Source organism: Ursus maritimus, unplaced genomic scaffold (genome assembly GCF_017311325.1).
Source record: "Ursus maritimus isolate PB19 unplaced genomic scaffold, ASM1731132v1 scaffold_21, whole genome shotgun sequence".
Taxonomy (NCBI): domain Eukaryota; kingdom Metazoa; phylum Chordata; class Mammalia; order Carnivora; family Ursidae; genus Ursus; species Ursus maritimus.
In genome coordinates this window covers 29,827,742-29,899,830 of record NW_024424564.1, presented here as the reverse complement: position 1 = coordinate 29,899,830, position 72,089 = coordinate 29,827,742, and the positions used below count along the sequence as shown (strand labels likewise).

At 41.9% G+C, this 72,089-nt stretch overlaps 2 long non-coding RNA genes across 3 annotated transcripts; both read right to left on the bottom strand.

The window, feature by feature from the left end:
• Positions 1–21,143: 21,143 nt before the first annotated feature.
• On the bottom strand, positions 21,144–29,434 carry LOC121104403. Its single transcript, XR_005836710.1, has 2 exons — positions 28,684–29,434; positions 21,144–22,016 (listed from the first exon to the last, which is right to left on the bottom strand). It is a non-coding gene; the product is annotated as an uncharacterized LOC121104403 (long non-coding RNA).
• Positions 29,435–43,492: 14,058 nt separating this feature from the next.
• LOC103660091 lies at positions 43,493–71,095 on the bottom strand. 2 transcript variants are annotated; one of them, XR_567694.2, is made up of 3 exons: positions 70,904–71,095; positions 47,193–47,372; positions 43,493–44,720 (listed from the first exon to the last, which is right to left on the bottom strand). It is a non-coding gene; the product is annotated as an uncharacterized LOC103660091 (long non-coding RNA). The 2 variants fall into 2 exon arrangements; XR_567695.2 differs by lacking the exon at positions 70,904–71,095 and adding an exon at positions 49,207–49,488.
• Positions 71,096–72,089: the final 994 nt, after the last annotated feature.

The following is a 72,089-nucleotide window of genomic DNA, read 5'->3' as shown; positions in this document are numbered from 1 at the left end:
TGGTTTCTTTCCTTGTCTCCCTTTGTTGAAACACAGTGCACTTTTCTTTCCAATGTATCATTTCTGTGATGTAATCATATGTATGTTCAGTCCAACACACCCACACAAGAAGCACACGTTTATGGATTTTACCTTCTGCTGCCCTTGGTTTGTTTTCAAGAAGCCAGGATTTCACAAACAACTCATGAGCAGTCTGTATTTCATGGCAATTTATTATCTCACCTTTCTCCAGAATGTGGATGTTTTATTACCTCTGGTTTTCTGACATGTGAAAAAGTATATTCCTTCTTGCCCCAGCTGTGTATCCCGATAACAAGTTCAGATGAGCATTTTCTCAATAATAAAAGAGAAGGTGACTGTCACTGGCATTTATAACTGACCTTATTTCAGGATTCGGTTGGGCAACTCTTACTCACTTGCCAGAGAGAGGCAGTGTGTGTCAGTGTGAGATCTCTCTAGAGGTAGTCAAAGCAAATGGCAGTGCCTGACCTTGGGCACGTTCACTCATCTTCTCTGGCCTTAGGTTGGTTCTTCTCTGTGAAGGGCAAATTGTGCCCCATGGCATCTCAAGTCCATTCCTCCTCTCAGCTAGCTGAGTATACTTCTTGCTGATTTATAAGAAAACACATTGACTTGCCCGAAGATAAAAAGACTATAATGGCTAATATTTAACAAGAGAACTGGTCTTTCTCAACTCTCTCTCTTTTATGTCTAGGTTATAACATTATTATAGTGATTACTTTTTCATCACCCACCTAATCCCATAAAACACCTCTCACTATATAAATGCACATGGCCTATTTTCCTGTAGCAATTACTCATTTTGCCCATGGGAATTGGGTCTTTGCTAAAGGCTGGCAAGGGGGGGTGCCAGTTTTTTGCTAGCAGACTTTATTTTTCTCTCTGGGCAAAGGTTTACTGTGGCTGAGACCAACTCAGCATCATTATTGTCTTCCCCTAAGGGAGAATTGCCAACTACTGTTAAGGTGCTCCAAACACTAGAGACATGTGTCATGAGGATGGGGGGGGGGGATATTTACAAGTAGGAATAAATGAGATATAGTAGATTCTCTTTATCGTGCTTCTCATATATTGCTCAGTGTTAACTAGAAGATTCCACATAGTGATCTCATTTCTTCTCTTTTACACTCATGACCACCCTTCAGTGCAAGTCTTTCACTTCTTTTACAACTGAGAGCATGGGGTCTCAGAGATGTTAATAAATTTCCCACAGTCACCCAGGTCTCTGGATAACAAAGCCTGTGCTAATTTATTAGCACGGTCTCTGCCAGGAACTCTTAAATGTGTCTGTAGCAGGTAAAGAGAAAACTGTTCTACACCAAAATGGTGTATTCTGGAGTTGCAAAGCTTCAGAAAGGGGCTCGTGAACCTGGAAATAACTATGGAAAGATTTGGCACTCCGAAGTCAAGTGGGATTTGAATCCTTTCCCCCAGTAGAATCACAGAAGACGGATATAAATTCGGAGGAATACTCATGAGTACTATTGATGGAACTCATCATGCTTCTGGGTTTGCGCCAGATACCTCCTTTGCTTATTTACCTAGACGATGCCCCAGGAGATGGTGATTACTCTCCTACGTAGACGGGCGCGCTGGGAACGATAAAGAGGTGTCACTCACCCAAGTGGCAGGACTTGGGAGGATAGGAATCCAGGTCTACCTGAATCTAAAGCAAATGGCTGCTGTTGACTACTCAGTAAGGCCTCTGCACTGCGGGGAAGAATGAGACTCAAGGGGTCCTGTTCTCTCTCCCTCCACTGGGTCCGTACTTCTGTATGGTGACTTGAAGAACTTGTGAGAATCACTGTTGTGAATACAAAATGTCCACAGCTGGCAGCAACAATTATAGGGAAGATCAGCACTGTAAATTCTCACTGTACTTACATTCATTAAAAATAGAAATTAAAGAGGAAGAAGCCAAAGGGGAAAATCCCTGTCCCAAATGAGGTCATTTGAACAATAGAACAATCTTGCTAATTATTTAGAGGGAACAGAACTGATTAGATATCAGAAATAAAACTATAAAGAGGCCCTCTCCGAACGCTGCCTCCCTTACAGCGTTTCCCTGAAAGATCACTTGTTGTTTACTTGAATAGTTTCAAAAATAATAAGGGATAACAAGATCTGCCAAGCTAGATTGATTGGCAGATAAAAGATTCCCCACAATGGAATGTTTTCAGTTGACTGTAGCTTAAAGAAGCCAGATCTAACAGGTCATCATCAAGGAAACGTATGTAAATACTGCCCTTGGATTTCACAATGACATTTAAGCAATATTGGCCTAATCCAAGTTTGTTTGTCACGGAATGCTAGACTTTCATATCATGGCTTTCACTCCTCAGCTGAGAGTTGATTTTTTTTTTTTAAGATTTTATTTATTTATTTGAGAGAGAGAGAGCATGAGCAGGGGGAGTGGCAGAGGGCAGAGGGAGAGGGAGAAGCAGACTTCTCACTGAGCAGGGAGCCCGATGTAGGGCTCTATGAAGGCCTTGATCCCAGGACCCTGAGATCATGACCCGAGCCAAAGGCAGATGCTTAACCGACTGAGCCACCCAGGCGTCCCATTAGCTCAGAGTTGATTATGACAGCAGGCTTTTTCCTGGAAACTGAGTGAGATTAAAAGAAACTGTGACCTGGTATCAGGGGATTACGAGAGACAGGGGCAGAGATAGGAAATGAATCAGGCTTGGTAAACAACCCTGGCCACTCCTGTCGCAGCTGTGTGGGATGCGGGGCAGCCAGTGCGCTCCCTGGAATCCTGTAGAAGAAAGAGACTGCCCTTGAAGCATCTGCCAGCCCCGTCTCATTGGATCACCAGCACTCACATGACTTTCTCGAAATGGCAGAAACAAGAGCTACTGTGTTTGTACACAGTTTAGAAACGTCACCTTCTTTAACTTCTAACCCACACCTAATGTGTACAGATAGGCACTTGGGAAGGTGATGGGAAAACAAATACATTCGTTTTGCAAATATTTAGCGAGTACCAACAAATACACCAGGCATTGCATGGCACGTGGTATATAGATGGAGAAGCAGGACAAAGCCACTGAAAAATAAACAGCAATGCCAAATGGTCCACGCTACGTACAAAAAGAGGAAGAGGCCAGGAGTGCACGTCTGAAGCCACGGCTGACGCCAGAGTTGTGCTCTCAGAGTTGCAGACCAGACACTTACCCTCAGAGAAATGAAAATTTCCTTAAAGGTGGAATGTGCCAGATGGTGTAGTTTTCTGAGATTAATCTAGATCTAATGATGGTTTAGACATAAAAACAAAACAAAACTAGACCTCTCGAAAGAAAGAACAAGAAAAGGAATTTCACTCACCCAATCCCACAAAGGGAGCACCACGAGAGGGCTTAGAAGAATTAGTTCAGATATATTTTCTGTTTTCTATTCACTTTTTAATCCAAAACCCATACAGTATTGTTTACAGGAATCTGTCTAGGAGAAGGCACTAGCCACTAGCCTTTATTTATTTACTTTTTTTTAAAAAAGATTTTTATTTATTTATTTATTTGACAGAGATAGAGACAGCCAGCGAGAGAGGGAACACAAGCAGGGGGAGTGGGAGAGGAAGAAGCAGGCTCCCAGCAGAGGAGCCTGATGTGGGACTCGATCCCATAACGCCGGGATCACGCCCTGAGCTGAAGGCAGATGCTTAACCGCTGTGCCACCCAGGCGCCCCAGCCACTAGCCTTTATATACATCAGAAGAAAACGCGGCTCCCAGACACCAGTTAAGGTGGCCCAGGAGTCGAACAGCCAACTTCAGCAGTCTTGACTGCGTATGGCCTCCCTCATCTTTGCGATGACTCCCCACTTGGCGGCTCCTGTGCAAACGTGATGGGATTTTCAGAGGAAAGATAAATAAATGTTAAATGATGATAATAACCGAGTTCTTGGTTGGCTGCTATCAAGAGCAGAAATAAAGAAGGCATAAAGAATATGCCCTGTAACTTTCTGAACGGCAACAGGAATTTAAAGCAAGCTCCCCATTTGCGTTTGTAGGGCATGAAGATCCTGATCGCTGTGCAGCAGGGAATTTCCCGCCTGCCTTCAATAAAGCACATTCTGCAAGGCTGATATTCTGGGAACAGAGCGTTACACCTTGGAATTTCCCTAAATCTGTAAAGAGCGTATCGTTTTCATCCTTCCTTGTTCTAAATAACTTAGTCTAACTTCCCTAAAAAGATGGACCTATGTATGTGTGAAGAATTTGATCTCTTCTCTTTCTCTAGATCCCCTCCACCTTTCTCTCCTAACCCCATCTTCAAGTGGTTGACATCATCACTTCCTTTAAGGGTGCCATCTCTTCCTCCTGACTGTCCACACAGGTCAACTGCCTCACACATGGGATGTTTCTAACATCATTGGCACAAACCAGTTCCATCATTAGACTTTTGGATTGCCTTTCCTGCTAAAATTAACTGTCCTGAAAACATTTCTCAAGTGGTAGTAACATGTCTATAAATTCTGTATCAGAGGGGAAAATCAAGAAGTAGAGTCCATGTCTCATCCCCCTTTAAACCTGTTAGGTTTTTGTGACTACCTTGACAATAGAATGCTGGAAAGAAAATCCTTGGTGACCTCTGATGCTAGCTAGGAAAAGTCCATGCAGCCTCTGCCAGTGTCCCTTGACACGGTCACTCTGAGAGGTTTGCCTCCTGTAAGAGATTCATCTACCCCGTGTCCACTACTTGGAAAGACCACATAAAGATACCAATTTGAGAAAGTTCTGAAAACTCATGCAAGGCACTTCATTGGTACCTAGATTGGATTTAGACGATAAGATTCTAAACCTTGAACGTAAGCCTAATGAGACAGTGGGGAGTCCGGGAAGGAGTAAATTTATGGATGTGTTTTGCATGTGGGAGAAATAGAAATAATCTGTGGCCAGTAAGTACACTTGGAATTTTAAACCATGTTCATATTTTTTTTGACACTCCTCCCACCAAAAGATAGAGTCTAATTCTTGTTCCCTTGAATATGGACTGGCCTTACTAACTCATTTCTAAAAAATAGAATGGAGCTGATTCTACATTAATTTTAAGCCCAGGTCTTAAAAGAAAATACAACTTCATTGACTCCCTCTTGGAACACTCATCCTTGCAACCCCAACCTTGGTATGAGAAAGCCCAGGCCACATGGAGGTCCCAAATACAAACGAACCAAGGCCCCAGCCACCTGCTATTGTAAATAAACTTTTTGGGTTTTTGTTTGGTTTTGTTTTTTGTTTTGTTTTGTTTTTTTGGTCTTCTTTTAAAACACAGACACATGCATTCATTTCTGTTTTGCCATGGTTGCTTTTGTACTACCCAGCCGAGCCGAGTATTAGCGACAGAAACCGTACGGATCACAAAGCATAAAACACTGCTGTCCCGTCCTTTACAGAACACGTTTGCTGATTCCTGACTTAGATCACCGAAGATCGCTTTCTTACTGAATTCACAATATATCATAAATAGGAATGATGACAGACAGGTGTGGACTAAAACCCGTCTCTACTACTTAGGTGTGATCTTGGGAGACTCTCTTCAATTCTCTGAATCTTAAGTGTGACAAAAACTTGAGAGTAGTTAAGACCGCTGTCTTAATTGATACATGCTAAGATACTGACACATAAACAAAAGATTATTAATATGTTAAAAGTTTCACCAACATTTAAAAATTAGACCCAAATTGAGGGGATCATATAATTAGAGTCAGAGAAAATAAAAGATGCCGAATTTTATTTTAACAAATGTTCATAAGAGGGCGCATGAGAAGGAAACAGTAACAGCTGCTGTTAGGTGTGAAACACAAGTGGGGATCCGTGGTCAGTGAAAGTTCAGGATGTGGATTTCCTTCTGTGGGCCTGATTTTTAAAGAAAAATCCTACCAGCAGAGATGGCTTCACAGGGAACAGTTTTCCAAAACCAATTTCTGATCGATTAGATGCCAACATTTGAAGAAAGAACTCTTGGTTGCCTCTTGAGCTAAAGGAATTACCATATTTTTCCACACTATAACTGAATATTTTTCTTTGAGAATATGAGTAAATTTAGAATCCTACAGGCAGAGAGACTTGACCTGATTAAAAGTACTATTTTCTCATGTCCACAGATAATTCAAGCAAGTTAGTTATTTCGTCATTCCAGCCACAGTGATTTAATATTGTGGGGGTTGGGATTTTAAAATTGATCTAAGTAGCTGAACTGTCTGTTTTGGTTCCTCGGAGAGGTAAGCAGTCCCACTTCCTGGGGAAGCATGAGAACATATTTTGGGGGGCATCTACTTCCTTTGGGTATTGTTGCTGGGACACCTGTTCCCAGTGTGAGATCTGCAGAGTCACAGGTCACCTCAACTCCCAAGTGACGCAGGTCAGCTTTGCAGGTACTCATTGCGTATCTGCCTATAGGGGGGTGGCGACCGGAAGTGTGGGCGGGGCTCTTCCCGGAGAAAGGAACTGTGGGCCTGTCACAGGTATGGCTGTAAGGTGAGCCAAGAGATGAGGCTGGGGCTTGGTGAGGCAGGTCGAGTGGGAATCAGCTGAGCACCACCTCAAACTGCTGTGCGGATTCTGGTTTTCTTCACTCGAGTCTCTTCTCTTTCCCTGTTTTCACTTGTCACACACATAAAGGGCAGTGAAATGCCAACCTGACCCAGCTGAAAGGGCTGGAGATACCAAACTGTAAAAGAAGATAATATATTCTAGGACCTGTGCTTGGACATATCCAGTGACCAATAGCTGCTAGTTTAGATGGGAATGAGTTGGTTTCTGAGATGTTTATTTACTAACAAATTCTCCTGGAGCAGAGTTTTAAGAACTTTATGACTATTAACTCATATGATGCTCTTAATAAGCCATAACATAGATATCATCATCATCATCATCATCATCATCATCATCATCATCATCCCTCTTCTTCAGGTGAGCAAATTAAGGCACAAAGAGTTTAAGGAATGCCCAAGACCACACAGCTGGTAAGCAGCAGGGACAGGAATTAAGCCCAGCAGTTGGGTTTTGAGTTTAGATTCTTAACTACTAGGCTATGCTGCCAATATTTGGCTAGCTTAAATTTTTGTCTTGGTTCTATTATTTTCCTGATATTGGTATCCGTTACCCTAAAATGTTTAGCACATTTCTGTCTGACTCTCGGGATCTTCTACCGTGTACTCTAATCCACTGCATACAACCAAAGATGATGTCTGACTCTTGAATTTCATGGTTATATAGGATGAGACAACACCTCCTTAAAAGGTATGGGTCCCACTGGTCCTACCGCTCCCACTGCCCATATAAATAGGTGGAGCCTGTTCACACTAGACAATCAGTAAGTGACAAATCTTGCTGCTAATTCATAGCTTTCTAGCTCACTGATGCCTGAAAGTCCCCAGTTTAGCCTCCTTCTTCTAGTGCAAGCCCATTCTCTAGGAGAGGAAGCCAATCAGGCTTTATTGGACACGTTTTCAAAATTTTCCCTAAAAGTAGGTTTTAATAAAAGGGAGAGGACCTCATAGGGCTGAGCAGAGAGACACTGTCATCGCTGACAATGGCAAAGGGGAGAAGAAAGAGGATGAGGAAGTTGGGAACATGGAAAAGCTCACTCATGTGGGACCCTCTCAAAATAACTTTTATATCAAACCCCAGTGATTTCTGGATTATTGCTCATGACTCCTCATTAACAAGATTAATCTAGTCAATTTTCTTTACCAGTTTACTAGTTTCCTAGTTTCAGAGTTCTCTGCCAACGAGCCTTGGCCAAGATGACCTCCTTTCTCTTAACCAGTCCTCCTACCTGCAGATTTGGTCTATGGAGAGTATAATTCCTCTTGCAGCCCCTGGTTGGCTTCTGTCATTCCAGACAAGAGGTTCTGCCCTACATAGAATTACCTACCTCTTCTGTTCATGCAAAGCCTCCCTTAAACTTTGTCGTCTTTTGCATGACACTCGCTGGGTATTCTAAGCACAGCTTGCAACTGCTCCCCCCTCTGGTGCTCCCCCCTCAGTCCTGCCCATACAACCATTACTTAAGCTAGTAAACCAGTTATCTCAATGACTATTTCCATGTGGAATGGTGGTCATAGCTGTTTTGAAACCCATCCAATTGTAATAGCCAATGTGTAAGTATCTGGAAAGCAAAAACAATAGCTACTCGACACAAGCGTTCCAAAGACTATTTGCCTGAACTTGTGAAAGAGGGTGTCCTTTAAAAATTTTTCACACTACATGGTACTTAATTGTTTTTTAACCAAATCTTGGGAGAGCCATACACATTTGCAAAACAGTTTTTGAAATTAATAAATTTTGGATTTCTTGACATTCCTCCATGAAACATTACTTTTTCTAAGATAAAGAAAAGTGGGTAAAAAACTTGAGACATTTGCCACAATCTCGCAAAATATCTGGCTCAGAATTTGAGTCTTGGGATCAAACACGGATACTAACAACCCAGGTGGGTTCCCATTTCATCCACACAAGTTTGTTTTTCTTTTTCCTGGCTGGATACTTTTAAGTGCCTGCTGGTTATTAGTCAGGGAAGAAGTGTATCTTAGGCTATTAACTTAAATAAAAAAAAATTTTAAAAAAGGAGGACATTTCTTTTGAATTTTCCCCGAATGCTTCGGATAGATTTCTGTTGCATTATTGGTTGAGAATATTCTTACCATTATAATCCGCTTTTAGTAGCCTCGGTTACATTAGCTATTCCTCTGAAGAGCCGTAGTACCCGGCCGCCGGATTACCCTAGAGAAATTACTCTGGAAAGTAATCATTGTGAATGAATTTTCATCACTTGCTCTCATCGTTTCATGCTGTTTTGTCTCTTTCTTTTTTTGCCCCTGATAAAAGTTAAGCATAAAGAGGCCTTTTGTTATTATCTCATTTTCTTGAGAAAACTTCCTCTTAACCATAGCAGCCGGTTATACAGACAAGCAGACCGTCTCACACACACGCGCACACAGACTGTCTCTCACACACGCGCGCGCAGACCGTCTCACACACACGCGCGCACAGACCGTCTCTCACACACGCGCGCACAGACCGTCTCACACACGCGCACACAGACCGTCTCTCACACACGCGCGCACAGACCGTCTCACACACACGCGCGCACAGACCGTCTCACATACACACACGCGCACAGACCGTCTCACACACACGCGCGCACAGACCGTCTCACACACACGCGCGCACAGACCGTCTCACACACACGCGCACACAGACCGTCTCACACACACGCGCGCACAGACCGTCTCACACACACGCGCGCACAGACCGTCTCTCACACACGCGCACACAGACCGTCTCACACACACGCGCACACAGACTGTCTCACACACACACGCGCGCACAGACTGTCTCACACGCACGCACAGAGTTGTTGAAATGCATTTCATTTGCTTGTGCTGAACACCATTTTGCTTTATTTAGTCTCCAATATCTCATGTAAATTTGGTTTGCTTCTAACCTAATTGGTTCCAGGTTTATGTTTTTAGTATAGGGGCTTGGATTTTTATTTTTATTTTTACTTTTTTATTTTATTTTATTTTTTTATAATAATTTTTTATTATGTTATGTTAGTCACCATACAGTACATCCTTAGTTTTTGATGCAATGTTCCATGATTCATTATTTGCGTATAACACCGAGTGCTCCATGCAATACGTGCCCTCCTTAATACCCATCACCGGCCTATCCCAGTCCCCCACCCCTCTCCCCTCTGAAGCCCTCAGTTTGTTTCCCAGTGTTTGGTAATCATTCTTTCTGATAGCTGAGTAATATTCCATTGTATATATGGACCACATATTCTTTATCCAGTCATCTGTTGAAGGGCATCTCGGCTCCTTCCACGATTTAGCTATTGTGGACATTGCTGCTATGAACATTAGGGTGCATATGGCCCTTCTCTTCACTACGTCTGTATCTTTGGGGTAAACACCCAGTAGTGCAATGGCTGGATCATAGGGTAGCTCAATTTTTAACTTTTTAAGGGCTTGGATTTTTAAGTCAGAAAACTGTGTTGAATTTGTTTCAAGTTACCAACACCAAAAAAAAAAAAATTGAAATTTTAAACTCTTGGGGAAAAAACCCTAGGATAAATAAAGAAGTAATAGTAATAAAAAAAATATTTAGCAAGTACTTACTCAAGGCCGGGCCTTATTTTAAAAGATGCTTAAAGGAGATTTTTGTTGTTCCTATTTATTAGTTTTACATTCTTTTATTTGCTCCCATGACTTTGGTGTTCTAATTTTTGTTACTTTCCCTATTTTCCAGATGAGGAAACAATTTCAAAGGATAGGTAACTTGTCCAAACCCACACAGCTATCAAACAGTGGTCCCAGAATTATAACCCAGAAGGTCTGGTTTCTTAATCTTCCTATTTTATTGCATTATATTATGTGATAACTACTAAAGAATACTAAAGCTATTGCAAAGAATGATTAAAATTCTATTTAGCTACTATTTTACGTGAGATGATAAAGAAGCAGAGAATGACCGACCTAGTTGTCGAACAGTTGAAAAATTTCTCCCAAGATATAATTTTCCATCTATTCAAAATGAAATTAGGTTTTCTCATGGTGCCTAAAAGTTGGAAGGTTTGGATTTTGTTTGTTTGTTTGTTTTTGCTTTCCTTTGAAAATATCTAAAGGATGGGTCAACGGTGAGATAACCACTGGGGAAAATAGACACCAGCAGCTGTTTTCTTTACCAAAAACACTTGTGTTCAGGGTCATATTCAGAGGCCTGAAGTGAGAGTTTTGTAGGTTGAGAAACTGGTAGAAATGTCCACCAGCCTCTATTTTTATTTATTTTTAAAAATTTTATTTATTTATTCGACAGAGATAGAGACAGCCAGCGAGAGAGGGAACACAAGCAGGGGGAGTGGGAGAGGAAGAAGCAGGCTCACAGCGGAGGAGCCTGATGTGGGGCTCGATCCCATAACGCCGGGATCACGCCCTGAGCCGAAGGCAGACGCCTAACCGCTGTGCCACCCAGGCGCCCCCAGCCTCTATTTTTAAAATTTAAACTTAAAGTAATAACAAGCGATTACAAGTCTTATCCTTTTTAATTATTAAATTTGGTTATCATTACTGTTTCCAGATGTCCGTTCTACAATTAATCCTCTCAACAGAAGGCTGTTGACAGCCGTTCTGTCCGTGCTCTACTGAGACCCCAAGAACATGGTGGTAAACAGACCGGACAACGGGCTCTCAGAGATTCTGTGCCACTGAGGGACGTAGGGACGTGAAAATATGTAATAGAACGTTAGGAAGTAGTAAATTCAACTTAGGAAAAAATAAAGTCGTATAAAGGGACAGAGATCCGGTAATCAGTGAAACCAGTGACATTCGAGGATCTTCTTGTGGGACACTTAGTATGAGGCACAGGAGAGCGTGTTCTGTACATGCTTAAGGTTTGAATGCGGGCATCTCATTTTTAATTGTCAACCTCCCCCCAATGTTGTTCTTTTAAAACTCCATTCAGAGTACAAGTTAATGGTTGCTTTGTGAAAGTTTGCTTTTTTTTTTTTTTTTAAACATACAGTTATTGTATTGTCCACATCTGGAGAAAGAAACACAATTTAACCAAATATTTGCGAATTCTTTTTCATTTTACAAATATTGCTAAATTCCAAGGTACTTTGATGCAGCATTTGATATTTTTACTTTTCCAAGTGTTTGTTCATGATCCAGTCTCTGAGAGGAGACTGGATTTTTCTTTCACGGTTTTCAGGAAAAGGATGCATTGGCGAATGTCTTGCTGTTCAGTACAAATAAAATTAGTCTGACGTCAGAATTAATGATAAAAATATCCTCTGGCCTCTATGTATAAACACTCACCTTAAAAACAAGTCATTTGTAACATAGGGTGAAGGGTCCCAAACTTTACCTTCCACTCAGGCCCAGTTTCTGGCCCTCATGGCGTTGGCTGCGCTTCTTTCCTCAGGGAGGGGCACTTGACCCAGGGCAGCCCAGTGAAACAGAGTGCCGGGCTCTGGGCTGCAGCGTGGGTAGAGGAAAGACTAAGACGGTATTATGAGCCTGGGGCTGCCAGCAGCTGCTTTGCCACCTCACTGGGGAGAACCAGTCCGACATGGAATCCAGTAGAACGGGAAGCATGTTAAAGAGGTAGGGAAGGAGGAGCCAAGTTCTGCAACGTTGCCTGGTTCTTGGATCCAAGACTGGTTTTACTCAGAGACTCTCAGTTCTCTGAGCTCATAATTCCTTGCAATTTGATCTGGGTTTATGTCACTTGGAGCTGAAAGACTCCCGATTAGACAGTAAGGGAAGACCACAGGATAGTCATCAAGAAATTAGTCAAGGCAGAATGGACCAGAAAGACCTAGATGACCAATGGCTTGGGAATCACACGGTTGTGTATCTTGAGATGATCGTACCAGAAACAAAAACACCCGCCTGATTCAGAGCCTAGGGTAGGGGCTGCTTGCTGTCTGGCCTCTTATCTTCTGCCTTAGGCTCTGAGATTACAGATGTCCTTCTAGAACCCAAATGCAGCTGGAGAGAAAATTTTCAGAGATACAGAAAATCTAGTCTTGGCCAGAGCTAAATAAGAAAAACGAGGATTCTTAGGAGAGTCTTGCCATCCCTGTCAGCTATCGGATCCATAAAAAGGTTTTAGGACAAGACAGAGTTTCTGCTACTTAATATATGTGATTGTCAATAAGGCATTTTATGCTTTCTGAGCTTATTTTCCTCCTTGATGAAATGGAGGAAAGTTCTAGTACTTAATCCTCACAGCAGTTGTAGTATTTTCCAGTTGGGGACACTTCTGAGAATAAAGGGGGTGGGGTGGGTGGTCATAATCACGATGGGTGGTTAAGGCTGTTCCAGACAGCTCCAGACCTATGGACACCCCTTCCGCAGCCAGTGCTCATGGTTCTTTCCTCGCAGGATTTTTCACATCTACCTTCTGCCTCCAATCATCTTTAGAAAACGAGAGCATTCTAGATGGCTTCTCTCTTTTTTTGCTGTGTATACAGCTGGCTGGTTCACGGTGCTCCCCTAAGCCCGGCATGGCTCTTTATTCACCTCCTCTCACTGTGAGGCAGGAATGATTTGGGAATGAGAAGCAGACTCAGGCCCGTCCCTGGGCGGACCTGCCCCATGAAACGGAGCAGAAGGCAGGGCCTTTGCTCTCTATAGACTGCTCACTGTCTTTTGGTTTTTCAAATGTCTACGTGGGCACAGCCAGCCCCATTGTCCCCTGTATCAGGTAAAGTCTGTGGGCTGATACTTTCCAAAGATAATGTATTTTTCATAGTACATTTAAAATTATTTTTCTATATATTTTAATAATACAAATGAATGCAATGTATGTTATTTTTTTAAATCTGTGGTCGACCTCCAGGTCTTTCCACTGCGGCTTCTGAAGGATGTGCTAATAACAACTGAAGGGACTTCTGCCGTGGGGGTCAACGTCCTGGGTTCTGCCCAGGTCTCCGCTTAGAGTGGGGGTCCTCCCCTGAGTCTCCTGTGGCCCAGGCTCAGCCACCTGTCACAGAGCCTCCGGGAAGGGCGAAAAAGAAAGCGAGGTCCCAGCCCCGTCGTAAGCACTCACGGAAGGGGCAGCGTGCCATGTGTGACGCCCAGGCTGGAGTGCTCCCAGCGCGCTCCTCCGCTCCTCCAAGAACCGATCTGCCGTAAGAATCCTGTCACAGCCACAATAATGATCCTTTTCTTGGTTTGTTCTTTAGTTTTTAAGCAAACGCCAAGTTTAAAAAGAAGAAAAATCATCCTTTGAGTGATCCCATTGAAGCTTGGAAAAATAGTTCATGTATTAAAATTTGGTGCTTTAAACAAAAATGTTACAACTTGCAGTTCATGCTCTATTTCCCTGTGCAAGATTTTCGACACAAAATATTCCAAGCCCTCTCCCAGAATGACAGAATTGAAGCAACTCTAGTTCAGTTTCTTTGTCTTTATAATTACCGTATTGTTCTCGATGATTCTGAATCTGTGATTTGAAAGCGGGAATGCATGGTGCCCCAGTATGATCACACAGACCAGGGTCATGAACTCACCCCAAGCATGTTCCTGAGCCCGTGTGCGTGAGAGACTGTGTACCTGAACTTTCTCCAAAATAATTTTCATGTTGGATTCAACGTTTATTAAAGGGTAAGCAATGAAAATGTGCTCATTTGAAGCTTATCCATATATTATACAACTCAGTAGTAGCCACAAAAATAAAATTATTTAAAAGGTAGACTGAATAAAGATTTTTTTTCAGGGAGGAGTAAATTTACCACCGGTATTGTTTCGAATCATGATGCAAAACAATAATGAATAACAGACTGGATTATTACTGGTTTCAGATTCTCTACAGTGTGGTCCCCTATTGCCCAGACCACAGCTGCCCGTGGCTCCGAAAGCCCCACTGCCTGGAAGAAATGAGGATCAGTGTGCAAAAGTACTTAAATAATTTAAAATTACCCCAATTGTATTCATCAAGTGTTATCTGTAATAAAGAAATGGATATTGGAAATTTTTGTCACGACTTCTGAGGGATCTTGAGAGTGCTTTGTGGTAAAATACTCATGTTGAGCCCTTGATACTCACAGGCCAGTGGCCTGGGTTTGTCCCAAATGATGCCCCATCCCTCACAAGCCAGACATTACCCCCGTTCACATGCCCATCCCCCAACTCCACATAATCAACTGCTGAGTTTTGAACTAGCGTTGATAGGAATATATAACATAGACTGATTAATGACTCCTTAATTCTTGATGTAATCGATAGTGAAGGCTTATAGGTGGTCCATCTGCTTAATTTGATAGCTACCCAAAGCTTTCATCAGCATTCAGAAGCTCAGTTTGATCAGCCCAGCCCAGCCTGATTTTGAACTTCAGCTACAAGTGCTGAGAAAATGGGTTCTTTGGGGCGTGTTCCTCAAAACTAGGAAGTGAGAATGACAGTGACTTTGTTTCTCTTACGGAGGAATTCTCTCCTCGGTCGTCTTGCTGAAAAGTTGGCCTCCTAAACTGTGAGATTTCGGGGGGAAACCAAGGTCACGTCTGTGTACAGGACCGCAGGCAATGGAAACGTGCTGAGGAGAAGACAGAGTGACGCACTCAGGTAGACCCGCGGTGGGATGACAGCGCGGGAGGACACGGAAGACGTGTCCAGGCGAGAGAGCAGGAGAGAGAGGTGAACTCTGGGCAAGTGCCAATACTCATGACAACAACAATACTCATCTGGAAACTAGAACCAGTGTATAAAGTATACGCATAAAGCCAGTGAAGCCCGAAGAATGGAAACCATCCCAACAACGGAAAGTGGAACCATACAGATGTCTCATGTGAAAACTCAGCACATGATGACGGATGAAGACGGCAGAGAAAGAGCCCAGACCTGGACCTTGCGGGCTCCTGAACTGAAGTCCACACCTTGCGTCAGACGGAATTTGTGACCAAAGGGAACTACCTTTGCTGGAAGCACAGAAGTAGGAAGGTACCTAATTTTATACTTAACTGCGTAGGTTCGGGATCTTACCATTTCAGTAATCCAAACCATAATGTATTAGGTTCAAGCATTTGAAATTGCCAACATGCATTCATTTTTTACCTGTGAAAACTGCCATTTCACATGATTTGAATTAATAGATGCAAAGATATTCTAAAGCGCAATTTTGGGGTTTGTTTTCAAGTCCGTATTGGAGACGAAGGAAAACGTTGGCCGTTACTAAGATTTCTGCATTCTCCTGGAGTTGGTGATCTAGGAACTGGTACCATCTGGGGGAGTGACAATCGCGGAGGTGTTCGGCCGGCCCCGCCCCTGGTGTGAGAAGAAGCTGGGGAGAAGGAGAAGTCCCAGAATTACATCAGCTGGGGGAGGTGGTCATAGCTTCTGCACATGTTTATTTCTTCTTACTGCGTTGCTTTTTATTTCAAACTCATTCGACTTTGGGTTCCAGATTTCTTTTTCTCACTGTAAACTAGATTTTGAAATTATTTGGCCCATCTGTTTGCTTCTCTTAAATGAAATGTAAATTGGCTTTTGTTTTACATTTCAGGTGCTTTAGGTTTGACTCTACTATTCATCTCCTAAGGCAGTTTAGCTATGGCAGGGAATTTTTTGCTGCCAAGAACAGAGAAGTCTTGCTGTTTGGAAGCCCGTTCTTTAAATGAATGTGCACTTTTATGTAAAAAAAGAAAATCAGTTTTTAATAGGTTTGATTTGCTTGCCTCTGATCTTAGGTTTTCTTTCTTTTTTTCTCATTCTTTCTTGTCCTGTGACCCCCCCCCCTTATTTATGCTCTTATCATATTTCTTTTTATATCCCCTCCCTACAAGGAGCCCAAGACAAGCCACTATCTGTTTCTTTCTCAGAGTTAAAAAAAAAAAAAGAGAGAGAGAGAGAGAGACGCCTATGGGATCATGCTGATTCCTGTGGGCCCCTTGCATAAATGATCATAGTGCATTAGATAATGACCCTTCATCGGCCAATCAATAATTATTGAGTGCCTCGTTTGTGCAGAATACTGTCCATACTCTAGTGAGGGTAATGATGGGAACATAGTTCATGAGAGACATTGAAATATTCATGGATGTAGACTTCCTTGGCAATTATACTTTCGAGATCCATTTATAACAGAGATGTATTTGGAATGGAAGAAAGCTGGAGACTCTCACAAAGGTTTGATGCAATGCCTTTTTTATGAATCTCACCATTGTGAAGTGGCATTTATCTCATATCCATCCCCTCTGTCCCTCTGGTGGTGCCATGCTATGGAAGGTACATAGGTAGGAGGTGGGCGGTTTTTCCCAGGTGGTGAAAGTCCTACTTTACCCAATACTCTCCCCATCTCCCCCTACCTCTGCCACACTACCAAAATGTTTTCTTCCTGAGGGTTACCTTAAAGCTCGTGTTTTCCCATGGAGTTTTTATTACTCAGGAGAAGGTGCTTCTTATCTAGTTAAACATTAGAAAGAGCAGCTGATTCCTATCTTCACATGGCAGGAAACAAGGCCATGAGTAATTGTGACACAGGACTGTTTTACTTTGACATAATAGAAGTGGTTTGGGAAGGAGCTAAAAGGACGGTCACCTTGCACAGATCTAGGGAAGGAAAACAACGTTGGGTCCCTCAACAAACAGGGGTACCGACAAGAAGGAACAGATGCCAAAGAAGGAAACTGAAGAAATATCAACGAAGCATTCGCTTTTGTTGCAATTTAGCTTTTGCCCAACCTGCACAGGAAAGTTTTGGTGGGCAGTGGAGCAACTTGTTGGAAAGCTTGGGAAAGCTTCTGTCAGCCATCATGGGGAGGCTCACGTCAGGAGACCAATGCATTCGGGTATGCCTGAGACATTTACAGCTTTAACACTGAATGTCCCTGGAATCCCCTCGGCCCCCGGCACACAGGGATGGTTGCTCCTCCTGTCTCACACCCCCAATACTGAGAACACCACCATCTGATTCACAAATAATTTTGCTAGGAAATCTGTATGAAAGTCAATCATCATAATATAGGCTGGGTCAAAGATCGTGGTGCAAATGCAAATCATTTATCTATCCCTGCATTTTCCTGAGTTTCTGGACCATATCTTGGTAGGTTATATTGTTTTTTGGGTTTTGGTAGCATTAGATTTTCCCTCCTGTAGAACGTTACCTCACGCTTTGCTGTTGCCATAATTGTTTTGCTTTTTGATTTTAGAAACCAGTTCATTCTAGGAACATCACCTCCTAAAGTTATAGTTTGGTGCCACGTGAGAAGATTCTCTGAGGGCTCTGATGGGGCTGTGAAGCTGTAACAGAGGTGTCATTCTCACTAGAATTCAGCAGTGAATTTCCACCTATTTCCATGCGGAGATAAGTGCGAAGTGTGGTGGTGACTTCGGGAACGTCAGGTCCTTGGCCCTAAGAAATAAGCAGTTACTGATTTTCTCATGGGAGGCCTCGAATATTCTAAGATGTGCAGCACTTACATGTGCTTGCCCTTGTCTGGTCAGGTCTTTGTTTAATTTATAGCTTATGAAAGATATTAAGCCAAGGTTATAATCCTATATGTTGGTGAGAATCTGTGGCAATAACATAAAATCATGTATAGACTCCATAACTGGAGAATATATATATTTTTTAAATTAAAATGAAGCTAAACAGCTCACTAAAAAAGGCAGCTAGGTGAAATAAAATATGTTCTATTACTTAAAGATATTTGTAATAAAGTTTCATACCATTCTAATTTTTGCTACAAAATAGTCAAATTCTAATGTCTTTAGTGAGTAAAATGAGAATGTTCATAAATTAGGATTTTGCTTATAAAGTCAGCTCTCCCCATTTTGATGAATGGTGGAGAGAAAAATGCATTGTTTTCTTTTGTTTTAAGCTGAATCACAGTTGAAACAGAAGTTGACAAAAAGTGGTATGAAACTCACTTAAAAATGCATCCAGTGTTTGGGGACACAATTACTCCTGAAGGGAGGCCATCCAAAAGTGGAAAATTAATATAAGGGTTTAATTTAGGGACATTAAACGTTGGACATAAACAGCCAGAAGCTTTTGATCTGTCAAAATAGTCTCCTGTTGCTGGTGTTTCTCAGCTGAGCCAAACACTCAAATATTTGATAGCAAGAATCTTAATAACTGAAGTTTGTTGGTTTCTGAGTGAAGCATGGAAGGCTTACTGGTTTGTTTCCATGTAAAATGGCATTTAAATCACCCAACAATCCTACAAGGTAGGTACAGCTATAATCCCCTCATATTTACATCATGAAGCCTAGGTGGTACATACTGTGTGGCCCACACCTTCCGAATTACTGTCCCTGAAGGTGGGCCCAGGAATCCTCATTTTTAACAAGTTCCCAGATAATTTTTATGCCATCAAAATGAAATACACACCTAATAATTAACAGTCTGTTATTACCATTAATGGTATTATTACTTTCTTAGTCACCTTCCAGAATTAGGCAGGACCCTAATTTCTCACGTTTCTGAACATGAGAGGAAATTTATCAAATTTATAAAATTTGAATAAATCTGGGAAGCAAGTTAAATCTCCCTGTACTAATATAATTACCTTGAAAATTTTCGTGACCATTAAGGAAACAAAGTATTTTGTCTATAGTCTTCATATATTTTACACAGTTGGAATGGCCTTAGCAGGAGCTGAAGTTGGAAGACAAAAAGTGAGAGAGAGAGAGAGAGACCATTTTAATTCATGGAAATGCCCAGAAATGCCATTCCTGGCAAAGTTTTGAAGAGGTAGGCATCAAATTATATGAATATCTTTGTAAGAATATCATCCAGGAGGTTTAGTCAAAGACCAGAGACACATGGCACTAAAGAGAGCTTAAGAGTAGACGCAGCAGAGAAACTGGTTACCGTAAGATTAGAGTGATTTGGCTGAAAAAAGCGTTCCTTCATGTGGCTTGGAGAAGTAGAGCAAGTATTTTGAAAGCAGGGTTTTCACAAATATTTCATGGTGTGGAATAGATTTCTCTTCAAAAAAACTGAAGTAAATGTTCACTGGCTATTTTTTTTTCGGTAAACGTATTTATTTTCATATAAACCTGAACTCCCAAACTTGAATTTCTGAGCCTCCCAGTGAGGGCAGAGGGCATTGTGTTTAACGTGGCCTGTTAAGAATTGTCATTGTCTTCCCTAGAGAAAACCCACTGATGACCTGCTTCTCTTCTTCCTCCGGGCAACGTGTTTTTCCTCATGTCTTTCTCTCTTTTCCTCTCCCTCTTTCTCTCTCTCCTCTCCAGTTCATTTCTCTGAATCTCACCCTTTCTCCAGTCATACGTCAGTTCCCCATCTCATGTTCCCAACCCGCACTAACCCACAGAAATTTCTCCTTTTCCTGACTTCTCATATTACTAAGTGTCTGTGCCAAAGGCTTTGGCTCATGGAGATTCTAACACGGAGTGTTGTTTGATTGTATTTTATGTCTAAATCCAGGTCCCTCGACTAGATCCTAAATGTTGCAGACCCAGAAGGAGAACATACATTACTTTTTAATTTCCAAGAGGGCACATAACTAGTGTTCAATAAATATACAGTTTTTTGAGTGGCATTGAATTTTTTCCTCCACTCTCCCAGTCAAATCTATCTCTTTTGTTATTCTTGGCCAGTCTTGTTGATTTTCACTTATAACTCCTCTGATAGGATGATAGAGAAAAAAGAACTAGCAATCACAATAAAGTTATTCATTGGTGGGAGGCAAAGTGTTAAAGAATATTATTAACTCTATGAAAGAATTGAAAAAATAACGAACTGAATTTAGTCTGAAAATGTACTCATACAGTTCATATAAGAAAAGTGAAGAATATTGTATTTCAACTAATGTTGACAGGTTGGGTAGTAACAGCCACCTGCCAGCCCACAGATCCCAAATACTACCTGGAGGAGTTCCCTGATAGTCAATATAAATTTCAACTCTAGGAAGTAGCCATTTGAAACATGGCTAGTCAATTTATAACGATGCTTTACCTAGTTAGTTTGACCATCGTTTATGTTTGACATGAAGACATTTTGCATGATGTCAGACATTGCATACTGATGTTAGGATTTATCCATTTATAGTCAAATAATTATTTTTAATAAAAGAGTATTTTACCAAAAGAGAGTAAAGTCCCACAGACAGTGGTGAAGGTCAACAGACAAGTGATGAGCAGGCTTCGGGCGATCTTACGGAGCGAGTTCAAGATCCTAGTAGATAACAGACGTTTGGTAAACACTTGAAACATACGAAAGGGGGCTTTTTCAGGCATTCATTCCCCAGTGCCTGGGAAAGAGCAGGAGCTGTGCAGTAAGAGAGCTTAGTTCAAATCCTATTTCTCTACTTTCTGGCTGTGAGACCTTGGATAAGATACTTAATGCATTTGAATATTAATTTCCTCATTTGCAAAATACACATAACAATATTTCAATGGGTTTTTGAAAGTAATGAGAAGAATCTATAAAAGCTTGGCAAAAAAGAATTGCAGGTGCTTTTTGAAAGATGTCATTCATACCTCAGTTGCCCTGTATTACACAGGAAGTGACCAGCATGGACATTATAGAACAAAGATAATTAAAATTCGCAATGTGAGGCTCCGAGATCAAGAGATGTAACTTAAAGGTTAAGAATTAATCTATGAATTAATCTAAAAACACTGTGCTTTTCTACGTGTTTCTGTCATCAAGGCATTTAATGGTAGCAACTTCCTCTATGAAAAATGGCCACAAATAATAGCCCTAGAACACAGGCCCACAATGAGGCAGGCTGGGGCCACCAACAGCCCACGTGTGCCACATTTGGGCATGCTTAGTGGAGAGCATAGGACCCACACTGGGCATCAGGGGTACGGAATCCTCCCCGAGACAGCCTCGGCATGGCACATGCAGCTCTGAAGTCAGGACTCTCCTGGAGCGGTGGGCTGGCCAGAGAAGAGGCTACAATTCCCACCAGATGACATCGAGCCATGGTTCACCTTTTTCTCCAACCTTCCTGTGTGCCAGGCAATGTGCTTTATCTCATTTAATCTCCCCAAGAACCCCAAGAGGTAGGTGTTGCTAGTATATTCAAATTACAGATGAGTAAACTGAGGCACAGAGAGGTTATGTTATTGGTCCCCGGGCACGAGCCTAGGAAACTATCAGTAAGAGCTGAGCCTGGGTGGTCTGAACCCACAGGCTGCTTTCTTAGATGCTCTTGAAAGCAAAACACAGTAGATACATTTGCATGGGCACTAGTGGAGGTGTCTTATGGATCTGGGATGGAGAGAGGGATGTATGAAGGGAAGGACACTTTGGGTAATTGCCCAGCCTGGGTAATTTCGTCAGTCTGGTATGCTGCCTAAATGGCATGGAATATGCTCCCAGACGGATGCTGGACAAGAATGTCTGGTGATAAGAACCGCTGTATGTACAGTGTGTCCCAGCGACAGGGTGGGTTGTCTGTTTCCAGGGCCTGGGGGCTGCTCTCCTGGACTTGACCCAGATAAGTGCCAGACACGGGATCACAGGTGCAAGATCAACTGGTCTGCTTCTTAGGTGGAATTTTCCTGCTTAAAAAAAGAAAAAAAAATTCAGGAAAAGAACAGCTTCCTATGACCTCATTCTGCTTAAAATTCCTGGATATGTCTCTACTTCCCTTCTGGTTCCAGACTTTTTCTTACTTACTTTTAGACTAAATTCAGCTTCTTTAAAAGGAAACAAGTGTCAACTTCATAAAGAAGTGGTGTTGATTCTTTTTCCAGAGTATTTTGAACTACAGAGCCAAAGTGGCTTATTTAATTGATCTCCGTTTCAGTTTTTTTCCCAGATGGTCAACTTCTCCTGAGAAGGCGGTTCATAGACTTTCTGCATTAGAATAACTGGGCATGTTTATTAAATTCAGTCATTCATTGATCAAAGCTGTTTCCTGGGTAGGTACCATGTGACAGGCATTACATTGGATATTGATTAGCAGTCCCTTGTCACCCCTTCCTAATTAGTGTCTCTGGAAGTGGGCCCAGAAATCCTCATTTTTAACAAGTTCCCAGATTAATTTTATATTCTCAAAACTTTGAAGACCACTGACTTATATTATGAACTCTTCGAAGACGGAGCATGGGGTTTCATGTAAGTTTGTTTCTCATCCCTAACAAATTGTGTTGATTCGCGATTGGCTATGATTCAATGAAGAAATGCATTTCCAAACTCACTGCCTGCAGTGACTTAGAAGATCAAACCTATAGTTCATTCTTTTAAAAAAAATTTTTTTTGTTTATTTATTTGAGACAGAGAGACAGCGAGTGAGCACGAGTGGGAAGGGAGGGGCAGAGGGAAAGGGAGAAGCAGACTCCCTGCTGAGCAGGGAGCCCAACTCAGGGCTTGAACCCAAGACCCCAAGATCATGACCTGAGCAGAAGGCAGCTGCATAACTGACTGAGCTACCCAGGCACCCCACCTATAGTTTATTCTTTTTTTTTTTTAATTTTTTAAATTATATTATGTTAGTCACCATACAGTACATCCTTTGTTTCTGATGTAAAGTTCGATGATTCATTAGTTGTGTATAACACCCAGTGCACCATGCAATACGTGCCCTCCTTACTACTCATCACCAGTCTATCACATTTCCCCACCCCCCTCCCCTCTGAAGCCCTCAGTTTGTTTCTCAGAGTCCATAGTCTCTCATGCTTCATTCCCCCTTCTGATTACCTCCCCCTCTCTTTATCCCTTCTTCCCCTACCAGCCTAGCTGGTCAGACACCTGTAAGTCAAGCATCTGTTTATTTTCGAGTTCTAGCTTTTGTTTTGTTTTGTTTGTCCAGGAATATATTGATCATTGGGTTGTGCATTGTTGTTTTTTTATTTTCAGATTTATTTATTTATCAGAGTGAGAGAGAGAGCACACAATTAAGAGGAGAGACAGAAGGAGAAGCAGACTCCACGCCCTACTTGGGACTCGATCCCAGGACCCTAAGATCATGAGCTGAGCTGAATGCAGACACTTAACTGACTGAGCCACCCAGGCACCCCGGGTTATGTGCTTCTTTCCTGGGATATTCTCAAAATGCACTTTGCTTTTTTTTATTTAAAAATCAGAGAATGTCAAGATAATAAGTACTTCAACCAGTCATCAAGTCTTTGGATTGTCCTCATGGTATGCTCCTTGTATTAGAGCAGAGTAACTGCTTTAACAAACAACCTCAGAATTTCATTGCTTCATCACAATGAAGTTCATTTCTCACTCATTTCTTAGTCAAATGCAGATTAGCAGAAGGGGGCCGTGTCATTCAGGGGCCCAAGCTCCTTCTGTCTTGTGGCTCTGTCCTTTTGACAACTAAGGTTTTTCCCTTTCAGCCAGCAGATGGGGCAAGAGTGAGGTTCACACATAGGAGGGTGGGGGTGGGGGGTTCAAGCACAGCCTGGATGTGGCATGTACCACTTTCACTCACTTTCATCAGCCAGAGCTCAGCCACTGGCCCACACCTAGCTGCAAAGGAGACCAGCATACATGGACGTATATGACCGTATGCTCTCTGCTTAGCCTCCAAGTGGTTATGTGGCCTTCCAATGATTCTTGCAGTGATAGGGGGCTCACTACTTTTTTTTTTTTAGTAAGATAACATATCATCTTTAAACATCCTGGACAGTTTAGAGAGTTCTTCTTTCATTGACTTGAAATATATCTTGCTGCATTGGCAAGATAGCACAGTAATTAAGAATATGGGCTTTGGAATCAGACTGCTTGAGTTTGTATCCCAACTCTGAACTTTGAGTCTGTTTCCTCATAAGTTAATCCATGTATCACCTGGTTTGTGCCTGACACATAATCACTTCTCAGCCGTTGTTACGAAGTTACTGGTCTGTGTTCTACCCCTGTCCTCACAGAGATACATCCTTATCCATGGACATTTGAAGGTATCTCTGCCCCTGTTCTGGGTCTTTTCCAGAATTTTAAGCTATTTCTCACATGACCTCATTTAACATTACCTCTCTACCCTGTTCACTCTCCTCTGATTGTGGTCCAGTGTGTCCATACCTTTTGAAAAGTGTGACACTCTTACCAGAATATAAGATTCTAGTGTGTTCTGACCAAGGCAGAGGGCAGCAAAACAATAACCTCCTCGTTTTGAGTTGCTGCACATGTACTTACACAGCCAAAGCTCACCTTAGCTTTTTCAGCCACCACTTCACCCAGTTGATACATACTGACCTTATTTCTACTAAAATTTTAATTTTTTATATAAAAAATGTTTTTATATAAACGTAATTGCTAAGCCATGTCTCTTTCACTGCTGTAGAACTTTTTGGTTTCAAAAGAAGACTCTTATGTCTACAGATTTTTAGTATATTCTTTTTTTTTTTTTTAAGATTTTATTTATTTATTCTACAGAGATAGAGACAGCCAGCGAGAGAGGGAACACACGCAGGGGGAGTGGGAGAGGAAGAAGCAGGCTCCTAGCGGAGGAGCCTGATGTGGGGCTCGATCCCATAACGCCAGGATCACGCCCTGAGCCAAAGGCAGACGCTTAACCGCTGTGCCACCCAGGCGCCCCTAGTATATTCTTTTTGATCTCGTATTTTCAATCTAAAAGAAGGGGTTACTATATCCTTGGGGCTCTCCTGCTACTTAAGAGTGGTTAATATGGTTTACTCCACACACAAGGGGAATGATTAAGACTCACCCATTAGTGTAAATTTCTTTTGGCCCAAAGTACACAAGAAAAATCTGCTAATACCACTGATATTTCCTAAGCTGCTGTTTAGGATTCTTTTTTCTTCTATTTTTGAACAGTTGGGGAAAAAAAAAAAAGACAAAACACCAGCACAACCTCCCTTGGCATGGAGATGCACACCACTTGCTATCTCAACCCGAATTTCTTTGGTCTTTTCTTCTTTGTGGGCAGAAGCTTCTGTGTGTGTGTTGCCACATCATGTGGTTTTGGGGAGGACAAGAAGGAATACAAAAGATGTGATGGAAAAAGCAGGTGGACACCGCAGACAACACTTGAGGCAGGAGTTGGACCCAGAAGTGGCTGAACTAGATGACCCTGAAGGCTCCGTGCAAACCTGTATCTTTTTTTTTTTTTAAAGATTTTATTTATTTATTTGACAGAGATAGTGACAGCCAGTGAGAGAGGGAACACAAGCAGGGGGAGTGGGAGAGGAAGAAGCAGGCTCATAGCGGAGGAGCCTGATGTGGGGCTCGATCCCACAACGCTGGGATCACGCCCTGAGCCGAAGGCAGACGCTCAACCGCTGTGCCACCCAGGCGCCCCCAAACCTGTGATTCTAAGACTCCATGTCATAAGTAAGTGGATTCCAGCTCCTGAAGCCTCAGTGTACCAACATGGGAAATGGGAACATTCTAAATTTTGAAATACTTGTTCTAAGTGTTCTCTCTTCAAATCAAAAATGACATTCTTCCTACTTAATAGTTCATCTGTGATCTCTACTCCTCTTTACTATGAGAGCCTGGCCCTGGAGCCTAATCCACTGGGACCTCTGGTCTTCTCTTCTCTACTCAAGTCAATCTTTGATGATGATTTGATGCACTGTTTTTTTCTATAATAATAGCACCAACCACAACAGCAATCCTGATAAGTAATACTGATCTTGAACATACTGTGTGTAAGGAACATACTTCGTGTTGCTATCAACCACGTGATACAGAAGAGGACACGGAGACAGAGAAAATTTAAGCAATTTGCCCAGGTTCACGGAGCGGCAGAGCTAGTGAAATACACACTGCGACTGTGGAAGGCAAACTCCCTTTCACCAGTAAGCAAAGGCTCTGCCATTCGCCACCCCCAGGGGCTGTGGGCTTAGCTGCTAATCTCCCGGAGTCAAGTCTCAGGCCACATGTCACCCATACCCTTTTGTGGACACTTTTTAATAATTTACCTGACTCTGACAGATCATGCTTCAACTTGGTGTCTATTAACCTAGTGTTTGGTAAGAAGTTGAGTGGTATTTGGGTGTCATTTCAAAATGATCGGCAGGAAATGCTGGGCTGCACTGGAATTAGTGGCACTTCAGGGAACACAAGGAGGGATCCTGTACCATTTTAACATGATGACTCTAATAAAAATTCCTTACAGGGCCAAGGCCATGCATCCTTTTAGCTGAACTGGGCTGAGGGTGGGGAAACCCCAAGAAGAAGAGTCCAATCACCTCCTTCCATAGCCCACATGAGCAGCTGATTTCTGAGAACTGACTTGAACTCACCGAGGTTTCATGATGAACTGCTGGGCGACATCCGGCACCAACCCAACCACTAATCTCAGATCTCGTAGCAACCCAGATCCCCTGGAACCCAAAATAGTACTCCCTCGAGCTCTTTTCACTTCTTATCACTTGAGCAAGAGCCTGTGTGAGGAAGGCGTCTGTCAGCTGCCGGTTTTCTGAGAAGCGAGTGGATGGGTGGCGGATCCCATTCAATTGGGCACCGTCTATCTCAGCAGCCGGAACGCTCCCATGTTTCCAGCCACCCCCACCTCTGCAGGTTTCCTCTTATCCAACAGTCCACTGGCCTTTCTCAAATTCACTTGCACATGTGATGTTTTCCCAGGGCTTAAAATGGAATGAAATCCCCTTTAATCCCAACCTTTCTCCACTTTATTTTGTTTCTTAACATTTTCCTTTTGTAGAAACACATTGGAGGCTCATCCCTCAGACCTTGAGAGAGATACACCCAAGATGGCTTTTTGACTTTGCTAGAGGTTCTTCAGCCTGCCTGAAAAGCTTGCATATCATCAGATCACAGCTCCTGGTGTCTTCATCCCTTGGCCTCAGTTAAAGATGCTGCTGCCGCAAAGAGGATTCCTCCCGAATAAGGGCAGAGCGTCCACTGTGACAGTGTTGCTTCCATCGCGACATCTGCGGGACCCATAGCCCAAGAACGCTTTGCTTGAGAGTAGATACAATGTAGGTTTGAGTGAATTCTTATCTAAAGAAAACTCTCTGGGCTTGCCCAACAACAATTTACATCTCCAGAAGTCAACAAAGAAACGCTAATGGGGTATACTGGGAATTCTTGTATTTTTAATGATGAAAAACCAAAAACGATTTTTATATTACATCTGTCTAGGTCACCTAAATGAGTGGTTCCTGCACTAAATGTAATATAAGAAAACCACATGAAAAATAGTCATTCCTCCCCTGACCTCTGCCAAGCCCCTTTTGAGTGGTTGCACACAGCCTTCCTGTCCTGTGTTGTTGAAAGGGGTTGAGGAGCCCTATTTATTCTCTACAATTCCCCTATGTGTTTGCTTCAAGGTAAAAACAACCGAGGATACATTCCTCTTTGTTTTGTAAGAGCTGGGAGTTCAGAGTTGAATTTAAATTATACCAAGAGAGATCTTCAAATTCTGAACAAAGTCCATCATACGAGCGTTTGCTTAGAGAGACCAGGTAGAACTACTACACTGCAGAGGAACCAAGGGTTTGATACAAGTCAATTCATTTTGTGAACGATCATTAGTTGTTTACTAGGGACAAGCCATTTGTTTCACTTAAGAGTCATCTAGCCAGGCCTGGGTGGCTCAGTCAGTTAAGCAGCTGCCTTCGGCTCAGGTCATGATCTCAGGGTCCTGGGATCGAGTCCCGCATCAGGCTCCCTGCTCAGTGGGGAGCCTGCTACTCCCTCTCCCTCTGCCTGCCACTCTGCGTACTTATGCTCGCTATCTCTCTCTGTCAAAGAAATAAAATCTTAAAAAAAAAAAAATAGTGATCTATCCTGCCTTTAAAGCAAGTTTGAAGGAGGAGGAGAAGAGGAGGAGGAAGAGGATGAGAAGAAGAAGGGGAGGAGGAGGAGAAAGGAAGGAATGAAGGAGGGGGGGGAGTGGTAGGGAGAGGAAGAGGAGGGCAGGGAGGAAGAGGCGGAGGGAAAAGGAGAATGCAGCAGTGATGATGATGATGTCACCACCAGCTAAGGAATCAAAAGGTGGACCTGTTAGTCCTCCCCTCCCCCCTGCCTTCCAGCCACAGGTTTCCAGGTGTTGTCCCACTTCGATACTCACCAAGTCAGAAGAACATAAAACAGTAAGACCCTCTTAACTGCCTGCGCCAGCAATATTCCCAAGTGTCATCCCTCCCTGAAGTATTAGAAGGGAACCCTCATTTACTGGGCTCTGGCACTTTACTGTCTTAGATGCACAGTCTCATTTAATTCTCAAACTGATGATGTAGGCAGTGTTACTCTCCTTTGTACTGATGAAGAATAAGAAGTTGAGAAACTCACCCAAGGTCACACGGCTAGCAAAAGCGAGGAGCTGGCATTCAAATCTGCATATGCAGGTGGCCGCGGCTAGCCTTGCCCCATCATCTCCCGTGCACTGCGTCTCTGTTCTGCCGGGAGATTGATCTAGTGTCTCCTTTCCAGCCTGGTCAGGCTATCGGTACAGCTGGCCCCAGCTGGAGTTTCCTGTCCCTCGGTGAGACGGGTCCCAGGCATGTGCATTTTGCTTTCGCAGGTCACTTTTCCCAAAGCAATGTGGCTACGCACTTATGTTTCTCACCACCTAACGGAAGACTGATCATCCCTGAGGTGTCAGTGCTAGCCTCACAGCTCACTGGATATACTGTCACCACACGGATCAAAGAACTCTTCACTGAAAAAAGCAGATACGTATTTCCCCCGCTATCCGAAAGCAGAGTGTTCCTATGAAAGTTTTTGTAAGGAAAAATGACGTAAAGTGAAGAAACGATTATAAATAATCCATTAATTAATTAATTTTTACCATGAATTCATATGGAAAAAATTTTGAGCATTCTCAGATCCAAAAAATAACCTCTCTTAGGCTTTTCTGGAAAATACCATTAAGACACATCTTGCTAAGGGATGCACAAAATAAATCGAGATAAAGCTCAGATGCTCCCAGACACAGCTCAGAGCTCCGGCAGCTGCACGCTGAGGGTGGGTCACTCTTGCTGCTTGTGACGCGCTGCCTCTGGAAGGTCACTGCAAAACAAATTCTGAACCCTATTTTTGCTTTCCACCTTTTTTGGTAAAAACAAAAATCCTATTCAAATTTCCTTCGGTTAGAGAAAGCAGGCAGTAACGTAGGTCTTTCGTACAAGCAAAGTGGCGTAATGCAAACTTGCAAAAAGCGGGGGCTGCCTGGGGAAAACTGTGGGAAACTGATAAGGACAGCTTTCATCTGATTTGATGATATTGGTTTAAAACATCTCTATTTTTCCTTTCTGATCAGATCAGAAAATGCTATCATGTGTGTTGATATTTTCAACGGTGAGTTTGAGGTGCCTCTTTTACGAAGTAGGAGACTCTCTTCCAGGGTATTCATGAATCCTTCAACTGAGATGAAAAAAAAATCCCCCCAAATCGTTGAATGTGACGTGCTATTTTTTTAAGAAGAGGGTGTCAGGGAAAGGATATACCATCACAATCCATAAGAAGGAGAAGGAAAAGGGGTTGGAGACAGAGGAAGGAAATTTATCAAATGCTGACTGTGCCGGCCACGTAGTTTGACACCGGCTAACTCTATTTTTTTTCAGCCATTTCGACAATCCTGCAAAGTAGAAACATTCTACACTGCCCGCCCCCCCAACTCAAGGAGCGATGTTTTGTCTTGGCTGCAAGACAGCAGCCGGGATTCGAACAGCCCGCGTCTTCCAGCGCTGTTCTCACTACAGTGCACCATCTCCTAAAATGCAGCTCTCTATTTTGGTCCTGGCGAGTTAAAGAGTGAGAAAACATACCCCTGTGCTCAGGAGGCTCACAATTTAGTCAGGAGACAAACAGATTTAGAGAGTGAAGAGCAATAGATGCTTGCAACAAGCAAGTGCCCACGAAGCTGCAGGAGCCCAAGGAGCCATTGCTGAGAGGGCCCTAGTGAAGGACGGGGATTTGAGTGAGCCTTCGAAGGAAGCAGGTGACTAGAGACATGGGGAAGGGGCCAGCAGGTGTCCAGGATAAGGGATCACTGCGCTAAGAACACAGATGCTGGATTCAGCGAATGAGGCGGGCGGCGGTGTGCACGTGGAAGGGAACGGAGAAGTGTCCCTTTGGAAGGGCGCACGAGGCCCTTGCTCCTCAGAATGGGGTCTAAACACCAGTGCCATCACCACCATCTGGGAGCGTGTGACAAATGCAGACTCTTCGGCCCTTGTGCCAGACTCTTGAAATCAGAATCTGCATTTTAACAAGATTCACCGTGTGATTCAGAGCCGCGTTCGAGTCTGACAAGATCTGCCTTAGAGAAGTAGACCCAGTCCTCTCATTTTCCTTCTCTTAGAACCCCGAAGAAGAATGAAGCGGACGACAACTTTTTTCTGTTCTCTGTCCCCTCCTTTCTCTTTCTGTAGAGGCCCAGGTGGCTGTTGGTCACCTCAGGGACTTGAGGGACGCTTCCTTTTTCTTGCTTTGCCTACGGCCCAACATCCTCTTTCTGTAACTTCTGTGCACCACTCTCTCCTTCCTTTGCCCCGGCACGCGCTGATCCGTGAACGTCACACTCGAGAACGTGGGGCGAATGCATTCTGTACACACATGTCTACAGAATGGAACGACTCATTTGCCTTCCCAGGAGGCAGCCCGAAACAAGCAGCCCAGTTGTGAAAGCAACTGACCTGTGCATAATAGAATGTTCTGTGTTAGCATCGGCAGTTTTAAGCAGTGGGGCTTGAAAGGGCCATGCCACCCTCAGTGGGACTGTTTGGAAACAGAGCACCTCAAGAAGAGAGAGGCAGCTTCGAAGTCCGGGGCCTGCCTTGTGGTTTGCCCAACGGGTTTAAATCTGACTCTTCAGTCCCATTGATTTATTGATCCTCAGACTTGGGACCACAGCTCCCCTGAGGAAAGATGCTCCGTTTAGGGGAAGCGGGGGGGAAAAGAAACATCGTACACGTAAACTGGGGTCACGTATGGTTTCCAGCCTGACCCAGAAAGGGCTGGAATCCATCAATCCCCTCTATACAACAAGAACAAAATTGAACAAACCAAATGCCAGCAACTCTTCCTAGATCCTTCAGAGAACTGAGGTCACAGGGCAAACCACTGTCCCCCAGACTGGAGAGACAGACAGATGGATACAGAGACTTTCAGCTTACTAGGAGCAGAAGCCTCTGACGAATCCGGTACCAGAGTCAGAGAACCCAGATGATAATTGACGAATTGCTAGAGGCTCTGTGTGGATAAGATTAAAATTGCAGAACTCCTAGGAGACCCCATATGAGGGGGCTCCCCACATCTCTGTGAGTTTCACCTCCAGGAGCCCTATCAGCTTCCCAGGATGGAGGTAGAAAGTTCCTTCCTTGCTTCTTGCGGGGGAAGTGGAAAATTAGACATTTTGAGGTACTCCCAGAGCCCTTCATTCTCTTTAATAAGACCCGCCCTCAAAGGGAAACTATTTTTACCAGAGCCTGACCCACTGGGGTTTTACCAACGGCCTAGGCAACCTAGAGAAGGGAAATACCCAACTCACACTAAATAAGAGACCGAGACCAAATCATAAGACTTTAGAATGTGTTCCAACCCCCTCACCTCACCAACGCAGCAATAATAATGCTCCTGATAATAACAGGAGATTGTAGCAACAAGAACTGCGAGCCTTCGAGTCTAATGAAGGAGTCTCTGGGAAAACCCAAAGACATCCAGGGGGACAAAAACAAGGACACGAAAGGAGATTTTAGCCTCTGACACCATGGTAACAGCAAAGAGTAAAAGCAGCCTAACTCCTCACCAGATAAACAAATCCTATTTATAATACCTATTTATATAAACTGGGGGAAATCGGTAATGAAGGTAGCCACTTGACCAGAGGCAGTTTCTGCTCACATAGCAGAATGTTCTAAGTTTTCTGCTTAGAAATGGAAGAGAGGATGGAGAGAAACAGCTACACGGTTTTGGGATTTCGGGAGGAGGGAAAATCCCCTTCCCGCAAGCTCTGCCCTCTTTGAACTTGACAGTTGCCATCTTGCCATAAGCAAGTCTTTATCTACAGTTCTCATCGCCCCATGAAATACACTTCGGCTGATATTTTAGAGATTACAGAATCCAGTGGTCTTATTCGTTACAAGTCATCAGGATGTCTATGAAAGTTTTACAGTTTATTGTGGTAATGAGTCAGTTATTAATGCTGGATATTTGTTGTAGTGATAACTTTATCTCAACGGATCTTACCTGTTCAAGTTTTTCTCCAGTCTCTTTGCCCAACCTGCCTGCCAATGTGTGGGTGTCATGGGAAAAGAAGTTCTTGAGAACGAAAGCCATCCACCTTCTGGTTTTGATTTTGCCATACATTTGTCGTATGATCAAGGCGAAGGCACATATCCTTTCTGGGACTCAGTTTCCCCAGCTGTGAAAGAAGATAGTAATAGCTGACCTATTTCAGCCCCGAAGTCAGGATCAAATAAAGTGGTAAGTTATTGTATCAATGCACAGTTATTAATGTCCACAAGTTTATAAGTGTGTATATACATAATGTGGTGGGAGTAAGAAAAAAATCACTGAAGTTAAATGTAAGTCAAACACAACTTGAAAGCCAATCCTCTGAAAGTATGAATATTTTAGTAGAAATCATGCATTTCTTTGTTTCACTTTAGTTTTCTGATTTCTGTACCTTCTCCTGAGAGTTCCCCGTTTCGTCTCCTTTCGTACCCTCTATAGAGCTCCACTTTTGTTTTGAAGGTGTTTAGGGAAAAAGAGAGTTTTAAAATTTGCAAACATCTTTGGGGCACTCTAGCCAGCTGAAAATTGGCTCTATGTGGATTTTCTCTAAAAGGAAACCAAATAAAACACTCCTGACACGGCAAACAAACGGCCATCCTGAGGGCAATATTTTTAGGAGCTAAGTGTAAATGGAACAACAACAACAACAAAAATCTGTGGTGATTCCTCCCCCCGCCAAAACACAAAAGAAACTAAAAAACACATTTCTTATCCCAAATACAATTTGAATTGTACTAAATTGAAAGCAATTGTGCAAAATTATTGGGGCCATTCGAGGATCACATCAGGCATCTGCCTAAAAATCTTACCACTTATATGTAACACACAATTACTGGGTCGCTGAGCAAGAATAAATCATTCCAGTGATCCAGGAGAGGACAAAATTGGAAAAACACAGCATTAGTCACGTATCCCCAGGCACGTGTCATGAAGGCAGACTTGCAAGAGGGAAGACGCTAGGTTTAGGATTGGTTCCTGCTGTTCACGTGCTGGCGGGATGTGGAGATGAACCAGGTCTGAGAGCCGCACGCGTGGTCTGGGACTTGAGGCAAGTTCCATGCACAACTGACCTACTTGATTAAATGAAGAAAATGGATTCATGCCAGGACTATTCATGTCTTCAAAATAATGTGGGCTGAAACAGAAGTTCTAACAGGGCTATTGAACTACGAATCAAGTGTTAATCAGTTTGCCAGTGGGTTTGGTTCTCTACACCTACTCTCTGGAAGGCAGGAGAGCATAGATGTTAAGAAATTCTGCAGTCAGACAGTACATTTCTGAACCTCTCTTCCTCAGTAGTCTCATCTAAAAAATAGTGGTCATGAAAATAATAGTACTCAACACATTGGATTATTGTAAACATTAAAAGAGATAACCCATGCAAAACGAAATGCCTAGATTTGTGTCCTGCCCATGAGAGTCGTTGTTGGAAATTCTCTTCTCTTTCTCTCTTCTACCCTGAGACCTCCAGTATCCTTCGTCCCTCTTTGCAGCCTCAGCCTCAAGATCATATCCAACAGCTTACGCTCTAAGCGTGTCCCAACAAAAGCCTCTTTGTAGCTCCCCCAAGTTCAATTATATAAGGGCTTTGCTAAAGTACCGCTTTCCAACTCTCATGTGCATTTGGGGGCCCCTGGGGATCAAGATACAAAGCAGATCCTGATTCAGTTAGATTTGAGTGTATCCCTAGGAGATTCTGCATTTCTAAGGCTCTGATGCTGTGGAACTATAGGGCACACTTTGAGTAATAAGCACTAGGTAACTGGCCATCCAAACTGACCAACATGGCGGGGGGGCACCTGAACATTGAGTTCTTCAGTAGGATGCTAATTGTCTATAACCTACAAGCAATCAGATCCTCATTCAGTTATGGAATCTATTTGCCAGATGGATTCCTCACATGGCTGCATTTCTTTGTATGCAAAATTACAATTAATTACATTAATTCAGACTGAGGTTTTTGTGATGAATGACCCATGAGTGACCCAGTCAGGGAGACATTTTACATCTAAAGAAGCTTGGTACAAGGATAAAATGGGAGGCTAAATATTTTAGGTTGATATGTATGTAGGAGAAAAGATACTTCGTTGGCGGCCTGGAAATGACAAGGCGGCATTTATGATGTCAAGCCATTCAATGGCTAGTTGGCTAAAACGAGTGGTGAATGCAGGCAATTTCTTTTCCATCAGTATGGAAATACCGGGTTAAGTAATATCCTCCAAAATTCACGTCCACCCGGAATCTTACTTGCAAATAGGGTCTTTTCAGATGTAATTAGTTAAGATGAGGTCATATTGAATTAGAGTGGGCCCTAACCCAGTCACTGATGTCTTTGTAAGAAGTGACAGAGATACAGAGGAATAGACACAGAAAGGATGACAGGACAATAAGACCCACAGGGAGGATGCGTGTGACTATGGAGGCAAAAACTGAAGTTATGCTTCCCACAAGCCAAAGAACACCAAGAACTGTCAACTACCACCAGAAGCTAGGAGAAAGGCCTGGAATGGGACTTCCCTCTGAGGCCCCAAAGGGAAGCACATTTGCAGACACCTAGATTTTGGACTTCTAACCTCCTGAACTGTGAGAGAATAAATTTCTGTTGTTAAAACTATTCCGTTTGTGGCCATCTGTTACATTGGCCCTAGGACACAAATATCCCATCTATGAGGGGACAAGGTCAACTCAGTTGCCAAATGAGCTCCTGGAGCTCAATGTTCAAAGGCTCCCTGCCCTTTCTATGTCTGGCATCTGAGCTGGTGATGGAGAAGTTAGGTCCATGTGGGGGACACTGCCAACGTGGGCATCCTGGCCTCCTCTGCTCTCTCAGATCAATAGTGACAGCGGAGAAGACAAAGGTATCCTCCTCTTCCTTGGTTCAAGGATTAACCCCATTGGGCTAAAGACAATTAAAAGAGGATTCAACCAGTTGTTCAGCTTTCACATCTGGCCAAATTGCCCACACACGAACCCCTCCTTGTGGCTAGCTCTATGATGAGGCAGGTAGCGAAGATGATCCAGGGGTGGAGAAAGCATGGAATGAAGCCTCCTGGGGTAATGCCCTTGGACATGACCTAGTGGAAGGTGAGGAGAGATGCTCAGGAGGAGAAGGAGGACGTGGTTTGTGAACAGAATGGAAGTGGTCCAATCCGTCAGTGCTATTTTAACCTTCTTGCAGGCACTTTGGCTCGGTGTTTCTTGTCTCTGTATGGATGCGGAGACTTGCCTCCTAGGCTTTCACAACCTCAGACAACTTGGAAACTTTTGCTTTGACTCGTGAGGAGCCCGAGATCCACATTTATCTCAAGAAAACATACTCAATTAGGGAAAACATACTCCCCACCCATGATTATTCTATATTCAGTAACACTGGTTAAACATAGGCCTCCTGCCAAAAAGACTCTTCAGTCTTCAGCTGTTTAAACAAAATGAGGAAAATGCCTAAAATTATTCTTTTTCCCACTTCCAGCCCAGTGCATTTCCAGTTTAAGGCAATACAATGCCTTCAGAAAGTACCTTTTATCTACAGAAATTAATATATCCTATTGAGGTGCTCTAAACACCCTGCTGATCTGCGAAGGTTGGATGAAAATCACATCACCAGGTGCTTCAGGGAATTGTCAAAATGAATATATGCCTCCGAGGAAGTTTAAGTCCCATTTTCTATCCAGCAACAATAGCGCCAGGTTGGAGTTGGAAGAACATTCTGAGTTCAAGATCTGCCAGTTACTAGGAACCTTGAGAGCAATTCTTAAAAGTCCCTGAGCCTCAGTTTGTCATGCATAAGGAAACTACTCCTGAGTTTGCAGAGAAGACTTTATGACAGATTTATAAGTCATATAATAGACCAGCTAGCCAGCAAATGACTCAGGCTCGTTGTCTGAATGCACAGATGGTGAAGAGAGAACTTCACTTTGAGCGGCTTCATCATGTTCATTGTTTATGAAACTATCTTCCTTTCTGTAGGAAGTTCCTCTTTCTCTGATTTTTTTTATGTGGCCTGAACTATATTTAAACTGGTACCAGCCCACCTTGCTTTTTACCAAATATGGACTGACACACAACATACTCTATAACTGTGATCTGAATTTAGTCTCATATCTCTAGAGTTTTCTTTTTTTATAATAATTTTTATTATGTTATGTTAGTCACCATACAGTACATCCTTAGTTTTTGATGTAATGTTCCATGATTCATTATTTGCGTGTAACACCCAGTGCACCATGCAGTACGTGCCTCCTTAATACCCATCACCAGCCTATCCCACCTTTGTCTCTAACCATTTAGACAATAAGGACAATTGTTAAGTTTTAGTTCCAGAAGAGTCTTATGTCACTAGAGCTTGGACCACAGTCTCAGGATTCCCTGGTGCTTCAAATTCCCATGCTTAACCATCATCCCTAAGGTGGATCATCACTCAGCAATATAATGTAGAACAACAGAAACAACAAAAATATCTTGATTATTATGAGGCTAAAATAGATATTCTATTTGAATAATTATTTACAATTTCTAAACTCTATAAAAATGTATCAAGAATTGAGTGCATTCTTCCTTTAATAAGAAAATTTTGAGCAACAGAACCTGGCTGTGTTCTCCTATGGCATGCTTTTCAACCTTCTAGACTTATCTCTATCACTTCAATTGTATGAGAGACTCAGTACCTTCAGAGCACTAAGGATGTCTATATTTATACCTTCAACAAATGTTTTTTGAGCACCTATTATATAACTAGTCATCTTCTAAGCACTAGGTATAGCACAGAGATAGACAAGAAAGTCAGAATCTCTGCTCTCATGGAACTTCTAGTCTAGTAGTGGAGACCAACAATGAAAAAAAAGAAACAAACTAATATAGTATTTCTAAATTGGTTTCAAAATATTAAGAAGATGAGGAATAAACACAAACAAGAGAAGAGCAACTTTAGATAGTTTGAGAAGACCTCTTCAAAGAGAGCTATTTAATCTAAGACCAAAGGATGAGAAAGAGACCTGTGTGCCAAAGGCCTGGGGGAAAGAATGTTCTAGAAAGAGAGATTTGCCTATGGTGTGAACAGCTGAATGCAAACATGTGCAGCTGCAGTGCGGTGAGTGAGGGAAAGAGGTGAATGGGAGGGTTAAAGAGGGGCCAAGAGTAACATCTTACAAGACCCCGCAGAGACCACATTTCTGGATTTTATTCCAAAATTGGTAGCAAGCCATTGGAAGAAGTTAAGGCACAAGTGTGACAACTTGATTTATGTCAAGAGAAGCACTCAGAGTTCTGTAGGAAAACAAGTTGTATTCGGACAAAAACAGAAACAGAGAAACACTTAGGGAACCACTGCCATGCTCCAGGCAAAAGCCGATGTTGGTCTGTATTCACGTGGCGGCAGAAAAAAGAAAAAAATGGAGCAAAGCAAATAGAGCTGAAATATTTTGGAGTTCACAGAACAGGAATCACTAAGGGATTAGATGGTGGTGGAAGGAAGTACGAAAAAAGGGAAGAATTAGGATTTGTCTATTTCTGTGTCCCCAGCCCTTAACACAATGTTTAGCACATAGTAAACACTCAATAAACATGTTCAGAATTGTTTGATTTTCTCCCATTAAAAGCTAGGTCTCCCAAACTGATGATCAGGGAAAGAACAGAAGAGTATAGAAAATAGATAAATAAAAGGAGACTCGGGGAATGAATAAAAGGGAAAAATGTACACAATGATTTCCTTTCAGTGAAGCTGGTAACGACTTTACTGTCAGCAGATCAAGGTTAAAATCTTCCTTTATGTCTCTCCCTGCAGGTGTCTTTCCGGTAAATGTCCAAGGACGTCCCGGGCCAGCAGAGGCGGGGTTGAATATCACATGGTGAATAAGGGATGGGACTGTATATAGAAAAGACATTTTTAAAGTTATCTTGTGATTTAGGAAATAATTTTTCATCATTTCCTTGGCTGAGTTTGAAGAGAGAGCTTAAGAATAAAGAAAAGACCATAGTCTGAAAATGATAGAACCAAGTGCTTTTGTCTTGGCACATTAATTCAGATGTTACAGAGGGCATTCTGTGAGTAGTTGGTAGCACTTGGCATTAGCATTGATGTCGCCTTCACACACAGACGTGTTCCTTTTCAATAAGACTACCGAAAAACCCCTGGGATAGGCAATGTAATCCTTGCAAAGATTTTAAATGGGAAGCACAGATATTCCCGCCCTTCAGACTGGTGAGCTTGACCGAGAACACGTGAGGGTCATCCATATTAAATACCACATAAGTGATTGCGGACATCCGTACTTTGATTGGCACCCATGGTTGAATTCAGCACCTTTTAGAAATTCTGACATTGTTGGAAAGGGGTTTCAAGCATCCATATTCATCTCCAGTCTTTCTTCCAAGATTCAATTTATGGACCATTTAAAAGAAAAAATTCCTGCTGGCTCCTCATGTACTTTTGAGTGGTGCCTTCAAAATTCCCTCTAAGTGAACTTCAGAATAAAGTGTGCTTGCTTTTATGCTAATGGCATTTGGGGTCTAAAAATGCCATTGACAACTTTCGTGTTGCTCTTTCTCCTCTGGCTGCTGTGATTGATGGGGAGTCTTTGCTCCTGGAAGGAGCCGCCTCATACGCATCTCAATTCTACTCAATCAGCACAGAGATGCGTGTAGGTTCTGTTCCTTCTCTGTCTCTAACTATAGCTCTTTCCCTGCTCTTTTAGCCAAATGTTATCTGAAATATTGACAGCTTCAAAAAAAAAAATGTCTGTTTACTGAAGGATAACCCAGCTATTGCCGGGCTGAGAGGACGTAAGAAAGGCTTTGAAAGGGAAAGGAAGTACAATTCTAAAGTTCTGGCAAGCGGCGTCGATAAACACTGACTTAGAGACTGAAAGGTCTTTGGGAAGGTCCTTCAAACCAGGTGTCTGGCTTCTTGTTCTCTTTACTCCATGGCCGGCTCTGAAACTACGATTTTCTCCAGAGGCACATCGGGTTCGCAGACAATTACAGTGTGGGAACGATCTCCTTGGTGAGATACAGAAAAGGACACTCACCTTTATTTGTGGCAGGATTTCTAAAAATGCCCTGGGCATTCTTACCCTACTTTGCAACTGCCTCCTCTCCCCTAACCAGGAGTAGATTGAAGGTTTTGTACAGCCCATTTATTGTATGGGCAGTCCATAGAAATATTTTACTTCTTTCTGATCTCCCAGCCCTTCCTCAGAATCAATGACTCCTTTCTTTGGATCACTTGGCACTTGTACTGACATACCATAATACTTTCTGTACTTGATCATATATACAAATAAATTTAAAAAGGGGGGAGCACCTGGGTGGCTCAGTTGGTTAAGCGTCTGTCTTTTGGTTAGGACATGATCTCTGGGTCCTGGGTTTGGGCCTCGCATGGAGCTCCCTGCTCAGTGGGGAGTCTGCTTCTCCCTCTCCCTCTGGCTCTGCCCCCCACCTGTGCTCACTCATTCTCTCTCTCTCAAATAAATAAATTTAAAAAAATCATATATACCATGGTGTCTGTTTTCCCCTACTAATCTCCTTAAGAGAAGAGACAGATTTATTTGTATTTTTTTTTAAAGATTTTATTTATTTGACAGAGAGACAGCTAGCGAGAGAGGGAACACAAGCAGGGGGAGTGGGAGAGGAAGAAGCAGGCTCCCAGCGCAGGAGCCTGATGTGGGGCTCGATCCCAGGACTCCAGGATCACGCCCTGAGCCGAAGGCAGACGCTTAATGACTGCGCCACCCAGGCGCCCCATGTATTTTTATTCCCAAATGCATAGTATAGTTGCTATTTTGGCATCCCACCCAAATGGAAGGATCAGGAGAAATTCTCCACTGTATTAATTCCTGTTAAATCCTGCTGCCTCGGGGTCCTGTAAAGTAGGAATGCACAAAGCATACGGAGACATTCAAACACATCCATTCTTCACTGTTCCAGATCATCAAAAGAGTGTGGAAGTTTTTATGGGACCACACACGACCCACTTTTATCCACCCCACGTTGTCCTGGCAGTGGAATAAAAAAAGGAGAAATGTAGGGGGTCCTGAGACTCCTACATGCTGAGTTTGGGACAATCTGCTCCTGGTTGTTGAATACTGCAGGGTCACAACCACGGAAGTGACTGCTTGTCTCCTGTGGTGTTTGTCAGGTAACACCTTATCTAGCGTCCCTACCTCTGCAGCTACGGAGGAGCCAGTGGCTTTCATTTAACTTGCATGAACTTTCTCGAGTTCAACCAATACTGTTCATGAATTTTAAGCAGCAAACTCAGAAACCTAGAAGCAATGCCATCATTTCCAAAGAACAACCTTAGTCAACTAACGTCATTACCTTTAAATGTCAAATTCCTGAAAACACAGCATTTAAACCTATACTTCAGAATAATGTATTGGATTACCTGAGCTACTAACATAACTTTCTAATTTAATCAGCATTACAGTCTCTGGTCCGGAGAAAAGCAGTCCTTTCGAGGTGACTTTTCAGGGATAATGCCCAGTAAACTTGGTGAAAGAAAGAAAGAAAGAAAGAAAGAAAGAAAGAAAGAAAGAAAGAAAGAAAGAAAGAAAGAACTAATGAACTAATGACTGGCATCTGAACTGGCTCAGTTTTCCCTCTTCCACTTAGTTCTCTGCATAATCACTTCCTTTGACTTCACGTGCTATGCAGCCAGCGTCCCAATCTGATTTTAGTTCTAGAAGACAACAAATGTAAGGAAGAAACTTGGCGCTGGTGTCACAAAAACGCACCAGGGAAGTTTTAGATGATTCCCAAACGATGACTTTTTGAAGTCACTACTTTTCAATCAAGAGAAGAGTTGAAGAGGTTTTTCAGCCTTTCAGAAGAGTAGCGGTTGATAGGTTTATGGTGCCTGTGCCAGAAGAATATCAAAGTACATTTAAAGAAATTTGAACTCCTAATAATTTTTAAATATAGCTTTCTCCATAATTTCAGAATCTAGATGATTCTTGAACACATCACTTCACTCATGATGCTGTGTCTTTTGTCACCCATTGTAGTTCATTCCTCTCCATGAGGTCTTTTCTTTCCTCTCTTCTTTCTTTTCCCCCTTCCCTCCTTCCTTCCTTCCTTGCTCCTGCCCGCCCTCCCTTCTTCTTTCCTTCTTTCCTACCTTCCTTCTTATTAGTCACTAAACTTAGAGATATATTCATAACCTTTATATATAGTCCCCACAACAATGAAATATAACTATTTATATAGTTATTTTATAATTCGAGAAACTGAGTCTCAGAGATATGAAATAACTTGCCCAGGGTAACAGTAGAACCAGAATTCAAGCCCAGGACTGAAAGAGTCAAAGATCTATAGTTCATTTTAATAGTTTGTTTCTGATATTTAAAAAAAAATCATTGTTGAAAAACAGAATGTCTTTTGAGCGCTATTAAAGGTTAATCTTAAAGCTAATGAAAAGAAAGAAAAAAATTTGAAAAATATAAGATAAATCAGAAACACAACATCTTTTTATAGCCCTAAGCAAAAGAACAGAGAAAAATAGAACTGAACAAGGATTAAACATTAGTTTCTTCAAGACTCTTCTTGATATATTATAAAAATTGATCATGTGTCCCTAAAAGCCATAATATAATTATCTGGATGCAATCATTTGACAATGAAATGCAATTCTTCGAGTCTACTTTGATATTCAAGGATAGCAACAATGGCCTCCAGGGACAGAGAATAAAAATACAGATAGACACGTGTGAAAGGACATCATTTATGGAGAAATCCAAGATATCTTACCGCTGGTTTCCCTGCTGACTCCTTGTCAATTAGCATATGTTCCCCTAAAGATAAGAAATGGAGTTTGGGTTTCTGTTTAGGGATTTCCAGTTGAACAGATGAGTGGTCAAGTGATTGGATGCTCTTAGAGTGGGTTCCAAAGTCCTTAACTAATTGGCCTCCAATGTGATCTCCAGGGTCTGGCTCTCTGGCCTCCCAGCCTCGTCTCCAGCACTCCCGTCCGGTTCTCCATGCTCCTCCACCACTGGCCTTCTGTGTGGTTTCCTGGGTACTCTACCCCGGTTCCTTCTGTTTCCGGATCTCCACCTTTTCACTGCATTTCCTTTGCTCATCCCCTTCTCCCATTCCCCTTCCGCCCTCTAAACTCTTTTCATGCTTTCTTATTTATTTTTCATGTCTCTGCTTTTACTTTTCTTAGCTAGGTCCCCCAGAAGCACAGGCCATGTGTGTCTCCGCCCCCCCCCCCCCCCGGGCTGAGCACTGGTGGTTCCAGNCACCGTCGGAAGTGCTTTACATGTGTTACCTCATTAATCCCAATAACAACCTTTGGAGGGAATTACTGCTCTAGTTCTATGCCATAGCTGGGGAAACTGAGGCATGAGCGATTAAACGATTGGCCCACTTTCGCAGGGCTGGTATGGGGAAGAACAAGACTTGAGCCTCCCTGTTGGCTTCCACAGCCCATCATTTTCTCGACCACTCAGCTGAACTGTCTCTCTTAGGAAACCCTACCTGCTCACTCCTGGCAGCCTTCTCCTTGAAACACTTATTCTCATAATTATTTGTGAAATTATTTGCTTTTTGTCCATCTCCTGGACTATCAGTTCCCTAAGAGCAAGGCCTAAACCTCAGGGGTAGCACCGGCATCTAGTGCTGTGCCTGGAACACAGGAGGTAGCCAATACATATCTGAAGAGGAAATAAATAAATAGATGGTCAAATGGAGGGACAGATGGATGGCAAGATGAATGACTTTGTTGGCTTATGTCTTTAAAATATGGTGCCAATGAATCTTGGATTTTAAGCTTTATACACAAAAACCCTGTCCCTGGAGTTGCAATATTACCATCTTCCACAAGGAGCGGGACGCTTGGGGCTGTGTATTTTAGACGGACTAGGTCTAGGTTCACCTCAATTTTATTTTTTTCAATGGGAAACACTGATGGAGGATGCCCAGATCCAGTCAAACGTTTAAGAGGTCGATAATAAAACTGGCAGGGGCAGAGGAGGGGTAGAATAAAATGGTATAGCATTTCTACACTAAACGAGACCCTAAAGATCACTGAATTCAACTTCTCCAGGTTATGGTAGTTGATGTAGTCCTGATTCTTAGGTACTCGGGCCAGATTCTTCAACCGTATCTTCAGCTGTTTTTAGCACAGGTGAAGGAATTCAGAAGTGTCCTGCCAGTGCCCTCCTGTCTGGCGTGCTCGGCTGCTGTCAAAGATAAGATGTGGAGCATTTTAGCAAAGCCACAGGACTGAGATACGACTCTTTCATCCAGCTGTGGAAGACACAGCGACTGATAATAACTTCAGAAACATCACCTACTTACCAAATGCCTGAATTCACACAAATCAACAGTCTAAGGCCTAAAGCAATTATTTTATAGAAGTATGAGATTTGAACAACGGCTTCCAGGGAAAAAAACGTTTTGCAAAGGTATTCTATCTGAAAATAGTATGGCATTTTTTGTGAAGATCAAAGGCTGATTTCAAAGGAAGGACCCCTCTGAGTATCTTTCCTTATTCGGTGTCTGACTTGCATAGAAATACAACTCCAGCCCCAAAGGTTGCATAGAAAAGGACTGCATGGAGCTTAGGATTTGCAGCTAGAAGACTCTCCTCTTTCTAGCTGTGACCTTGGGCAAGCCACTTGACCTCCCTGAGTCTCAGTGTTCTCATCTGCAAAATGGAGCTAGTCCTTCAAAGACACCTGTACAGTGTCCTCCCTGGGCGAAGTTGATGAATGATGGGGAGAGCTGCCGTTCGTCAAGTGCATTAGCACGTAGTAGGTACTTCGCCTGCATTACCTCACTCTACCCACAACAAAACCCTGGGCAGAGACATAGGAAACTGAAGCTTGAAGGGTTCAGCAACACAGTGAGTAGAAAAGCTAAGGTTCAAACCCAAGTGCATTGATTGATACCACCTCGGCTCCTTGGCTCAGCTTCGCACGGGCTTGCACACAGGAAAGGGCTTTGAAAACCGTGGAGGGCTAGACCTGTGCGCGTTGTTTTTGTGTGAAGTCTTTGCTGGATTTATGTTCTCCTCCTAAATTCTTTTTTTCCCCCTATGGTTAGCTTGAAGTGAAATCCTTAAGGAAACGTTCTTCATCCTCTGAAATTCCCTGGAAAAGAAATACAACAGAGCTTGCAGTATTTTCCCTGCCTGCCTGTCTTGCGTCTCTGCCCAACTTCCGCATTTTAGGGGACAGAAGAGTCGCTGCGAGGGGCTGTCCAGAGACCCCACAGGCTGGGACAAGGAGCCAAGCCCTCCTCTTCCTCGCTTCCTAAGTATGGGAGTTTCTTCAGGCAGGATCCCCTCATTTTCCAGCACAGTCCTACACTTCGGGGAGCGCATATTCTCTTGAAGGTAATCTACTGTAGAAGTCTTGAATGTCTGGTGTTGATTATTTTATTTTATTTATTTTATTTTCCCTAGCTCTGTTGAGGTATAATTGACAGATAGAACTGTGTATATTCAAAGTGCACAACATGATGATTTGCTGTAAGTAGACATTGTGAAAATATTACCATAATCAAATTAATTAACGTATTCATCACCTCACAGTTACTTTTTTTTTCTTTTTTGGTGAGAACGTGTAAGATTTATTCTCTTACCAATTTTCCGGTATACAATACAGTATTATTAACTATAATCACCAGGCGTACATTAGATACTCAGAACTTATCTTTGAATTCACCTTATAACTAGAAGTTTGTGCCTTTTGACCAACATCTCCCCATTTCCCCTACTTGCCAGACCTCGGCCACCACCATTCTCCTGTCTGTTTGTATGAGTCTGACATTTTTTTTTAAGATTCCACATTTGACTAGTGAGATCATACAGTGTTTGTCTTTCTTTCTGTGTGACTTTTTCACTTAACATAATGCCCTTCAGTTTCATCCATATTGTTTCAAATGACAGGATTTCTTTCTTTTTATGGGTGAATAATATTCTTATCTATCTATCTACCTATGTATGTAGTATTTTCTTTATCTACTCATCCATCCACAGATACTTAGGTTGTTTCTTTGAAGCATTGGTGATTTTATTTCAATTTATTTTATTATTTTTTTATTATGTTATGTTAGTCACCATACAGTACTCCATTAGTTTTTGATGTAGTGTTCCGTGAATCACTGTTCACGTGTAACACCCAGTGCTCATTGCAATATGGGCATAGTATTGTCTGGGTGACCTCGGGATTTACTGACCAAGCCAAGTATCCTATTTCCAGCTAAAACTAATTTCACTGAGCCTCCTGGTGCTCGAGGTTTACCCATCTTTTCCAGTATGCATGGGTTACCAAATAATAACCATGACCTTGATTGAACTGTTGCTATGGGCCAGGCACTGCTTAAGTGCTTCCTATGGTGTGCCTTTGTGGACCCAGACTTGAAAGTGGGCTTCGATTATCCCCACCTCTTGGCATTCTCACCCTTACGAACTCCCCTTGTGTACAAGCCAGTCTGAACACCACTGGGGTTAACTATACTTTAACATATAGTGAAGTCCTCAGGGAAATCAGTTTTAGCTGAGAAGGAGGGGAAGACAGGGATGGATACACGCTTCGATAAACCTGAAAAGGCTAAGGACTCAGTTTGCCAAGAACAGAACATAGCAGGGAGAACTCTGGCCATGCAGGGTGGGGGAGAATTAGACAAATGGTGGAAGGAAGTTGGGTCAAGCGACAATATGTAGGTATTGACATTTTCAGCACATTTATTGGCTGCCCTGACACCATCTTTTTTTTTGGTTCACCTCTTCCTTCTCTGCCTAAAAAATTTTCTAACTCCTTTCCTTATCTTTTCTACTTGCATTCTGTAATGGCCTTCTGCCCCCTTTCCAAGGTTGACAGCACTCCTTCCTCTCAGCAATGGTTCCTTTCTCTGCTTTTACAACGCATCCTTTGAACCTGTGTCCTAAAGCTTATTTTATTCTGTTCCACGCAACTGCTACTTGTTTATCTCTATCTTTGGCACTATATTTTGAGCTTCCTGGTCACAGGGACTGTCTAACTTGTTTTCATACTTTCCAAAGTGCTTTGCACATAGTAGATACTCTATACACGTTGGTATTTAAATTGAATGGCAGATGGCTGAGATTTGAATTCTATGTCCTCCAGACTAAAGTGTACGGGGCCTCATATTCTTTCTATCAACCACCAAATTAGCCAATCTCCAGTGGGAAAAAAAAGACTCCCCCTACACACCCACACACACCCCCCCCCACACACACACACTTTATTCTCTATATGGAGCTCATGATTGTGTGAGCATCAGTCAGGGAGTATTCATGACTTTGGCTACGATGGTGATAATTGATGCCAAAATTAGAAAGAACACAGAGCAATAGACTGCCTCAGTTCAAAAAGAGGTTATCTCCAACAACTGTAGGCAATTCAGAAGCCCAGTCAAACATTTCATGGAGTTTTGCTTACCGATTCCAGTTCCTGGACTTTTCTATTCCTGCGCCTAAAGCATTATCCTTATAATACTCCCTAAGCATCCTTTTCATCACTGTGCCTCCTGGTCATTCTTTAATTAAGAATCCATCATAGTCCCGAACGTTTTTTCCCCTTTAAAGGAGTTCTTACCTGTAGTAAATGATTTTTTTCCCGGCAGTTTTGGTGATGCAGTGGCATCATCTTCTCCAGGACCCTCTGAGTCCTGAGTCCTTCTGTTGGGTGTGGGTCAAGCTCATGCCCAGGTAGCATGGGGCGTGGATTCAAGGGCTCCAAGGGTTTTCCAGGTGGGCAGAAAGAACCATCATGATCCTACTCGGAAGCACAAGTGAGGTTAAGTGACCCAGGATGGTCCTTGTCAATAGGACAGAATTCAGTACGTCTTGTCCCTAACTGCCCCCTCACGGAGCTCCTTGTTGTGGAGCTCAAACCCATCCCAATTTGTGAATCCATCTTGACCCAGACTGCAAGTAGGGAGCTAGAAGCCCCACCCATGGGTGGACTCCAGAATGAAGTAATCCTGGCTGCCTGACCTGCCGCACCTACACATGTGCCCTGAGTCAAGGCCTTTCCCCATACCCTGCAGGGCATCTTATAGTCATCATTCAACATGAGCAAGGGGCTAAGGATGAGGATGAGACTTTGCGCTTCCATTTTCCCACTTAATCTTCTGGTCGGGTCCGAGGGAGTGTGAAAGAGGCAACGTGGTATATTTAATAGAAAGACCTTAAAATCTGGAGTCAAGCTAATTTAGATTCTTCTCCCCACTTCTATCTCTTACTAGCTGTTTAGTTTTGGGCAAACTGTATAACTTCATTTCTTATCTGGGAAGTAGGAGGGACAATACTTGCATAGCAGAGCTATGTGGAGGCCCTAGCATGTAGTAAGTGCCCAACAATATTGTTTTTATTTCTGAATTCCTTCAGACTGGAGTCCTGTCCTACCAGCCCAATGACTCCATGGGGAGTATCACCCCCGATTCTATACTTGACTGCAAAGTCCACCTCGCAGCTCCCTTCCATGTCTCCTTGACTTCCACCTGAGTCTACTTCCATTACTCCTTGGAAGGGACGGCAGCCCAAACAAACACACGATGATTGTGTCCCTTTGGGCTTGTTATGCTGGATTAGAGGTTGCTTCCCTTGGGGTATGCTTAGGCAGTTGGTTCAGTTTTCCCTGTCTTGGCCTCACCTAGACCCAGACCCTCCCAAGCCTCTGCCCAGTGCCAGTAAGACACAGGCAAATAGAGTGTAATAGTCTTACAGGCTTTGGAGTTGTACAGGCTGAGTCTAAGTCCCATTGCCATTGCTTCCACACTGTGTGACCTTAGGAAAGCTACTTAACGCCTCTGAAGCCTCAGATCCTCTATACTGAAAAGGAGCTTCATAGCATTACCTAGCTCCAAATCAATGGGGAAGTGGAATCACATGAGATAATACATACGAAGCTCTTAGCAAAGTCCCTGGCGCATAATGAATGCTCAGTTCAGTGTTGGCTGTTAGTTTATGCTTTGTTGCTGAGCCCAGTTATGCAGTCATGAGCACTCATCATGAAGCGATCCTTCTGTCTTGACTGCTGCTCACCTGTCAGTAGCTAGAATCAGTCCACTATTGTTTCTGCCAAGTTAGACAGCTCGCATTTCTTCATGATGACTTTCGGGTAAAGGAATATTAGCCACACATACATTTTTCCTTGCTTTATCTCACCTATTCACAAGTGGCCTCAGATTTCGGGTCTAAAATAAGGAAAAAGTGGGCGCTCAGGATTCTTGCTCATCTGTGTCGGTGAAGGATGTTTATGACCACAGAGGAACATTGGAGTCTAGGAGAAAAGCGATCCGCTGGCGGTCTACTACAATAATTTCAGTGAGAATAGCTAAAGGTCTGAATGAAGCAGAGGTATAGGAGAGTAAAAGCAAACAAACAAAAGAATGCATCAATTCTGGGCTTGAGAGCAACCTCGCTGTCAAAAAAAAAAAAACAAAAACAGAACAACTACATTTATTAGAGAACACATGGGGGGCCTCTGTGACTTGGAATCCTGCCCTCAGGGCCGGCACAACAGGACTGAAACCCTAGAACATCCAACCCCAAGGCTAACACCCATCAGGCCCCAGAGGAAGACTTCCCCAAACCAGTCGACCTACGTCTTCAGAAGAAAAGATAACTTCATCCACAAGCCATGAAGCTTCGCAGGTTATGCCGCTGCTGCGGAGGTCAGAAATGGCTTCGGAAGGAAGGAAGCATTTGAGTGACAGCAGCGTTCAGATAACGAAAATAAAAGCGTACTATTTACCTTCAAATTCTCCTTGCATGAAGTATGTGTGAAGCAAGATATGATTGGTTCTTTACATTGGCAAGTAAAGGTAGAATTGTGAATAGTTTAGAAAATAAATAACATGAGATTTATTTGATAATTGTGATTTATGTTCTTGATAGGTCTTCATCATAAATTGCATTTTTCTTTTAATTTTAATAACTTCATTGTTTGAGAAAAAAGAATTTTTGAAAGCACATGAAAAATAATTTCTTATATTTTAGGTTTGCTTTATTTTATATTTTTGATTAAAATACATTCAAATTTTGTGTATTTTGAACATGATTACATTTCCATTTTTAATATAATAGACTCAAACTCAGTAAAAATCTTGATAAGAATAATTTAATTAGTAATTTTGGTCAAAAGGAAGGTAAAAATGAATTTTATGAAATAAATATGTAATAATTTTTCAATTAAGTATGCTTTTACTTACTTACTCACCCAAACTTAGAAACCCATCAAATGAATATCCAGACATGTGAAGTATTAAGTTCAGTCATCCTTGTTATTTTATAGACTTTCAATTCTATAATGATAATAGCTTTGCATATTTAAAAATATTTTATCGTTAGGGAGCTATATTTGTTAAGGTAGGGGATAGAATGTATTTCATTAAGCAGGCTATACATTTGAGTTATAACGTTTAAATCTTTAGACATAAGGTAGGTAGGCTTCCATTTGTACTCCTGACACTAATTTGTTGGCATATAGTTGCTGGTAATAATTTCTAATAATTGTTTCTATTTCCTTGGTGTTAGTTGTGATCTCTCCCCTTTCATTCATGATTTTATTAATTTGGGTCCTTTCTCTTTTCTTTTGGATAAGTTTGGCCAGTGGTTTATTGATCTTATTAATTCTTTCAAAGAACCGCCTTCTAGTTTCGTTGACTATTCTACTGTTTTTCTGGTTTCTATTTCATTGATCTCTGCTCTAATCATTATTATTTTTCTTTTCCTGCTTGGTTTAGGTTTTATTTGCTGTTCTTCATCCAGCTCCTTTAGGTATAAGGTTAGCTTGTGCATTCGGGATTTTTCTAATTTTCTGAGACAGGCTTGGATGGCTATGTGTTTCCCTCTTAGGACCGCCTTTGCGGTATCCCATAGGTTTTGGACTGAAGTGTTTTCATTCTCGTTAGTTTCCATGAATTGTTTAAGTTCTTCTTTAATTTCCTGGTTGACCCAACCATTCTTTAGCAAGATGCTTTTAACTTTCAAGTGTTTGAATTCCTTCCAAATTTTTTCTTGTGATTGAGTTCCAGTTTCAAGGCATTGTGGTCTGATAACATGCAGGGAATAACCTCAATCTTTTGGATGCCCTTCAACAGATGAATGGATAAAGAAGATGTGGTCCATATATACAATGGAATATTATTCAGCCCTCAGAAAGAATGAATACCCACCATTTGCACTGACATGGATGGAACTGGAGGGGATTATGCTAAGTGAAGTAAGTCGAGCAGAGAAAGACAATTATCATATGGTTTCACTCACTTGTGGAACATAAGCACGAAGGACCATAGGGGAAGGGAGGGAAATCTGAAGGGGGAGAAATCAGAAAGGGAGACTAACCATGAGAGACTATGGACCCTGGGAAACAGATTGGGGGTTTCAGAGGGGAGGGGTAACAGGGCATTGGGTATTAAGGAGGGCACGTGTTGTGATAAGCAGTGGATGTTATACGTAATTAACGAATCATTGAACACTACATAAAAAACTAATGAAGTACTATACAGTGGCTAACTGAACATAATTTAAAGAAACCTTAAAAAATAAAAATTAAAAAAAAATATGTTTTGTTTTATTTTATTTTGAACTGTGACCCTGAGATCAAGACCTGAGCAGAGATCAAGAGTCGGACGCTTACCAATTGAGCAACTCAGGTGCCCTCCAAATTTTATGTTTTGGAAAAAAAAGGAAGGAACAACCTACAGAATCTTTCATTCCTGATTTGATCATGTTCAATCCATTGGCTACCTAATGAAGGGGAATTCATGATATACTTAATTCAGAAAGTCAATATCCAGAAATTTTGATGTTCTTTGAATCATATATAATGATTAGAGGTGACCAGGGACAGAGAACTGCAATTACGAGAGACTGAGCAGAGAGTCAGAAGAACTAATTTCCCATCTTGAGTCCCTCACTGACTAACTGAAAAATGTTACCTGGATGTTATTGAAATGGCATTACCTCATGTGCAATAAACAAGACACACACACACACACACACACACACACACATGAACACATGCACACACACACAAAAGACCACATCACCACCTCTGGGTTTTGAGTTTAGAAAGGGTTATGTCAACACACTTTGTGTTTGTGTGTGTGTGTGTTCTACAAATCAATGAATAGACAGCAAATTTATTCTGCTGAGAGTAGGTATTTAAGAAATTAGCAAGGATTAGGAAACCCTTTTTCAAACATCTCTTTGGATTTACTTTAGAAGGTTATATGAAACAATGAAATCATTGTTCTGCATCAGAGTCTATTCTCCTTGGAAGTAACATTTTACTATCTGCTTCCATTGCTTTGTAGCTGAGTGTGTGTTAAGTCTGAGATCCACATATAAGCCACAGGGACAAATGGGTTCCTCACCGCCATGGTGTATATTTGTAATCAGACAATCAGTATGGCTAGCATGTGCCAGCTTCACCGGAGGAGGGTCAGTGAGCCGGACTGAGATGCAGATACTAGAGAAATAAGGTGAAGAAGCTGTATGAATGGGGCTTATTGTTTGCCTCTATTTTAAATGTTCTCATTTTTCGCAACACTTTATGGCCAGCTCTTAAAAGGCCTTTATTGATAGAGATACTCATTAAGTGTCAGTTTAAAAAGAGGTGTTGTTGATGTAATGTAATATAATCTGCTTTTGCATAAGCCTTTTTATCCCAGCGTATTAGGAGTACTTTGCCAAGCTAATCCTATCATCAAAATCCAAGATGTCATTCATAGAAACCAAGAAAACTGCTTTCTAGATTGAAATTCAGATGCCTGGAATATTTCTTAGAGCCAATACTCCAAAAAAGATTGGCATACATTTGGCCCATGACTTTGTTTCTCTGTGATAACTCAGACGCCGAATTTATTTACTCATTCACTAACCATTTATTGAGCACCTACAATCTACCAGGGGCGGTGCTGCGTGGTGAGATTACAAAGCTGTTGTCCTTACCTTCTAATGACAGGATAGACATGTGAATCTCTGGTAACCATGCAGTGTAAGTACAATTTATGTCATGCAGCTCTACGGGCGATGGAGGCAATCTGTGCCAGTTAGGGGTTGGAATAGTCCATTCTCAAAACCTCAGAGCCAGTAGAATTGGCATCACCTGGAAACTTATTAGAAATGCAAATTCTCAGGCCCCAGAACTACTGCGTTCTAAACTCAGGGGGCAGACCCTGCAATCTGTGCTTTCACATGCCCTCCAGCTGATTCCGGTGCTTGCTCAAGTTTGAAAACCACGAGCCTAGAGCAGTCATTCGCAAACTCTGGTGCACATTAGTTTCACCAGGGGAGTGCTTGAAACTCCCAAAGCTCAGGCCACAATCCAGACCAATTAAATCAGAGTCACTGGGGGTAGATGAAGGGATGTCTGTGTCAGGTTTTAAAAGTCAAATAAGACATTTCCAGGAAGACATAGTGAGAAGGCATTTCAAGCAGAGAGAAGATTCCACAAAGGCTCAGAAGCATGAGCAGCTCTGTATAGTCGAGGTAAAAGCAGCAGTGTCGCTGAAGCAGAGAGTTTGAAAGCAAAGTAAAGGAAGAAGGCACTGGAGCAGCGGGCCGGCCAGGAGGCAGTCCACAGACAGCTGGGACTTGGAGAATGAGTAGAATCGTGGTTCTGTTTCTGTTGGTGGTGGTCTTTGTTGGGAAATGAGTTTGAATTCCATTTTGCTACCGACCTGTCTTGCTTCCTGGGCTTGGCCTTCCTAGCAAAACCATTCCTCTCAGCCGAGCCTGTTTATCATTCAGATCAGAGATTATTTCGCATCGACAAAACTCAGCCCCGTGTGGTCTGAACAGAGGGACAGAGTTTTGGTGCCAGATAGGTCAGAAAAGAGGATCTGAGACAAAGCGAAGGAACTTCAGAAAAGGAAAGATTGCTTTAGACTTTGGGTTGTTTTGGTTTTGTTTTTTGTTTTTGTTTTCCAGCCGAATCAGGGAGGGACTCTGGAATAAGTGCATCCGCCCTCTAAGAAATCAAAGCCAGACCCAGGAAGTGGGTGGAAGGAGCCTTCCAAGGTGCCCCAGCTGCCGCGTGCCTTCTGTCTGCTGTGGGCGCAGCAGCTGCACGGGCCCCTCTTGTTGGGAGACAAGACGGGAGCCTGTCAGTCCCGTGACCTCGATCTCCTCTCCAATGGTAGGGGAGAGAGAAGCTGAAATTCCTCTGACTGAGCACATGAGAATGTGACAGGTTTCCTGGCCATGCTTGTGTCACAGGAAGGAGAAGGATGACAAGAAGGCAGGAGTGGTCCATTCTTTGATTGGTGTAATATGAATATTTCTGAGAGACCGGGATGGGTAAAAACTTCAAGCCACAACCATCTTTCATCTTGGCAGAGGGGGGCGTGGTGGTTGAATAAAGCCTCCAGCACTCCCTACCCACCCTTCCTCTCTTCCGGCTCCCCTTGAACATTTTCTGGGTGTCAGATACTCTAACAGAATCTGCTCTTTGAATTGGATTCAAGTTCAGCTCTAACTAGGTGTTCACATTCACAGCCTGCTGACAAGATCAGAGCAGCTATGACTCTGCTGGAGGCTGTTAACACCCAAGACTGTACTAACTTCATTAGGCTCAAATCTCTACCTTTGAAATATGCAATATGCTCTATGGAAGGAAAGGGAACATATGCAATGGAAGGAGGTGGGTATGCGTACGCTGTGGATGGGATGTATCAGCTAACCGAGCCTGAGATTGCCGTTGGCAATGTAGGCTCATTTGAACGGGAGTCAGCTCATCACATGATTCCCAGTTGGACTCTATTTGCCCTTTTGGCATCATCTCGCATTTCCATATATCACATCACATGATGTATTTGGGAGAAAAGGCCAAGTCTGTTTGCTGCTGGGAGGTGATTTGGTTTTCCTTCTTAGTGATTTTTTAATGGATCTTGTTTGGTTGACTCTTTATTATATATTGAAGCCCTCCTCTGTGCCAAGCTATGATAAGCACTTTATATGGCAATGTAATAGCATAGTTCTTAAACCACAGGCTTTGGAATCGTTCTGCCAGCTTTATCCCTTTGGACAAGTCACCTAATCTAGTCTAGCCTCATATGTTACAGTGGAATAATAGTAATAGCACTTGCCTCATTGGATTAATATGAGAATTAATGAACGTATCTAGGTAATATGCATACTTTAGTGCCTGACACGTAGGAAATGCTCGAGACGTGTTACATGCTGCCATGAACCATTATTTCCACTAAGTATGTACACCTCTCCCTCTTTGCAAAGTGAAGGGGGACAAAAGATTTTGAGAGTTTACCTTCTGGTCCAAAGTCACACAACCTGTTAAGTGGGAGATTTGGGATTCAAACTCCGTTCTGGGGGTGGAGTGGGGTCTGTGCTGTTCAACACTACGCTAGATGGCCTCCCCCAAACAGTTATTTATTTTTTAAAATTATTTGACCATTTAAATCTACCTCTCCTCTCCTTCACGAAATGATTACCACTTGGTCCAATGCATAATTTATTCTCAAATCTTAACGCTTTTCTGCCCTTGTTTGATGCCTCTTCTCAGTTTGCAATTTGACAGTTGCATTTCTGTATTGTACTCACAGTTTTTAATACCATCTGTTATAAACTAGCCATTTTGCTTCCACACATTCCTAAAGATAAGACTATTTCTTAAGAAAAAGTCGAATAAAGCAGGAACAGATTCTCAGATGTCATCATCATGATGTGCAATGACTCTCCGAGCACTTGCAGGGTCATTACACTTTCAAATATTCCTTTTCTTGTCTGCATGGCAAAGACTCAGTAACACTCTTCTAAAGACAGCTGGCTATTGTAGTCGGGCTGAAAAGCTTCACCAATAGATCTGTGCTCAGTTTTACAATGAGAGAACAAAGATGGTGTAAGTCTTAGATATATGTGTGCATGATGGATATAACTTACATATGTGTACATATTCATGTATGTGTAGATGTATGTATACACACACATACACAATTCTCTAATCATTCTGGAGTATTCAAAAATATATAGCTGGGCTTCTAAGGGCTACATTCACAAGCCGCCATCATAAACGGAAGACAAACAATGGAGTCACCTACCAACCTCGTGAATTGAAATAACTGAAATTGGGTGGTTTTTCTGGGACTTTTAGGTATAGATAATTCGAGAAGTCAATGATTAGAAGTCAATTGCTGTCACATGTATATGATACCAAACAGGGTTATTTTAGATATCTAATACCAAATAGGGTCTTCACAATTAAAACTATATTAACTATATAAATATATAACTATTATAAATACAGTTATATTCATAATTATTATATATATTATTTTATATTTAATATTTATGTATTAAATAAATATATATTTAATATTTAAAAATATTATAAATACTATAATGGTTCTATAATGTCCAGCCCAGGAGCAATCAAGGCAATGTATTTGTATACATGCTGTCAACTGGCATGTATCTCTGTTTGATTTTTGCTTTGTTCCTGTTGGCCACATAGCTTCAGTTTCTTGGGGACAGGAGCTATAGCTTGCTCATACCTTTCACACCCCCTCCAGGGGTATATGGTTTTTCAGTGAAGAGGTATATTTAACTCAAACTCTCATTTTTTTAACCTTTTCTTTAACTGGACAAGAAGTTATGAGTTTAAAAAATGTCATTTTTTCTTAATCTCTTTAAAACTGGTTCAACATTAATTGAGTGCTCATTGTGTCAACATGTGCTTTGGGGGAATGTGAGGAAGCGCTGGACAGAGGGCAGGTAAGCCCATCTCTACCTTCAGTAGCTCCCAGACCAATTGCGTTATAGGCCAGTGTCTAAATAATTATCAGGCTGCAGATCTTGCCTCCGGGCTCTGAAAGTCTAGCCATATTCTCGAGACAGACATAGCATCACTTCCTGTGTGAGGCTCTACAAACAGAAAGCATCGCCTATACCGTGCCCTTCACTTTTTTTATTTACGTTAGCTCTTTAGCTTGCAGAACTCAGGAAAACCGCATAAGAGGAAGCTCAACTCTTTTTTGTTTGTTTGTTTCAATGTATAAGCATACTTGATAACATGAATTATTAAGAAACAGCTCCCTGTTGACGCAGGCTCTGGGCCACATGTTCACCCTTTCTCTGGTGACCCTTCAGATCTTTATGCCTTACACGTTGGGATGATGGTTACAAAGTTAGGAGGGAGCAGCAAGGGCGTGTCCATTGACTGTACCACAGCCGGTCAGTAATCTCAGCTGTGCCACAGTGAGCGCTCCTGGAGGATTAACTGGGGGAAATGGAGGTTCTGGGTGACGTGGGGCTCTCAAACACTTCAAAATGGTCATTTTCTTTATTTTTAAGATTTTATTTATTTATTTGAGAAAGAGTACAAGTTTGGGGGGTGCAAAGGGAGCGGGAGAAGCAGACTCCCTGCTGCTCAGGGAGCCAGATGCAGGGCTCGATCCCAGGACCCTGGGATCCTGACCCGAGTCGAAGGCAGACATTTAACCAGTGGAGCCACCCAGGCACCCCTCAAAATGGTCATTTTCTGTGTCCCACATTATTGGAATATTTCATCCGAGATCTGTCTTTTCTGCTATTTCTTGTACACACATTTCCTTCACTGTGCCGTTTCGTTTACGTGTTAGGGAGCCGTGCGTGAAAAGATAGAGATCCTGTCCGTAAGAAATTTATGTCTATTTCAAGGCCACAGATGTGTTGCTCCCACGCCTAACCCTTCCGAAGGAACAACTGCTAGGTTCTGAAACTTTATATACAGTATTTGCTTTAAGAGACTACAGCACAGGAAGTCCCAAAATACACCACAGACCACGAATAGGTTGCGAGTGATATTACACTGTAGCTTCATGCGAACCGTAGCCAACGGCAAGATATCTCATAACTAATTATGTTCATTTTGCACTTAACAGAGACATTCAAAGTACAGATGTTAAAATGTGTAAGTTGAACTTCTGTTAAAATTACACTCTCCCTAAGAGAAATCATTCCCTTTCCTAGCTACACTTCGGGCTACACTCATGCGCGGCCAAAACACTTCATTTAATTGGGGGAAAGGTCCAGCCAACTGTTGTCAGGGATCGTGTAACAACCAGTTGTTTTGCGGATTTTTTTTAAACCTTATAACTGTACATTTGTGTTCTGGTGACCCAGCCTGAGGCTACATGATTGAGACAGAATTGAGAGTTGATTCAAGCAGGCAATGAAAAGAAGAATGTGTATCCTCACAGACTTTGGGAATTTTGTAAAACTTCTACGTATATTATCTCACTTAAGGATTCCCAAAGTCTCCACTGATAGAGGCAGGGTTATTGTCCCTGATTTTCAGATGAAATATTATTTCAGAAGTGGCAGAGGTAGGATTTAAGCATAGGTGTTTTGCTTCTAACTCCTGGTATTTTCCCACATCACATTTCTAAAATCTTGCATGTGCTAGGATAAATCTTTGCCAGAATCATGTTTCCAGTCTGATTGTTGATACCAAAATGCCAGTGTTGCTTAGTTCTCTCTTAATGTATCACGTGGCTAAGTCAGACTCTAAGACTGGAGTTCCCTAAAAGGAACCTCATGTGTTTCCGATGTCAATAGGGAACTACTGGGAACCAGGGAAACATATGGCATTTATTAGTAGCCTTGGGCTTCTTTTTAAGTGTAGAAGTAAGAAATGCCTTTAGTTCTGGACTTGACCTGGAATTTGTCTTACACTAGGTCACTAAGGACAACCAGTGGTGGTAGACAAAGCAATGGAACTGGGGCTGTAAGTTAAGCTCAAAATAGTTTCAGTAGGATGTGACTTAAGGTCACATCAACTGATATTCACATAGTCGCTAGAATGTGCAGGACATAGTGTAGATATTGAGGGGAGGCATACATCCTGTTGGCCCCAAACAGTCCTGGTTTATGCCAGTTGTGTCCTATATGCTTAGAGCCACTGACCCCTTCACTCTCAACAATTACATGGTCAAACTAGTTAGATTAGATACAAAATCAAGAAAAACTCAGAAACCGTCCTCAAGATTGTAATAGGACGGAGGCGTAAGAAAAGTATGTCTGTACGTATAAAGTCAAGCAGAACATTCCCAATGTTGTTTTAATTAAACCAACGTCAAGCAAATGCTGTGGGAGTTTAGAAGTATGTATTCAGTTGGGGTTAATGAGGGAGGAAAACATCATTTTATGTCATTTTCCACAGCAATGATGAGTTGTCAAAAATGTTGGAATAGAAGCAAAATGTGCGCTGTGTTGAGAATCATGGTTCAGGCGTCATTCTCCATTGAGGAAGATCTATTTTGTTCTAGGTCTTTCGGCTGAGCCACACCAGACAATCTGAAACTTTCTACCGGTAAGAGCACTAACTGCAGAGAATTCATAATGTCTTGGCTGTGAATCTCCACTTCCGTCTAATTCTGTTCCTATTTCCTCCTGCTCAGACTGATGCGGATGTCCGTGGGATTGGTGGGAAGTGTGGTGCTTCTGAAACAGAACGCACTCTACAAAAATGCCCATTAAAAACACTTTTTCCCCTCTCTATTCTTGAAAAGAAGGTGCCTATTTGAACCTCACAGGTTTTGATGGTCAGAATATAAATTCTAGGCTGGTTTTTATTGTGAACGCTCTTTATCTGATTATTTAAAGCCTTCTACTTTGTGGTTACTTCCTATATTGAACTATTAAATCTCCCACCGGTAAGGACCCGTCTCCATCTTCCACCTATTTCACAGCTGTTGTAGGAGAAACTGTTTGCTGCTTCAATAAGGTATTTATTTTTAAGACTTTCATGTCCGTTTGTATGTGAATTACTCTAGGCCCTGTGGGTGATGAGAAAGAGAAGTGGTAAATAATGGCTTTTGACCTTAATAGAGGACCACACATCATAATTTGCTTGGACAGTTCAGGTTTGTGCCAGGTTTCCTGATGTAATTATTAATAATATCTCTTTTCACTCTTAAAAGTGTCCCAATTTAGATAATAGATGATATGATCCCCTAGACCTTAGAGGCCTTAAATTCCGTTAGGGAGACGGGAAACACAAACAGAAAAAGACAACACAACAAAGCTGTGCGTGATGAATGTCAAATACACGAGCTGGTCGTCATGAATGGAACCACGTTTTACGAGGAGAGGCTGCCGAGGACTTCAGCCATCTGGTAGACTGCCTCAAGATGAGGCTAACGTCAGCTCTTGCAGAACACGTAGAATTCGAACAGGCAGTGAAGAAAGAAGATCATGCAATAAACCCTTCACTTGAGAGACTGCTAAAATCAAAGCAAAGCATAATTTTTTCAATGTGAATAAGTCCTTGTAAAAATGATTTCCTCTCTTCTTCTAGGCAAGCCAGCGTTACAGACAAACCAGCTTGGCAGACTGAGCAGAAAATCCATTTTGGTCTATTTAAATACATGGGTGTTTTCCAAATGTTCGCTTTGGTTCCACACCACATTAATGAGCCATTTGCCTTGCTGACACCATCCCCATCCCGTGGTTGTGGAGGGACCAGAGCACGTGCCCTGTCAAGGAATCCCCAGAGGGCACTTCCGGGCTTCAGTGACAGTTCCAAGATGTGGAGCTGCACACATCACCCATTTCCTATTCGGCTGCCTTTCAACCACCCTCTTGGTCCATCTGAGCACAGGGACACCAATGAGAAGGAACTGGCGAATGGGAACACATGCATCCGGCTACACAGTTCTCAAGGCCTCTTAAGGGAGTGGTGAAAACTGTCCGTCAGTTTTACTTATTATTCAAAGTGTCCACAGTGAATAGAGTTGGGTTTAATGCTTTTAAGGTGTGAATGTCACAGCTTCCCTGGCTTCTTCGAGCATCATTCCATTAAATTACATATACACGGCTGTTCTCTTCTTAGAGCTTAATTACATCAATGGTTTTTAGATTCTCACTTCTTTTAGAATTGAAATGTTTTATTCAAACAAAGTCTTAGAGAAAAATGCTAAGTTGTATGAGACAAAGATTGCTAGTCATCAAGCCAATACACATTCTCTCCTTCTTTCTTGTTAAGGAACCCCAATTTTTATTTGAGGCAGCAATATACCCAGTTTAAAACAATAAAACCCAGATTTTCCAGCTTTCCTTTTATCTGAGGGTGGTTACATGACACAGGTCTAGCCAAAAGAACATACAATATGAGGTGTTCAAGAAAATCCATCAAAGAGGACTAAATCAATTGGCATGTACCTTTTTGCTCTTTCCCTTTCCCTCTAGCCTGCCTGAGCTGTGGACATAATAGCTGGAGCTCTGGCAGCCTTCTTGAGAACACAAAGATGGGGCCACAGCCCAAAGAACTTGGGTATTTAATGATATCATGGAACTACCACACCAACCCCTGCACTGCCTACTTGTGGACTTATTTATGTGACACAGAAAAACTCCTCTATATCACTTATTTCTTTATGTTACTTATTTAAACATTTCTGCATTAGCAGAAAAAGAGCAATTATATATTAAACTGTTAAATGTTAACCTGCTGAATGTTAAACTGACAAATAGGACACTTCTCTGGTTGAAGAAAAGGTAAATGAAACTAGAGTTTCACCTACCTTAATATTTGAATTATAAGCTATTTACCAAAGAACTTTGGGTTACTGTAGCATTTCTGGAGGCACTAATAATGAAATAGAGGACCATCTCTAAATTATTTAATTTTATTAGAGTCAGACCCTCTGTATTGACTACAGAATGCCCTTAAGGTAAAAATATTGGCGGGAACTCTAATTTCTTTTTCTGTTAATTCAGAGCAAGTGCTAGTAAATCCAGAGTGCTCTAATCCAGACCTTAACCACTATTGAATAATATGCCTTTTCCCAGTTTAAGCAGGAAAACACAGGTACAAAAGAGTAGAAAGAGAAGAAGATATCTATGAATTGCTGGTCATTTTATCTATATTATACCACGCAATCATCACTACGAACCCGTAAGGGAGGGAGATCCAAATGTTGCCTGACTCTGGTAGACACCATTCATGTTGAATACTATGAAGAGAGTGCCCACGGCAGCCATGCAATGCAGCACACGACTTGCTTTGTTTACCTAGTGTCCCTTTCTTTGCAGAACCAGCCTCCATTCCACAGCAATCTTGCACATCCATGTGGTTCAGCAGGCCTATTTTCCTTGCCTCATTTTGGTCATTTGACCCAAGCTCAGTCCATCTGATTCTCCATCTCATACCCAAAGTGGATTCGAGGACGTTCCTAACCAAAGACAGACCAATGAGAGGACCTGTGGGACCTTCCCTAGAGCAAAGGGGAAAGATCTTTTCTGCCTCTTGGATCTTGGTTGTAAGGAACATGAGATCCTTTAAGCTTATAGTGGCCATCTCACTGCTGTGTGTCAAGAGCTTGTCTGAAAATGGAACTATAACATTAGTTGAGAACACAGATCCAGTCGTGTTAAACTGGACTTTTTTAGTTACATGCGTCCATGAATACCTTTTTCTTACAAAGCTAGTTTGATTTCTATTTCTGTCACTTGTAATCAAAGAGTTTCAAATACTGCAAGTGCCTGTTGCCATCTCTATGAGGCTCTGAGAAATTAAGTGACTTGGCCAAGCCTCGTCAGGAATGGACGGAAACAAATTTTCTAATACAGGACAATCTGGTACTCACATCCATCTTCTTTTCATTACACCATGCTGCCTCCCCAAGCTGATAAAATCAATCACAATTTATGGAAATCATGCTGACGTATCATTAGGCTTTCTAAAATATATCATTTCTACAAATAGTTTCCATGTCCCACATTTTATGCTAATTCTATCTGGTAAATTTTCAAAGCAGAGTTATTATTGTTTGTTATGGAAATATTTCCATATTTACAAAGCTATGGAGAATGTTTTAGTGGAAACTGTCAACGAGTCTGTCTTGAACACCCACCATGTACATGGCATTGGATCAGTGTTTAACAAGGAGGTAAAAGAATTAAACAAATGGAAATCACAGTCTACAGCATAAGATATTTTCAAGTCACTATATATTCCAAGATGGAAAGTGGTTAAGTGCCGTAACACAAACACATATAAAATGCTATTGTGAAAAGGAGTGGGCTGATAGGGAAGATGTTATTTGAGCTAGGCAATGGCGATCATATAGGACTAAATGTGAGGCAATGTGAGCAAGACATTTTAGGCCAGTGCTATCAGACAAAACTTCCTGCAATGATGAAAATGTTCTCTATCTTCCCTGTGTAACATGATAGATACTGGCCATGTATGACTATTAAGCACTTAGAATGTGGCTAATTCAACAATTACATGGCTAATGTCTACCGTTTGGGCCAGTGCATTTCTAGAGAAATAGCTATGCAAATAGCATAGGCAAATGTAGAGGATGGGAAGAATGGAAAGCACAGGGTTTGCATAAACGATAAAGCAAGTCATCTATTTCAGGTGGAATTGACCTCATAAGGGAGTGACGTGAGAAATCATATTCGGTAAAGTTGACTGCGTCTAGATGGTGAAAGATTTCCACTTTGGGCTAATGCCGGCTCCTGAGCTAAGAAGTGGTAAGGCCAGCCCACTGCTGTGGGAAGACTGAGCCAGCAGCGAGGGGTGCGTAGAATCCAGTGGAGAAGTGGAGAAGCACACGGGAGACCACAGTGAGAGTCCTGACGAGTTCATGCAAGACACTGAGTGACGAAGGAGATGTTGTCAAAAAGACAGATGTGAAATACATTGTGAAAGAAGAAACAAGAGAACTACACCAATTGGAAAGTTTGGAGGGTGAGGAAGAGGAATGCATTTTGGAGAACAAAGAATGAAGAAAAATTATAGGAGAAGCAGATTTGGTGGGACAGCCATCTGATTTAGAGAGACATTCTGAGTTGTAGTTTAGACCTTTTGAGTGTCAGGTGATAGTATTAGAAATACAATTACAGAATTAAAGAGAAGTGCTTAAAAATGCAGTAGAAATTTGGGAATTATATGTGTATAGGTCTGGGATCCACAAACTACACCCCCTGAGGCCAAATCCGGTCTCCCCTTGTTTTGTAAGGACAGTTTGATAGGAATACAGCGGCCCTCATTTGTTTCCATATTATCTATAGCTGCTTTGCAGTATAAATACAGAGCTCAATAGCTTCAACAAACTGTTAGAAAGTGGAAATTATTTACTATCTAGCCCTTTGCAGAACATACTTGCTGACCCTGATATAGATGACAGAAATCATCTGAATCCATGAGACCCTAGTAATGTTACCATAAGAAATTGGATTCATTAGAATTCAATATAATGCTCTAGTAACTTTTACTATGATATTGATACATCTATAGTAAATTAGTATTCAGAATGAAAATACAGAGATCCTCCATGATCCTAAAATATTTCCTGGATCACAAAGAAAAGATAAATTATTCCCCATATAAAAATCTATTAAATGTGTTGCATTTTTGTCTAGATACTTAGGAATGGGTTCTCCTTTGGTGATCTATATTTGATTATCTATTAACCATGGTATTTTGTTAGGCAGAACACTTCATTCTCTGTCTATGCCAAATGATATATATTTTAAGCCTTATGAAATTCTCACTTTGTTTAAGTTTCATCAATTAATGGAATGGAATGGAATGGAATGGAAACTAAATAGCATCTGAAGTGTAAGTTTCAGGTTCAAACTTGTGTGATCAGAGGAGTAGTGACAACTATTTGCATCTTATAGGAGAATATATTTACATATCAGTATAATAAAAAAAAATAAGGAGAGAAGAAAGGGAGAGAGGGAAGAAGGAAGAAGGAAAGAAAGAGGGAGAAATATAGGAAGAAACAAAGAAAAAACAGGTGGGATGAATATGAACTTTGAGGCCAAACAGATTTAGGCTGGAAACTTGGTTCTACCGTTAAATGTGTGTGACCCTGGGCATGCTATTTAATCACTTGAACATCAGTTTTGTCACTGTATTTTAACTGTAAATATCAACTACTTTATAAATTTGTTCTGAGCCTAGGGAGATAAGATAGATAAGAGAAAAGATAAAGATAAAATACATCATATCCAGGTAAATTTGAACTTCAGGAAAACAGAACATAATTTTTTTAGCATAAGTATATCCTATGCCTACCTGTTACCTGAAATTCAAGTTTAACTGAGTGTGGTAGGCTCAGTAATGGCCCCTAGATATGTCTACATCCTAATGCGCAGAAGCTGTAAATGTTATCTTAAATGGCAAAAAAGACATTGCAGTTGTGATTAAGTTAAGCGTCTTGAGGTGGGGAGATTCTCCTGGATTCCTGATAGGCCCAGAGTAATAACTTGGGTCCTTAGGAGAAGGATGATGCAGGAAGAGTTAGAGAAGACAATGTCAAGATGGAAGCAGAGGTTGGAGAGATGACTCTGAAGAGGGAGGAAGGGGCCGCAAGCCAAGGAGTACAGGTGGCCTCTAGCAGCTGAAGAAGGTAAATCAACAAATTCTCCCCTCAGAGCCTGAAGAAACCAGCATACTTAACATCTGGATTAGAGTCCAGTGAAACTGACTTTGGACTTCTGACCTCCAGCACTGTAACAGAATAAATCTGTGGTGTTCTTAAGGCACCGGGTTTGTAAGAAATTGTTACAGCAGCCATAGGACACTGTTACATTGAGCATCCTGTGTTTTCATTTGCTACGTCTGGCAGCCCTACTGATGATTAAGTGTGGTTGGTCTGGGATAAACTCCCCTTTAAAGCTGGCAGAGATAACAGCTGCATTTCTCTTTGCTTCCTCCAAAATTCTCACTAAAATTAAATTAAGAATATATAACATAAGTCCATAAATATAGAGAGAAATGAGCAGGGGGGACATCAGCAAACTCTACGTGTCTACCTAATTCTGGAAACTGAAAGAATGGTGATTAATTTAACCAGAGAGAGCGATACTAATTTAAACAAGCAAAGCAAACGAGATTGGATCCCAAAAGAGGCAGCCCGTGCACACTGCAGAACTCTGAAAGGCCCGGACATTGAAGGCATCGGGTGCCGACATAGGCAAAACAGGAAGTTTGTTAAAAGTCTGCTTAAGAAGCAATTAGTTACCAAAACCTTTCTCCTATCTCCAAATACCCCAGTGAACATCCCCTACCCGCTCTGCAGGAGATTTGATGCTTATTTGCTAAGTACATTAAGAGATACTCTGGAGTCTGAAAGATCAGGCACAGAGGAAGGGGGGCTTGATAGAACTTGTACTAAAAATAGTGCATTATGTAATTGTTGGCATACTGAAGAGTAAAAACCCTAACCTCCTTCCCTGATAAGATTTCAGAATGCTGGACATCAAGATTTTACTGCCCAGGCAGGAAATTTAATTTTGCATTTCTGTTACTGTGTTTTGAAATATCTCAGCTTTTAAGAAAAATCTTTTCACAGATTCCCCCTCTAAAATGGATCATTTATGTTAGAGAGTTAGAATGGGGTAAAATTATTCATTAATCATTATGTTATATTAATCATGAATCACTTACATTATAGAGTTAGAATGGAATAAAATTAAGAAGAGCCATGATGCTGCAGCATCAAAATTTGGCAAAAAATTAAAATCATTGCAAAAATAGAGAAAGCCTATTCGATGTGTCTTGTCTCCTAAAAACATTTGAAAAAAGAAGCACTCTGAGAGAAAAATGTAAGATAGTACCCTCAAAATAGAATAAAATATTTGTACAATTCAGTAAACTCCCTTAAGAATATCCTTCATTGAGCAGAATTATTCTGCAATTACAAAATACCTCCGCAGCTTTAGAGAGAGTATTTTCTCAGTAAAAAATTTATGGTCAACAGAGAAAAGTCAGTTAAGGTTGTCAACATGTCAAATTTATTAACCACTAGAGTGCAACTTTAAAGAAGACTGGCAATTTTATGGGAAAAGTTAAAAATAATAAGACGATTAAAAATACATTTTTCAGAAAATTTCCAGTGTCATGATATTAGATTCAGGTATAGCTTTAAATGATTAAATAATGTAAATAAGTATCAAGAATAATTATTCTCATAGTATTTTTAATAGTTAGATAATCATAAAAAGGATTTGTTTTACTTTACAATGCATGAATATGTATTATTTTGAATTTTTAGAAAAAAATTTGAAAATATTGTTTGAATAGAATTATTTTTTGGCCAATTAATATGTAATAATAGTGTAGGCTTGGTGTGCTGGCATAGCCCCAGTGCCTACCACCGTCACCAAAGACAAGCTCGACAGCGGTGGCCTCACAGTCCTGCTCTGTCTGACCTGGAGGAGTCTGGAGAAAGTCCGGATGGCTAAGACCCTGAGCTCAGTCTACAGCTCAGAGGGGAACAAAGAGACGTGGGAGAACCAGTCGTCCATATAATTGCAGCTCGATGCTGTGATGTATGCATTGCATTCCTTGTTTGCTGCTTTGATGGTAACTTCAAGCAAAAATGACTAGCCAAAGAAAAAAGAAAAAACCCTCATTTTCTTTGATTTTTCAGTGTGGATTAGCCTTTGTGGCCTGTCCTAGTTCTACTGATTTAACTAGAAATTTGGATATAATCACATTAGGCCTTGGGGGAAAGGGTTGAGATAAGAGAATTAATCCCCATTTTCCCTAGAGGAAGTTATTAGTTCAGTAGGCAATGTCTAAAGTTTTTTTAAATAATCAAGAAGTAGCCCTAGCAATGTCTTGTGTGTAAATATGGAGGAAAACAGCAGAAGAAACCGCTAAACTCGTTGAAAGTGGAAATGAACTTGGGATGAGGGGAGAAGAGTTGACACTAAAAGTTTGTATTATTGTATTTGAGTTTTTAAAATCTTGAACATGTGTTGATTTTTAAGAAGTAAATAGGTTAATTTTTTTAACGAAGTACCCGACCTACACAGTAAGAAACCCAGTTTTCCTTTCCCTGACCTTTCCAATTCTCCCAAGCCTCTGTTTATACATCTGATTTCCTTCATTTTCTGACAATTTTGGCATAAGAAATTACTAATTCACTACAATCTTGAAGCCATGCAGACTGACCTAGATAATCTTGGAATTGTTAAACCGTTAAGAAGGGGTTTCTGTTAGTTCAGTTTCAATCGCTCCACCATGCAAAATTTTGCTAACTCAAAGCATTTTTACAAACAGAGTTGATTGGAATCTGGAAATGTGATGAGCTTCTTTATATATTTATATGGCATTCCCAATATCACATGCTATAATTAGTTTGAAAGATTACCTAGTTCTCCCAAATATCCTCACCATGTTAAAGGAAAATGGAGGCCACCCTCTCCTGGTTTCCCATGCTGGAGATGAAAGTTATAAGTGCATTATTATAAATCAAGATCAATGGTGGGTGGAAATTCTGGGATTGAATAAAGGAAGTTACACCCCAGATGAAGCTTACTAATGAAGCATAATTTTTATGCATCACTGGCTTCTCCTTCCTTTAGTTTCTGGGTAAACAAGTCAAGAATGCTGAGTGTTGTAGGCTGGCCTTGGGTTTCCCTGCAATGCATTGCCTGGGCTCTATTACTGAAATGCACATCACTGTCTGCACATTAGTCCCGAAGCCCGCAGGTGCTGTTGTGACTTGCTCATTCAGGGTGTTCAAATTCATCTAGCTGTTGTGTCAACACTTTGAGGTCAAGTCTCTGATCATGACCTGCCAGGCTCACTCTGTTATTGGCAGTGGGTTCATTTTCACAGTGCTGAGACCTCAGATCAGCATCTGCTCAAAACAAACTTGATCAGCAGTGAAAGGTAGAATACTGCATGTTGAAATTGCCAGGGGAGTCAGTAAAGGGTCACTTTAGGTTCTGGATAGAGTTTCACAGCTGGTTGAAAATGATATTGGGTAAAAAAAAAAATGTGAGCTAATATTGAGGGCAATTATCCATTCCCAGCCTTTTCCAGTCTCCCCTTTAAGAGTAAGGAAGTACAAGTAATCCTAAAATGTGTATGGAACCAGAAAAGACCCCAAATAGCCAAAGGAATGCTGAAAAAGAGAACCAGACTGGTAGCATCACAATTCCAGACTTCAAGCTCTATTACAGAGCTGTAATCATCAAGACAGCATGGTACTGGCACAAAAGCAGACACATAGGTCAATGGAACAGAATAGAGAACCCAGAAATGGACCCTCAACTCCATGGTCAACTAATCTTCAACGAAGTAGGAAAGAATAACCAGTGGAAAAAAGACAGTCTCTTCAACAAATGGTGTTGGGAAAATTGGACAGCCACATGCAGAAGAAGGAAACTGGACCATTTCCTTACCCCATACACAAAATAGACTCAAAATGGATGAAAGACCTAACCGTGAGACAGGAATCCATCAAAATCCTAGAGGAGAACACAGGCAGCAGCCTCTTCAACCATGGCTGCAGCAACTTCTTACTAGACATGTCTCCAAAGGCAAGGGAAACAAAGGCAAAAATGAACTATTGGGACTTCATCAAGATAAAAAGCTTTTGCGTTGCAAAGAGAACAGTCAACAAAACCAAAAGACAACTGACAGAATGGGAGAAGATATTTGCAAATGACATATCAGATAAAGGGCTAGTATCCAAAATCTATAAAGAACTTATCAAACTCAACACCCAAAGAACAAATAATCCAATCAAGAAATGGGCGGAAGACATGAACAGACATTTCTGCAAAGAACACACACAAATGGCCAACGGACACACGAAAAAGTGCTCAACATCACTTGCCATCAGGGAAATACAAATCAAAACCATAATGAGATACCACCTCACACCAGTCAGAATGGCTAAAATGAACAAATCAAGAAACAGCAAATGGTGGCAAAGATATGGAGAAAGGGGAACCCTCTTACACTGTTGATGGGAATGCAAGATAGTACAGCCACTCTGGAAAACAGTATGGAGTTTCCTCAAAAAGTTGGGAATAGAGCTACCCTACAACTGAGCAATTGCACTACTGGGTATTTACCCCAAAGATACAAATGCAGTGATCCGAAGGAGCACCTGCACCCCAGTGTTTATAGAAGTAGTATGCACAACAGCCAGACTATGGAAAGAGCCCAGGTGTCCATCGACAGATGAATGGGTAAAGAAGATGTGGTATACATACACAATGGAATATTATGCAGCCATCAAAAAATGAAATCTTGCCATTTGCAATGACATGGATGTAACTAGGGAGTATTATGCTAAGCAAAATAAGTCAATCAGAGAAAGATAATTATATGATCTCCCTGATATGTGGAATTTAAGAAACAAGGCAGAGGATCATAAAGAGAGGAAAAAAATGAAACAAGACGAAACCAGAGAGGGAGATAAGCCATAAGAGTCTCTTAACCTCAGGAAACAATCTGAGGGTTGCTGGAGAGGAGGGGTGGGGGAGGGATGGGGTAACTGGGTGATGGACACTGGGGAGGGTATGTGTTATAATGAGCACTGGGTATGATATAAGACTAATAAATCACAGATCTGTACCCCTGAAACAAATAATACATTATATGTTAATTAATTGAATTTAAATTAAAAAATTTTTAAAAATAAGAGAAAGGAAGTAACTGATCATAATCAGAACTGCATTCAGTCGGGGCACCTGGGTGGCTCAGTCATTAAGTGTCTGCCTTCGGCTCAGGGCATGATCCCAGGGCCCTGCTCTGCTGGGAGCCTGCTTCTTCCTCTCCCACTCCCCCTGCTTGTGTTCCCTCTCTCACTGGCTGTCTCTCTCTGTCAAATAAATAAATAAAACCTTAAAAAAAAAAAAAAGAAAAGAAAAAAGAACTGCATTCACTGGGGCTTACAGAGCTCCAGATAGGCATGAGTTTTGTTGTTTTGTTTTGCTTTGCTTATTTAAAGATTTTATTTATTTATTTTAGAGAGAGCGAGAAAGAGAACATGCGTGCACGAGTTGGGGGAGGGGTGGGGGCTGCGGTAGGAATCTGGTAGGAATCTCAAGCAGACTCCACACTGAGCGCAGAGCCGGAGGTGGCGCTTGATCCCACCCCTCCAAGATCACCACCTAAGCTGAGACCAAGAGTCAGATGCTCAAAAGACTGGGCCACCCAGGCGCCCCAGGCATGGTCTTAAGTGCTTTTTTGGTCTTATCTCATTTAGTGCTCATCACATCCCTAGGTGCTATCTCCCCTTCTTGGGTTAATTAAAAGAATGCCTTAAATGCTTAACACAATGCCTGACAATGCACAAAGACATGGGAGCTCACTGTCATCATTAATCATTGATAAAGAATCATCAATGTGTTGTAAATCCTCTCTCAGAATCCTACCAGTCCAAGGTAGACTCCCGTCTTGCGGGAAGAACACAAAGGGTGGAATGGTGAACTCTATGTGAGTTCATATCCTTATATTTTAGCGGCTAGTAATCTCAACAAGCAAGGGCAAGACAAAGAGACTTCTCAACACAAATCCTAGTGACTCACCTACATCCAGTGTCCCAAAGTTACATACAGTTCTCCTGGCCAACTCCTCCCCAGTTTAATACCAGCCTTTTGGTCAGTGACCAGAGAGTCAGTCTCCCTCAACTGTCCCGGAGGGAATGGGACTGCCAGGCAGACAGCGGGAACACTTTGTTCAGAGGCAAAGCTTGTTAGCGAAGCTGCTGCAGAGGAAATGAAAGCAACTGTTCAGTCGTTAAGCGCCGAGTCTCACCCTGAGAATGTCCAATGCTAAGAACACATGTTAATGACACTTTTTAAGGGACTGAAGTAAAGACTCCATCACTGTATTGCTAAGTTACATTTTGGAAATAAAACTTCATGAGATCTTATTTTTAATGAAAACTTCTCACTAGGAAAAATAAGTGCCTTAAAAAAGGACATTGAAAGGTTAAACATTAGAATCCTGGGTGGGCCACAGTTGGGGTGGGCAAGGGGCATGATGGAGGGGTGTGATTAAATCAACAGCTTTGGCATCAGGTGGTTGGGACTAGGATTAAACCATGACACTGAGCCTAACTAGCTTCGTGACCTTGGGAAAGAGGTAATGCTGCCTCTACACAGGTGTGGTTCTGCATTTGTAAAATAAGATACCTTATAGAATCTTTATAAGGATTCTAGGAGAGCACACGTATAAAGTACTTGGCGCATAGTGGGTAATCAGTAAGTGACAGTTCTAATGATAGTGATGGGGAGGAGACCAAAGAGAGCCAGGAAGTACCTCTGAGCTCTGCACAGCAGAGGAGTCCTTTTCCAGTTATTTGCCATAAACGATTCTCCCATTTTGCCCCAAACTTGGGCTTACCCAACCCCTCCTAACCTCACAAACCAGCTCAGAGAGTTACAGTCGTGCTCTCAGAGTCCCGTCTCCCTGCCTGCACCTCCCCCCCCGGGGGGGGGGAGGTACCCTTCCAGTGCACCCACGGTGACGTTCCTCACGCTCAGCTACCACCCCAGTGCAGACACGCAGGGTAACATCTGCTTGGACATCCCGAAGGACAAGTGGTCCGCCCTGTGTGACCTCAGGACCATCCCGCCGTCCATTGGAGCCTGCTAGGAGAACCAAACATTGATAGCCCTTTGAACACACATGCTGTTGAGCTCTAGAAAAACCCCACAGCCCTGAAGAAATATCTGCAAGAAACCTGCCCAAAGCAGGTGTCCAGCCAAG